At 41.0% G+C, this 72,089-nt stretch overlaps 1 protein-coding gene across 1 annotated transcript; it reads left to right on the forward strand.

The window, feature by feature from the left end:
* Nucleotides 1–6,956: 6,956 nt before the first annotated feature.
* On the forward strand, nt 6,957–43,156 carry LOC126100509 (uncharacterized). Its single transcript, XM_049911119.1, has 4 exons — nt 6,957–7,076; nt 30,602–30,895; nt 37,829–38,029; nt 42,238–43,156. The coding sequence occupies exons 1-4, from the start codon at nt 7,029–7,031 to the stop codon at nt 42,490–42,492; spliced, it is 798 nt and encodes a 265-aa protein (XP_049767076.1). The 5' UTR covers nt 6,957–7,028; the 3' UTR covers nt 42,493–43,156.
* The last annotated feature ends 28,933 nt before the right edge of the window (nt 43,157–72,089 follow it).

Here is a 72,089-nt window from a genome sequence, read left to right on the forward strand (position 1 = left end):
AGAATTCTTTTATACAATTTTTGTGCATTCATTTTTTTTAGTTTATGTTGTACTAAAATGTTTATTATCATAAATATCTCTTTTGTTACGTTTGTCACTACACAAGGATCTATGAATTTTTGCTCTTTAATCTCATTATGTTTAACAGCGTGTGTATGCACTGGCATTATTACTATTCATACGATGATGTACTACAGGTCATATTAATCTGTTTACTGTTATTATGCTTTTTTTCCCTTTATTGTATTTCAGTGCCCCATCTGGGGCGGGCTGGCAGCAGCATATGCACTTCAGCCGAAAGACATTACTTATACAGTAGAAGACATTTAAAATAACATAAAGGAGAAAACAGATAAAAAAGGGGGAAAATTATGGATGAGAACAGACAAAAAGGGGGCGATTGTAAAAGGGAAATACGAGGTGCATTCAAGTTCTAAGGCCTCCGATTTTTTTTTTTTTTTTAATTTACTACTCACCCGAAATCGATGAAACTGGCGTTACTTCTCGACGTAATCGCCCTGCAGACGTACACATTTTTCACAACGCTGACGCCATGATTCCATGGCAGCGGCGGAGGCTTCTTTAGGAGTCTGTATGGACCACTGGAAAATCGCTGAGGCAATAGCAGCACGGCTGGTGAATGTGCGGCCACGGAGAGTGTCTTTCATTGTTGGAAAAAGCCAAAAGTCACTAGGAGCCAGGTCAGGTGAGTAGGGAGCATGAGGAATCACTTCAAAGTTGTTATCACGAAGAAACCGTTTGCGTAACGTTAGCTCGATGTACGGGTGCGTTGTCTTGGTGAAACAGCACATGCACAGCCCTTCCCGGACGTTTTTGTTGCAGTGCAGGAAGGAATTTGTTCTTCAAAACATTTTCGTAGGATGCACGTGTTACCGTAGTGCCCTTTGGAACGCAATGGGTAATGATTACGCTCTCGCTGTCCCAGAACATGGACATCATCATTTTTTCAGCACTGGCGGTTACCCTAAATTTTTTTGCTGGCGGTGAATCTGTGTGCTTCCATTGAGCTGACTGGTGCTTTGTTTCTGGATTGAAAAATTGCATCCACGTCTCATCCATTGTCACAACCGACGGAAAGAAAGTCCCATTCATGCTGTCGTTGCGCGTCAACATTGCTTGGCAACATGCCACACGGGTAGCCATGTGGTTGTCCGTCAGCATTCGTGGCACCCACGTGGATGACACTTTTCGCATTTTCAGGTCGTCATGCAGGATTGTGTGCACAGAACCCACAGAAATGCCAACTCTGGAGGCGATCTGTTCAACAGTCATTCGGCGATCCCCCAAAACAAACCTCTCCACTTTCTCAATCATGTCGTCAGACCGGCTTGTGCGAGCCCGAGGTTGTTTCGGTTTGTTGTCACACGATGTTCTGCCTTCATTAAACTGTCGCACCCACGAACGCACTTTCGACACATCCATAACTCCATCACCACATGTCTCCTTCAACTGTCGATGAATTTCAATTGGTTTCACACCACGGAAATTCAGAAAATGAATGATTGCACGCTGTTCAAGTAAGGAAAACGTCGCCATTTTAAGTATTTAAAACAATTCTCATTCTCGCCGCTGGCAGTAAAATTCCATCTGTCGTACGGTGCTGCCATCTCTGGGACGTATTGAAAATGAACGCGGCCTCATTTTAAAACAATGCACATGTTTCTATCTCTTTCCAGTCCGGAGAAAAAAAATCGGAGGCCTTAGAACTTGAATGCACCTCGTAAAAATCGTAAAGAAGAAGCGCACACAAAAAAACCACACACTGGGACAATTAAAAGAACACAAGGCAAAGTATGGCCAGAGCATAAAAGTATCGATGGACGGCGAAGCACATAACTATCACTGACAGTAACACTACGTACAAGTCCAGCACACAATTAAAATCACAGCTCTTGACGACACAGGAGAACAGCACCAAACACAACACTGACATAGCACACTGATGACAGTGAGCAAACTGAGAGGATCTGCCAGGGGTATGGAGACAAGGGAGAAGGGAAGGAGGGTAGGAGAGGGGAGGAGATGGGGTAGATGGGCGGGGGGCGCGCCAAAGAGGGCCAGGGGGGAAGGACGTGGGAGGGAAACAATCGAGGAGGGGTGCAGGGGAGGGGAGCACATCGAACGTCCGTACGCTTTCGCCACAGGCGGCGCAGCATCTGTGACCCGCATGCGCAGTACCGCCGCGATGGAGCATATAAGGCCGCGCTTGGCACCTTGTCATCAGTCTTGTGACTCGCTCTGAAGATGGCCGGACGATACGCGGCCGAAATATCAGTAGAAGAAATTTTATTTGCGCGGCTGCATGCCCGAAATTTAATGGATTGGTCAAGTTGGTTTTGGAGGGTGTATTGGGACCGTTGAAGGGTAGGACAGGGAGCCAGGCAGACGGTACTTTGGGAGAAGGCAGTATAGACTAAAATAAGAAAAAATTGTCTGGTAAACACGAGCTCCAAGTTGCATACCTTAAGGGCTATGACCACTTATTCAAAGGAACAGATGTGTTTCACAGTGCCAAAGATGAACAAGTGCTAAAAGCTCTTAAAGTATGCCGTTTGGAGCCCATGTTCAATCGACTTTTTTCTTGTTTTGGTCCATTCTGTCCCCTCTGAAAACATGGAAACCAAAGAGCTAGCTGCAACAGAAGTGCACTGTCAGAGATATTAGAATGATTTTCGCTTATAACTTTCGACATGGTCATTTGCGGACAGGCTCCGTCGTCACATTCTACATTTACCCTTCTCAAAGGCCCGAAGTTGCTTCTAAATCTCACTATATTGCTGCTCTAAGTAAGACGTGGTGAACTCACTCTACTAAGAAGTCCTGGACCGAGTTACATTCGCATTATGTTTACTTAGTAACAGTGTGGAAATGTGTGAATATCTTCTGGAAGTTAAGGGGCACGATGTACACGTTGGTGCCACTATCTACTGCCCTCTGCATTTCACAGACGAATAGAGACAGTTCTGTTTTGCAAAATTTCTCTTTCTAGACTCCATGTTGATTTCTATGTACGAGGTCTGTCTGAAAAGTATCCGACCTTTGGCCGGAAAAAAACTGACTTTACCTGGAACGTTGGACTCCTAATCACCCTCAAAGTAGTTCCCTTGGAACTCCACATACTTCTCCCAGCGGTGGCACCATTGGTGGAATCATACCGAAAAGGCCTCTTGTAACGTTGTTGCTCTAATTTGCTATAGCCAATAAAAGCGGTTTAAAAGCTGTGAGCTGTCTGGGGAAGTTAATCTTGCATTACTGAGCAATTGTTTCACCAGGTATCCAGTCTAGCTTACCAAATTCTCAACCAGACTAACATTAATTATAATCTTTTAATAGTCGTACGACAACTGGTTACTAACGTCTTACTATTAACCTGATGGGTCAAACTATTGTATAAGCACGTGGTACTGGTTTCACAAAGTATACCCCACGTGGGTTGAACATAAAGAAAAGTTGCTACAATGAAAATTATTGTCAAGACGAGACGTTATAATCTCACGCACATTCGCATTTAAGATTGATGAACTTAGTTAGAGTTACTGATCAACACGTGGTTCCACTTTACTCACAAAGTAGTGACAAAGCAACAACCGGAATATATTCTGAACTTCACACGAGAATTACACTGCGCTGCAATTTAAGATAACATTAGATATTTTAGAGCTAAACCTGAAATAAAGGTGATTAAATTTTCAGTTAGGCTGAACTTAAGAAATCCATTGTCCTACGGACTTAGTAGACACGCGCTTAGCCGGAGATCTTACCACTTCAGACGCACGCCACGGACAGACTGACCTGGTCCCTTTCTGAGGGTGGCTCACAAATACAAACGGAAGTGGCCAGAGGGGCAGCTTCCTATACCAACATGACAAGAGACAGACAGGACCATACTAAGGATAGAAACTTCTTTGGTGGTGGTGGTGGTGGTGGTTAGTGTTTAACGTCCCGTCGACAACGAGGTCATTAGAGACGGAGCGCAAGCTCGGGTTAGGGAAGGATCGGGAAGGAAATCGGCCGTGCCCTTTCAAAGGAACCATCCCGGCATTTGCCTGAAACGATTTAGGGAAATCACGGAAAACCTAAATCAGGATGGTTGGAGACGGGATTGAACCGTCGTCCTCCCGAATGCGAGTCCAGTGTGCTAACCACTGCGCCACCTCGCTCGGTAAACTTCTTTGCTTCTAGAAAACGTAGCTACCTGTTCCGACGTTGGTCCTACTGTTCTCTAGCAGACAGGCTTGTCTGCTACCCTCAAGCAAGCAACTAGAAATACATTTGCTCATTCATCCTCTCACACAGAAGGGAAGGGGGATGACAGTATCTTATCATACACAGTATATAAAAGAAAGCGGATGTAGGTTCCGTATGAGACTGTGTGACATGAATTACATATAAACTGTGTATTAAAGTGTAGTAGTGTGACAGATCGTTCTTGTTTATGTGTAAAAGTAACACGTTCCACTACTCTGTCTCCTCCCAGATAGTCAGAAACGCCACAGTAAATTTAGAAGAGGAATTTACGCCGTAAATGACAACAGATTTAAGAAATCAAACATGAAAGGAATCCAACAGAGACCTTTCACTCTTTCGGAATGAAATTTAGATCGGCTGTTGGTGCTGCCATAATGTCCTCTCTTGTCTGAAATCACGTTCCTTTCAATGGCCTCTTGAGTTTGGAGAACAGCCAGAAATCGCAGGGAGCCATATCAGGACATTAAGGAGCCTGTTGAAGCACAGGAATCTGGTTTTTTGCCAAAAAGTCTGTATCAAGTGTGAGGAATGTGCTGGGCATTGTCGTGATGGAGGCGCCAGTCTCCTGTTGACCGCACGTCCGGTCTCTTGCGCCACACGGCATCACGTAGGCGACGGAGGACATCCCTTTAGTTCTCCTTGGTGAGTGTTTGACCCTGTGGTGTGTGCACGTGGTGTACCACACCGTGGGAGTCAGCATCACTTTGACGTTGCTGCGCACTTGGCGGGCCTTCTTTGATCTTGGTGACGGTGAGTGCTTCCACTGTGACGACTGGGATTTTGTTTCCGGGTCGTACCCGTACACCAAGGACTCGTCACCAGTGATTATGGTATTCACGATGTCTGGGACACTGTCTGCAGAGTCCAGCATGTCCTGTGAGCTTCCAACAGGAAGTTGCTTTTGGTCCGCCCTCAGCAGCTACGACACGAATTTCGCTGACTGTCTCTTCACGGCCAAATTTCCGGTCACAGTAGAATGTGCCAAAAACATGCCGATACCCACCTCTTCCTCAATTTCTCTGAAAGTCACGCAACGGACCCGCATCACCACAGCGTTCATTTTGGCAATGACCTGGACATTTGGGAATGTTTGATGGCTGACCGGATCCGTGGCTCGCTCTCCACCAATGTACAGCCGTCTTTAAACCGGTTCTACCACTCCTTAATCTGTGTCACGCCCATCGCATCGTCACCGAAAGCCGCCTGAATCTTCTGAATGGTTTCCGTCTGACTGTCGCCTAGTTTCTGTCAAATTTTGATGCACTAGTACTGCTCCAGTCATTCCGTCATTTCTCTTGCAGTGAAAAACCGACGCGAGCACTACACACTACTTCACTCAACTGCTGGCTGTCAGCAACTGACGCTGTCGACAGGCGGGAGAAATTCATGCGTGCACAAACAAGGTTAAAGATCGGCTCACGCAAGCGCACTAGATTCAGATCCATCAGGTTTCGGCAATGATTTTCTAACGGACCTCGTAGTATTCATTTCCCAAAAAGGTTATAATACTAGACCACAAAACGGGTTCCATAATTCTAACTGTGGTGTCACCGCCAGACACCACATTTGCTAGGTGGTAGTCTTCAAATCGGCCGCGGTCCGTTGGTATACGTCGGACCTGCGTGTCGCCACTATCAGTGACTGCAGACCGAGCACCGCCACACGGCAGGTCTAGTCTAGAGAGACTCCCTAGCACTCTCCCCAGTTGTACAGCGACCTATCATCCCAGCAGATAAGTGTAATTCCTCATGTCTGTAGATAGGATGTTCGTTCAGCATGGTTAACCCCCCACACATACAATCCTTCAGGTAATATACCGTCTAACATTGAAAGACCGATGGATCAGACACATCGGTTATGTACATTCCCATCATGGTTATCGGAGGTGTGCCGATCAATGAAGAACTAAACCTACCGATCCACACTAAACTGTAATTACAGTCTTACCCTCGTAAAGGCAGACCAAGATGCCCTTAGAAGAGCTACATTTGATGTCGCCGAGAGGGCTGCATAGTATGTTCAAGCGGAGTTTGATTTTTAAAATGTTAACGTAAATTTTTGTGATTACTTCGCTTTTCTCTTCATCAGAAAGAGCGACCAGTTACTTGTCAGTCTTCATTATTTTTGTGAGGTATATCTTATGCTTAACATTCAGTTCGTTGCTATTTTACTTCCACAGCATATCCGATCCGGATTTTCTATGAGTTTTGTAACTCGAAATATTCCATTTCACGGCGCTTGAAATATTTACTCGTACTGTTTCTCTTGAAGCATCTACAATGTTGGACGAACTGCTTTTATAATTACTGTCGTCGAGAAACAATATTTACACAGATACCATCATCATTATTGAGAAATAATGGCAACACTTTCAGCCGTGTTTAAAGGTTTCACCATTAATTTTTATATTCTGACTAAAGTTGTCCAACTTTGCAACCGAAATAGAATATGGATATACGAAACTGTTTACAAAAATGAATGCCGTAAACGAGAATGAATCCGTCTCTTGCGCCTTATCAAATGGCGCTCAGTATATAGATAAGACAGTCAAGATTGAGACGTTTAAACGTACACAGAAGGAGACACATTATCTGAGAAAGATATGGTTCCATTATCAGTATTGCGGTAGCAGATGATATTGGCTGCCGATCCACGGCGTTTCGTACACAGACACACCGCAGGTAGCGTGTTGATACAACTGGCGCATTGAGCGTCAACATATGTCGCCTGCTTAAGTGACTCGCCAGTCCACAACGGAGATGCCGAGCGTACTCGCTGTTCTACTGTGTGCACTGGCCCTCTTTCAGGTTAGTGGCTTTTGTAGAGGAATTTTCAGTCTGGAAAGTGCATGTCTTAATTCTTCTGTATTTGATTTCGTGACTAGGAGGTAACTATTTGCATTCGTGTGATGTTCGTCAGATGGCGTTTGTATTGGCTCTCCATCTGTCTTACTTACTACCAAGTCCAGTTGAAGTTGATACTTCCTGTCGGTTTAAAACTGACAGGCTAGACCGCAACTCGAGTATATGTTACCGTCTCAATGCCGCAGCCGTTCCTCATCTTCGTGACACCACTGTTCCTGAAAATTTACGCCTTTTTGGATGCTAAAATTCTGTCATGAAATTCAAAATCTTTATACAGACTGAAGGAAAGGGGTATCCAAGTAATATTCTGAAAACCTAAAATATTTCGTAAGATAAATATTCTGGGTAAGGGCGAAAATAGAAGCTGAAACCTACCTTGGCCTCCTTCCCGCCTATTGTCCAATGGAAAGTTGGCAGAATTCGCGATATGAAACCTCTTGGTAGGTAAAGTTCCTCATTCCGAAAATGTTACACCACGGTTTCATAAACTGAATCTGCTCTATATTTAACGATATATATGCAATGTTCTCATATACTGTCAAGATCCAGCTACATTAACGTTTCTGGCAAGCTCACCAACTTGACTGTTTTTTTCTTTTTGTTTTCTTTCTCGCCGGCACCAGTCCACCGTTTTCGTTCGACAAACTATCTTCCAGGATCCAGTCTGCATCCGCCGTTTACAGCAAAAAGTGGTATAAGGATGTAACTTTGTTCGCCTTATGCATTTCGTTCAGCTCCTTACAACTTAAGACCGAATTGTAGTACTGAAGTGAGGAAATTTTAAAAACTGTTCCCACACCTGTAAGAAATTATTCAATGCTGCTGATTAATTTAGTCGAGCCATTCCACTAAAACTGCAGGTCCTGAGTTTAGACTACGTGATACAAAATCTCTCAGTATCCACGAATGGGTACTTTTTTTTGTAGTAAAAAAATGCCTCCGATCTGGTGTTAAGATGTCTCCTGTTGAACCCTAACGCCACGATATTCTAGTAATTAAGCCAATTTCTTACACGTCACCCGTCCGGTTCCAAACCTAAAACTGATCCTGACAGGTAAAGGCATCAGCCGTTGAAGGTATCACTTATCATTCATCACGAACTGGGGAGTCCGTCAAACGTATTTAAAAATTATTTCCCTTTGTTCTCATTGATTTCGTTACTGTATTGCACCAATGGCTACGAACTTCTGCATAAAGCAATGGGAATATGTATGTTTCACCATACTTATTTACATCATCTGCTTTCTCCTTGATCCTTGCCTTATTATTTCCGTCTAGCAATATCTTTTTATGTGTTTCCAAGCTTTAACATCTATAGTAGAGTGTATTTAAACTGGAAATTGAGTCGCATGTCAGAAACAACTAACTTGAAATATTCTCACACAAACTTCAGGTGTTATACCATACATTGACAGTGATTACAGTTGTAACTGATATATATGCAGAAAAACTGGGTCTACGCAAATAACAAATGAGACTGTACATATTTTTAAGCTATGTTTCTTTTTCCACTCAATCATTGATCACCAGTATAAGAAACTGGCTGCTGATTTCTGGCTATACCAAAACCTTGTAATGGTGCCTACGAACTAAACTAAATATCCGAAATTGTGAACAGTATAGTTACTTTATCCGTTACTGGCTAACACGCCAAAAGGAACTTAAGATATTTCTGCAACTTAACAAAGAGGTTCGAAGGTGGCTATGCTCCGCCAAAACATGACGTGGCAATAAATAATGGTATTGTGATATAAACTGGCGAATATGAATTTGCATTTGAACAGGTTATAGAAAAATTTCGATTCCTTCTGAACTTTCTGTATCAACTAAATACTTTATTAGTAGCTCTGATGAGCTAAGACTACTAGGTAAATCAGGATGTGTCAGAGGTAAGCAATGGTGCGACCTAGTATGAAAATATTGGCTTCCTTAATTCTTTTCATATCATCTGACGATTACCATCACAGAACTCGTAATCTTCATGTGACCGTGTGTGCTGACTGGGGAAAATATTATACACTCTCGTAAAAAACGACACTGGTCGCTTTGAAGCCCACTTACTGGTGTAGAACAGGTACCATGACCTTCACTTGTAGGACACGGCAGTGAAATGCTGTGTGCGTGTGTGTGTGTGGAGGGGGGGGGGGGAGGGGGGGTTGAGTGAGAGAGAGTGTATGTGAGTATGTGCGAGTGTGTGTCAAAGTGTGTGTGCCAGTCAGTTGTATGGAATCAACCCAGTAATATGGATTGATGGCTCGCATGACACAACGGCATAAAGAGGGACTGTGATTGGAAGTGTCCATGATCCCACTACGAATAAAGTTGACTGATTTGTTGGTGAATAATTGTCTACTAGGAAATGGTGTACCACTCGCAGCCATGTAAAACGACTAAGAACAGTGGTGTTAAAAAAATTCCTAACTTACATGGTCTGGTAACTAATGTAATGCCTCCTCTATGACAAACAGTTTCATACCAAATAGGAATTGATACTGCTAGTAAATAGAGGTCCATCTCAACCAATTTCCAGGGCATACATTGTGAAGAGAACTGCATGCAGAATACGACTGCAGTTGGTTACCTTACAAAAGGCCATTGTTCACACCAGCACATTAAAGCTAAATATCTCCATTGGGCCAAACAACACAGAGACATGACAGATTCTGACTGCTGGTATTTAAGGTGGTTAAACCAATATCGATTTGGCCTCTCCAAATGATGCAAGCAATCGAGTAATTGACAGGTCAATGAGGCGATTAATCTACAGTATGTAGAGTAGTCCAGTAACCTATTTAACACAGGGTATAATATAGGCGTTGTCTAATATTTCAATGTAGTCAGAGTAATCAAATATTTAGAAGGAAGCAGTCTTCAGCAGCCCTATCTGAAAACACAGTATTTTAAAATGCAACAAATGTTAATTACGAGGGCAGTTCAATAAGTAATGCAACACATTTTTTTCTGATACAGGGGTTGTTTTATGCAGCATTGAAATACACCAGGTTATTCCCCAATCTTTTAGCTACACAACACTATTTTTCAACGTAATCTCCATTCAATGCTACGGCCTTACGCCACCTTGAAATGAGGGCCTGTATGCCTGCACGGTACCATTCCACTGGTCGATGTCGGAGTGGGTGTGGCGCCACTCCATTGATTGCCGTTTTGTTTCAGGTTCGAAGTGATGAACCCATGTTTCATCGCCTGTAACAATCTTTGACAAGAAATTGTCACCCTCAGCCACATGACGAGCAAGCAATTCCGCACAGATGGTTCTCCTTTGCTCTTTATGGTGTTCGGTTAGACAACGAGGGACCCAGCGGGAACAAACCTTTGAATATCCCAACTGGTGAACAATTGTGACAGCACTACCAACAGATATGTCAAGTTGAGCACTGAGTTGTTTGATGGTGATCCGTCGATCATCTCGAACGAGTGTGTTCGCACGCTCCGCCATTGCAGGAGTCACAGCTGTGCACGGCCGGCCCGCACGCGGGAGATCAGACAGTCTTGCTTGACCTTGCGGCGATGATGACACACGCTTTGCCAACGGCTCACCATGCTTTTGTCCACTGCCAGATCACCGTAGACATTCTGCAAGCGCCTATGAATATCTGAGATGCCCTGGTTTTCCGCCAAAAGAAACTCGATCACTGCCTGTTGTTTGCAACGCACATCCGTTACAGACGCCATTTTAACAGCTCCGTACAGCGCTGCCACCTGTCGGAAGTCAATGAAACTATACGCGACGAAGCGGGAATGTTTGAAAATATTCCACAAGAAATTTCCGGTTTTTTCATCCAAAATTGGCCGAGAAAAAAAACGTGTTGCATTACTTATTGAACTGCCCTCGTATTATCGCACATTATAATCAATCACTAAATGTCACTGGCCTCTGAAACTCTTCTCAGTCCTTCTCTTCCTCCACGACGTGAAATTGAAGTTCACCATTTGCTGATACAGGAATGCATAGCAATCTACTGGAAGCATGTGATTCCGATATTACAGTGACGTAATAAAGTGTAAAGGCTCTCAGACTGCGTCGGCGTTTTGCTGGGATTGCGGTTTATCGTTCCGAGGTGTTGCTGCTAGCGTTTGTCGAGATTCCACAAATGTCATGCAGAAATGGAATCGATAGGTTCAGGAGGTTCATACTCAACACCACGTTGAATCTTAACGACGTTGCGCATCTAGAGCCTGAGAGGACTGACATGTTGTTTGCTCGACCGTGCAGGGTTGTGCACGCAAAACACACTCCTCAGGTCAAGAATAGCGGTTGTTTACCGCAATACAAGTATCTGCACGGACTCTGCGACGACGTCTGGAGCGATACAGACTGCCAGTACGGCGATTATTCTTGCAGCTTCCTTGGGGCGGCAGCAGAAAGAGGGGCCCTGACACCGCTGTGCAAACACAGCTGCATTCAAACGGCACGATGTCGTCTCTCAGATGAGTCTCACTTCTGGTTACAGCATCATGATGGGGTGTACGCATGTATAGATGCTCCAAGATAAGAGAACGTTGGCAGACTGCATTCGTCATTTCCATGCAGGCCTGGCATCTGATGGTATGGTGTGCCACTGGGTACACAACGCCATAATATGTGAATGACATCAATTGTAATCTGCATGGCAGGTGGCTGTTCCCTATATTCAAGGTCTCCTTGACATCTTTCAACAAGGTAACACATGACAACATTTCGCCCATGCTGGCCTAACCTATCTCGTTGCCTTTATTTATTTATTTAGCTATATTCTTTTAGTCTGTTATCCAGATGCAAGAACAAACCAGATGTTGCACGTGAACACGTGAATTGGCTTTAATACAGAACATAATATTTTAACTTAATTTCAAATGTGTTAGTATAAGCATTAGGGTGTTCAAAGGAGGGGGGGGAGGGGAATTTGCATCACAACCAAGCTAGATTTCTCATTTGTCTGGATAGTTAGACCCTGAAGTGCTCAGACACAGCCAACGATTTTAGGGGGCTATGCTGCTGTGCCTTCCAAGGTGTAAAGATTGGAAGGTGGCTGACAGAGTCACTGGAAATCCGTCTTGGTTCTCCCTGTGGCTTATCTCCTCACTTCTCCAGAAAGGTGTGGATATTCTGTCGTAGAATGTCTCACTATCATGACGCATCGTCTCTTCTTGCTTGTCTGTCAGCCATGTAGGCTAGCAGTTCATAAGCTGGTATTTTAGCTGTTAGTGAGTTCAGCTTCTCTAACAATTCTTCATTCCATACTTTGTTATAGACCACTGTATTATCAAAGATGTTCCTGTCCTAGACTGTAGCATCTTGTCTGATTGAGTACTCCCAGTTAATGTGGTCCGGGCTGCTGTCGGCTCCACATTCACAAGTATCTGTGGAGCTTGTCGTATTTTCAGTAAGTATATGTCTCGACAGGTAGTGTATAGTTCCCTCGGTTGGATGAAAGTAAGATATTCTTGACGTTTCTTTTAAGTTATGAAGGAACTGCTAAATCGTCCTCCCTGTTTCTGCCCTGTCACAGATTTGCTGCCAATCTTTATCAGTACATGCCTTTATTCTTTATTCGACGTGGCTCTTGTGCTCAATATCTCTAAAACCATATATTCGCCCTTTTTGAGCAAATATTGGGGACGTCTCTTTCTTACCGCTGGGTCCAGAGGCAGTATCAACAGAAAAACTTGAGTTGGTGGTGTTGTATGGGCATCTGTTAGGCAAGAAGTACGCAACTCTGTGCTCGCTGTAAAGCGAGTGCTGTCCTCACCTTTCTGTTTCTGTGTGCCCAGATACTCGACCCGTAGCCCACGATAGCGAAGATTGCGTTGTCGTACATAGTTATTGCAATTAGTGGCAGCTGAAAACTTCTTTGGTCAAATTTTACTATTTTGTTTCGAATTTTAAAGCGTCTCTGGCAGTCTATTCCTACATGTGTATGAGACTTTTGCTTTCTGCAATGTTAATTCCAAGGTACCTACGACTATATACTTCTTTTCTTTTCATAGGTTGGTCATTTATTCTGATTGTGGGGTTTCTCATTCTTGATAAAGTTTCTTTTCAGTAACATATAAACTGTTTTGTGTATTGATATCGTTAGTTTGTTTTTTAAGCAGCAGTTACCTACTCTTTCAAGAATTTCCCTTCAATTTTCCTTTAATTTAGCTGTTGCGTTGGCATATATTAAATTAGCAGATCGCGTGCTCAAGTGTTGCAGCCTCTATTGTTGTTACACTCAAAAGATCGTTCAGTAATGGCTCTCTGCCATCATCTCAGAACCACAAGCAGAGTCCCGTGGGCAGCCTTTGGTGATGTCTTTCGCAATTGAATGGGAATTCTGAGAAAGCTCGCATGTCCATTTTTTTACAAAATTGGGTTACATATGATTTTGTACCTTTAACATATAGTCCGCTCACGGTTTAGAGAAACCCATTTGTTCTGGCATTTTTGTATTGTTATGCAGCCATTGTATCAGCTTAACTGAAGAAAACCCCACGAGTACAAAAGTAAAAATTTTTAATTTGTCAGTACTGTTTTAAAAGGAGAGAATAGTCGATATTGCCTCTTACTGTTTGGTTTAATCGATTTATGTTTTCCTTGATGGTAAAATGTCAGACAGTGGTAATGCTAATGACAAATGTCAGGAAATAATGAAAAAAAAGAAAGAATGAAATGAAGTTTCCGAAACTACCTAAACTAACCTAAACCAAGTATTGCTTCAAAATTAAGGTTTAATTACACTGTGAACATAATAATGTAGAACAATAAATTCCAGTGAATACGAAATACTTTCAGTTGTCGGATGAAATGTGCGACAAATAAGATAACAGAGGGCAGCAAGATAGAATTATATGCTAAATTTATTGATTTCCGAACAAAAAATTAAGAAGATGGCTTCCTTCAAAGCCTCATAGAAGTAAAACAAACTGCAGGAAAGAAGCCTAGATGGAAAAATAATTTTGGGAGGAAGAAATCAAAAGGAGGGCCATGTGTTTATTGGCTATCAGTGCCTGAAGGTAAGATTTAGGTTTTGTAAAACTGCCTTCCAAAGTGTTTTTGGTGTCAGCACTGACCGAATAAGGTGAATGTTCGACCTGTGGAAAGAAGGAAAATCTGGACCAGATAAGAGGGGAAAAATGTCGCCCCGGAAAAGCAAAACCAGTAGCATTAACAGTGGAAATAAAAAAGCACATCAACTCATTCCCTGTCAGGAAAGCACATTACACCAATGAAGAATGGAACTTTCTTGACCCTAAACTAAAAGTGAAGATTATATGACAGATGTTCAAAAGCATTACACTGGATACTCAAATTGCCTATCAATTTTATTTGAAAATTTTCCGTGGACATTTCGGTTTAAAATTTGGGCAACCACAAATGGATACGTATTGCACATCTGAAGAATAGAATTCGTAAAAATCAAAAGTCCATCTCTGAATGGCGCAGTCAAAAGGGCACCAATAGCTGAGTTAATAGTGCACAAGAAGTGTGCTGGTAAGTTCTTCAAGAAATTACATGCACTTAAAGCGAAAACTGAAACTGATTCTATCATTAAAGGTATCTCGTTTGATTTTATGCAGAACCTGCAGTTACATTTTACTTGCGTCAGCTTTCATTAAATGTCTTTAATGTGCATAACTTACGGTGTGGAAGAGCTATGTTTTACCTCTATCATGAAGGTATAGCACGAAGAAGCCTCGATTAAGTATGGTCATTTCTTTTTGATTATATAAATGAAAACGTTGGAGAACATGATAAATACTTGTTCACCAGCTCTTGTGGAGGCAAAAATAAAAACCACAGAATGGCGAGATTTTGTTTAATTCTGGTAGCACAGGGAAGATTTCAAATTCATCAACCATTACTTACATTCTAAGTGGTAGAGACTTCAGCATGGGGAAAAGGAAAATTAAAAAGGTGGGTAGCATATATTTGCTGAACGAATAATAGAATTAATAATCGAATCCAGCACAATGATGAATTTTGAAGTGATAAAGACCGAAAACAGGAGGGGTGCTAAATTTTAAGGAATGGTTGCTTAAGTTATCGAAATAATGCTATGTCCGATGAAACTCAAGGAAGGGCTACACATAAAAATAACAACAGAAGTTTCGTGTAAGATAATTCCTGCGGTTCTGCTACTCACATGAAACTCTCGGTATTGTTAAAGTTAGGCCATTCGTTGATGGGAAAGAAGAGCACGAGCTCTAACTGGCTGATCGAACAGAAATTCCACTAAGCCCTATGTCAGGCTTATCAAGGTCATGTGCCCATAAGTGAGAAGAAAATGCATGACCTAAGGCGATTTCTACCATTCCTACCAAAAGATGAAACCATCAAAAACTTTATTCTGACATATACAGTTGGCCATATATTTCAGAAAATGAAGGATGTGTGGAGTATACTGCCAAAGAAAATGGAAAATAGTCATAATTTGTTTGATGTTGTCCATGTTTGCAATAAAGAATGAGTGAAGGATTGATTTATGTTTATTTATTACAAAATATTGAGAAAGCCCACATGTTAACTACATAAATTTTAACATAACCTCAAGAAATAGTATAAAGATCGCGTACAGAGTACTGGCGTTCATCCCTCTACATTTATTTTAAATGAGAAGAAAATGGAATTCCGCCATAATTTTAAGACATGGAATCTACATCTGCATAGATACTCCTCAAACCACCGTACGGTGCGTGGCGGAGGGTACCCTGTATCACTACTTGCCACTTCCTTTCCTGTTTCACTCGCAAATAGAGCGAGGGATAAACCACTGTCCATGTACCTCCTTATGAGAACTAATTTCTCGTATCTTATCTTCGTGGCCCTTACGCGCAATGTATGTTGGCGGTAGTAGAATCGTTCGAAGATCAGCTTTAAATGCCGGTTCTCTAAAATTTCTCAATAATGTTTCTCGGAAAGACCGTCGCTTTCCCTCCAGGCATTCCCATTTGAGTTCTCGAAGCATCTCCGTAACACTTACGTGTTGTTCGAACCTACCAGTAACAAGTCCAGCAGCCCGCCTCTGAACAGTTTCTATGTATTCCATCAATCCAACCTGGTACGGATCCCAAACATTCGAGCAGTACTCAAAAATAGGTCGCACCATGTCCTATGTGCGGTATCCTTTACAGGTGATCCACTCTTTCCTAAAATTCTCTCAATAAACCGAAGTCGACCATTCGCGTTTTCTACCACAGTTCTCACATGCTCGTTCCATTTCATATCGTTTTCCAAATTTTTCTTTTTGTTATCAGTCTTCTGACTGGTTTAATGTGGCCCGCCACGAATTCCTCTCCTGCACTAACCTCTCCATCTCAGAGTAGCACTGGCAACCTACTTCCTCAATTATATGCTGGAAGTATTCCAGTTTCCGCCTTCCTTCGTCACTTCTCCTTATCAGCGTTTTCCACATTTTCCTTTCCTTTCCTCTCCGATTCTGCGCAGAACCTCCTCATTCCTTACCTTATCAGTCCATATAATTTTCAACATTCGTCTGTAGCACCACATCTCAGATGCCTAGTTTCTCTTCTGTTCCGGTTTTCCCACAGTCCATGTTTCACTACCACACAATGCTGTGCTCCAGACGTACATTCTCAGACATTTATTCCTCAAATAAAGGCCGATATTTGATATTAGTAGTCTTCTCTTGGCCGGGAATACTTTTTTTGCCGTTGCTAGTCTGCTTTTGATGTCCTCCTTGTTCCGTCCGTCATTGGTTATTTTACTGCCTAGTTAACAGAATTCCTTAACTTCATCTACTTCGTGACCATCAATCCTGATGATAAGTTTATCGCTGTTCTCGTTTCTACTACTTCTCATTACATTCGTTTCTCTTCGATTTACTCTCAATCCATACTCTGTTCATTCCGTGCAGCAAATCATTTAATTCTTCTTGACTTTCACTCAGGATAGCAATGTCGCCAGCAAAACTTATCACTGATATCCTTTCACCTTGAATTTTAATTCCTCTCCCGAACCTTTCTTTTATTTTCATCATTGCTTCCTCGATGTACAAAATGAACGGTAGGGGCAAAAGGCTACATCCTTGTCTTACACTCTTTTTAATACGAGCACTTCGTTCTTGATCGTCCACTTTCATTATTCCCTCTTGGTTGTTGTACATACTGTATATGACCCGTCTCTCCCTATAGTTTACCCCTAATGTTTTCAAATTTCGAACATCTTGCACCATTTTACATTGTCGAACGCTTTTTCCAGGTCGACCAATCGTATCAACGTGTCTCGATATTTCTGCAGTCCTGCTTCCATTATTAATCGCAACGTAAGAATTGCCTCTCTCGTGCCTTTACCTTTCCTAAAGCCAAACTGATCGTCATCTAGCGCATCCTCATTTTCTTTTCCATTCTTCTGTATATTATTCTTTTCAGCAGCTTGGCTGCATGAGCCGTTCAGCTGATTGTGCGATAATTCTCGCACGTGTCAGCTCTTGCCGTCTTCGGAATTATGTGGATGATGCTTTTCCGCAAGTCAGATGGTATGTCGCCAGAGTCATACAATCTACACACTACCGTGAATAGTCGTTTTCTTGCCACTTCCCCCAATGATTTTAAAAATTCTGATGGAATGTTACCTAACCCTTCTGCTTTATTTGATCTTAAATCCTCCAAAGCTCTTTTAATTTCTGATTCTAATACTGGATCACCTATCTCTTCTAAATCGATTCCTTTTTCTTCTTCTATCGAATCAGACAAACCTTTCCCCTCATAGAGGCTTTCAATGTATTCTTTCCACCTATCCGCTCTCTCCTCTGCATTTAACAGTGGAATTCCCGTTGCACTCTTAATTTCTTCATCCTTGCTTTTAATGTCTCCGAAGGTTGTTTTGATTTTACTGTATGTATGCTGACTCTGTTCTTCCGTCAAACATTTCTTTTTCGATGTCTTCACATTTTTCCTGCAGCCATTTCGTCTTAGCTTCCATGCACTTTCTATTTATTTCATTCCTCAGCGCCTCGTATTTCTCTATTCCTGAGTTTCCCCGAACATTTTTGCACTTCCTGTTTTCTTCTGTTACCCATGGTTTCCTCGCAGTTACCTTCTCTGTACCTACGTTTTCCTTCCCAAATTCTGTGATGGCCCTTTTTAGAGATGTCCATTCCTCTTCAACTGTACTGCCTACTGCGCTATTCCTTATTGCTGTATGTATAGCGTTAGAGAACTTCAAACGTATCTCGTCATTCCTTAGTACTTCCGTATCCCACTTCTTTGCGTATTGATTCTTCCTGACTAATGTCTTGAACTTCAGCCTACTCTTCATCACTACTATATTGTGATCTGAGTCTATATCTGCTCCTGTGTGCGCCTTACAATCCAGTATCTGATTTCGGAATCTCTGTCTGACCATGATGTAATCTAATTGAAATCCTCCCGTATCTCCCGGCCTTTTCCAAGTATACCTCCTCCTCTTGTGATTCTTGAACAGGGTATTCGCTATTACTAGCTGAAACTTGTTACAGAACTCAATTAGTCTTTCTCCTCTCTCATTCCTTGCCCCAAGCCCATATTCTCCCGTAACCTTCTCTCCTACTCCTTCCACTACAACTGCATTCCAGTCTACCATGGCTACTAGATTATCATCCCCCGTTACATACTGTATTACCCTTTCAATACCCTCATACACTTTCTCTATCTCTTCAGCATGCGACGTCGGCATGTATACCTGAACTATCGTTGTCGGTGTTGGTTTGCTGTAGATTCTGATAAGAATAACCCTATCACTGAACTGTTCACAGTAACACATCCTCTGCCCTACCTTCCTATTCATAACGAATCCTGCTCCCATTATACCATTTTCTGCTGCTGTTGACATTACCCTGTAGTCATCTTACCGGAAATTCTTGTCTTCTTTCCACTTCACTTCAGTGACTCCTACTATATCCAGATTGAGCCTTTGCTTTTCCCTTTTCAGATTTTCTGGTTTCCCTACGTCGTTCAATCTTCTGAAATTCCTCGCCCCGACTCGTAGAACGTTTATCTTTCGTTGATTATTCAATCTTTTTTTTTTTTTTTGGTAAACTCCACCTTGGCAGTCCCCTCCCAGGGATGCGGAATCTTACGGCAATGGAGAGACCATCATGACACTTCTTCAATTACAGGCCACATGTCCTATGGATACACGGACGTGTCTTTAATGCAGTGGTTTCCATTGCCTTCTGCATCCTCATGCCGTTGATCATTGCTGATTCATCGACCTTTAGGGACAGTTTCCTAACCCTAGGACAAGAGAGTGCCTTCAACCTATGTCCGCTCCTCCGCCCTCTTTGACAAGTCCGTTGGCAGGATGAGGGTGACTTCATATGCCGTAAGTCTTCGGCCACCAATGCTGTTTATTAATCAAAATTTAGGCAGTGGCACCGGCCAGTGTGGCCGTGCGGTTCCAGGCGCTTCAGTCTGGAACCGCGTGACCGCTACGGTCGCAGGTTCGAATCCTGCCTCGGGCATGGATGTGTGTGATGTCCTTAGGTTGGTTAGGTTTAAGTAGTTCTAAGTTCTAGGGCACTGATGACCTCAGATGTTGTCCCATAGTGCTCAGAGCCATTTTTTAGGCAGTGGCGGAATTCGAACCCGGGACAGAAAACGTTTTTGATAATGAATAAAAGACGCTACATCTACACCAACGTTACACCAGGATATTTAAACGACTTGACTGTGTCGGATAGGACACTAGTAATCTGTATCCGAGCATTACACGTTTGATCTTCCTACTCATTTGCATTAACTTACATTTTTCCACATTTAGGGCTATCTGCCTTTCATCACACCAACTGGAAATGCTGTGTACGTCGTCGTGTATCTTCCTGCAGTCACTCAATTTCGACACCTTACCGTACACCATGCCGTCGTCAGCAAACAACCTCAGATTGCTGCCCATCCTGTCCGCCAAATCCTTTGTGTGTACAGAGAACAACAGCGGTCCTACCACACTTCCCTGGGACACTCCCGACGATACTCTTTACTCTGATGAGCACTCGCTGTCGAAAACAACATACTGATTTCCATTATTTAAGAAGTCTTCGAGCAACTCACATATATTGAAAGGTCTCTGTTGGATTCCTTTCATGTTTAATTTCTTAAATCTGTTGCCATTTATGGAATAAATTCCTCTTCTAAATGTACTGTGGCGTTTCTGACTATCTGGGAGGAGACTGAGCAGTGGAACGTGTTACTTTTACACATAAACAAGAACGATCTGTCACACTAGTACACTTTAAAGCACAGTTTATATGTAATTCTTATATGTAATTCATGTCACACAGTTTCATACGGAACCTACATCCGCTTTCTTTTATATACTGTATATGATAAGATACTGTCATCCCCCTTCCCTTTTGTGTGAGAGGATGAATGAGCATATGTAATTCTAGTTGCATGCTTGAGGGTAGCAGACAAGGCTGTCTGCTAGAGAACAGTAGGACCAACGTCGGAACAGGTAGCTACGCTTCCTAAAAGCAAAGAGGTTTCCATCCTTAGTATGGTCCTGTCCGTCCGTTGTCATGTTGGTATAGGAAGCTGCCCCTCTGGCCACTTCCGTTGGTCTTTGTGAGCCACCCTCAGGAAGCACGCTCGGCAGTAGGGCAGTTGCAGTGTGGCCGTGGCGAGCGTCTGAAGTGGTAAGATCTCCGGCTAAGCGCGTGTCTGTTTAGTCCGTAGGACAATGGATCTCTTAAGTTCAGCCTAACTGAACAATTTAATCACCTTTATTTCGGGTTTAGGTCTAAAATATCCGATGTTATCTTAAATCGCAGCGCAGTATAATTCTCGTGTAAAGTTCACATTATTTTCCGGTAGTTGCTTTGTTACTACTTTGTGAGTAAAGTGGAACTACGTGTTGATCAGTAACTCTAACTAAGATCAATCTTAAATGCGAATGCTTGTGTGATTATAACGTCTCGTCTTGACTATATTTTCAATATAGCAGCTTTTCTTTATGTTCAACCCACGTGGGGTGTACTTTGCGAGACCAGTACCACGTGCTTATATAACTGTTTGACCCATCAGGTTAATAGTAAGACGTTAGTAACCAGTTCAAGGTTTTTCTTTTGTCAATTGCTTTTCGATCTAATTTATTTTAATTATCAAAATTATTGTGGAGTTGTACGCTTTGTGTAAATCAAGTTGACCACGTGAAGCATGTGGTGTAATCATCAAAGTAGCCCTCAGCTATTCTTTTTGCGAAGACTTCACAAAGAGTTAATATGAATTTAGTATACCAGTGTGTGGTAATTACATGACGAACAGGATTGTGGTATGAACGTAATTTCTTTGGGTAAAAACTGAATCTGTTGTTTGTGGTTAATTTCTTCTTCCTTATGTTTCAATATTCTTCGTGTGTTATTTTATGAATGCAGTGTGGTATGCAGTCTCCCAATCTTGGCTCCATATTTTATGTGTTCCGTAAGATTACATCTCACATTTTTTCAATCGTAAATAAGGCACCAGCTCAGTTATAACTCACGTATAATGTGCTGAAATTTCAATGAACAATCTTAAAATAAATTTCCAAATATAAACTGATTTCTTTCTTTTTATTTAAATTCTCCTTTTTATATATATATTACCGGTTTTGTATGACTATTAAAAGATTATCATTAATGTTAGTCTGCTTGGTAAACCTAGACTAAATATCTGATGATATCCACGGTTAACGTCCCCAGACAGATCACGCCTTTTAACCCACTTTCATTGTCAATTAGCACCGATTTCAGTATACCAAATTAAACTAACAATATTACAATATGTGAACTTATTCCATATGCCCACACATTAGTTAACAGCCTGCAATTGGACATCGTGTCAAATGCTTTCCGGAAATATAGGAATATAGAATCTGCCTGTTGCCACTCATCCATAGTTCTCAATATATCATGTGAGAAAAGGGCAAACTGAGTTTCGCACGAGTAATGCTTTCTAAAATCGTGCTGATTCGTGAGCATAAGCTTCTCGGAAATGGTTCAAATGGCTCTAAGCACTATGGGACTATCTGAGGTCATCAGTCCCCTAGACTTAGAACAACTTAAACCTATCTAAACCAAGGACATCACACACATCCATGCCCGAGGCAGGATTCGAACCTGCGACCGTAGCAGCAGCGCGGTTCCGGACTGAAGCACCTAGAAACGCTCGGCCACAGCGGCCGGCATAAGCTTCTCAGACTCAAGAAAGTCTATTACATTCGAACTGAGAATATGTTCAAGGATTGTGTAGCAAACTGAAGTTAAGAGATATTGGTCTATAATTTTGGGGATCCGTTCTTTTACGCATTTTATATACTGAGTCATTCCCACTTTTTCCAATTGCTTGGGACTTTGTGCTGAGCGAGAGTAACGACACATGCAAGCCAGGTAAGGAGCTTAAGCCGTAAGGTACTCTTTGTAAAATCGATCTGGGATCCCATCTGCACCTTGTGATTTATTTTCTTTCAACTCTTTCTCTTGTTTCTCTACGCCAGGGATTCTTATTACTATGTCGCCCATATGGGAGTCTGTCCGATGGTCAAATGACGGTATGTTTGTACTATTGTCCTGTGTGAACGATTTCTTGAATGTGAAATTTAAAACTTCGGTTTTCGTTTCACTGCCAAACTGCCAGACTGGTCAACAAGGGATTAAATGGAAGCCTTAGACTCGCTTATCGATTTTACATAAGAGCAGAAGTTTCTCGGGCTCTGCCAGATCTTTTGCTAAGGTGTGACGGTTGTAGATGCATGCTTCGCGCACGAATCCCTACTATCCTTTTCTGTATCGCTTGACAAGTTTATTTCTTGGACATATGGGTTTCTCAATATTCCCATTAAATTTTCTTCCTGGGGTATTCTAATTGCAGCTGCCTGTTCATGCAATAGTCTAGTACACTGTTGTAGAAACACCTGGGACAGTTCATGTATTTCATTGTTTTGAACAGGACAGTCCACCGTGAATTAGCAAATGCTCCAGCTATATAGTTATTACTCCTAATTCCCTCAGCATAACCTATATTATTTCGACTACGTTATTTTATCGTTATTTTGCTTTTATTGAAATCCACCTAATATCCTCCTTTCAACTGCTGTCGCAAGTCTTTTGCTGTCCCTGGCAGAATTGCAATGCCATAGAGAAACCTCAAAGATTTTATTTCGTCTCCCTGAATAATCCATCCTCCAAGATTTCTTAGGTTTCCTATACTGGTAACCATTTCACAAACGAGATTGCAACTATCTGCTGGAACATCAGAGAAAATGCGCCTGACGACCACAACTGTTTTACAGAGGAAGATCGCACTGTAGTTGCTCCTTCAAATAGTCTCGCGAACGACAAAAAGGCAGATATTGAAATAAGCGACAAAGGGACAGAAAAGCAGCTGAAATCGCTCAAGAGATGCAAATGCGCTGACCTGACCGGAGAACCAATTCGATTCTACAAAGCAGCAGTGGAGTGTACCCGTAGATCTCTAGAGCAATAAAGGCGTCCCTCGTTCCTAATGACTGAAAAAATTACAGCCCATTCCCTTTTTCAAGAGGGGTAGTCCGACAAAGGCACAAAACTACAGGCCAATATCTCTACGTCGTTCAGTTGTATTTTTGTAACATGTTCTATGCTCGCGTTATTATGACGTCCTTGCAGGCCGAAAATCTGCACTGTCGGAACCAACGTGTGTTCCGAAAGGAACGGTCGTTGGAAATCCAGTTCACAAGGCAAAGAAAGCAGTGGAAAGTGAGCTTGCTCTTTTCTCACACGATATACTGCGAACTATGGGTGAAGGACAACATGCGGATTCCATCCTTCTAGATTTCCGGGAAGCATTTGTCGCGGCGCCCCAGTGCGGGCTGTTAACGAAGGTTACGAGTATATGGAGCAAGTTCACAGATACGTGAGTGGCTCAAAGACTTCTTAAGTAACAGAACCCAGTACGCTGTCCTCAACGGCGAGAGTTCGTCACAGACAAGGGTATCGTCAGGAGTGCCCCAGGGAAGTGTGATAGGGATACGTACCGGCAGTTCAGAGGCAGGCTGCTAGATTTGTGGTTTTAACAACACACAAGTGTTACGGAGATACTTCGGGAACTCAAATGGGAATCTTTGGAGAGAAGGAGACGTTCTTTTAGAAAAACAATGTTGAAAAAATTTAGAGAACCGGCATTTGATTGCCGAACGATTCTACTGCCACCAACATATAATGCGCCTAAGGACAACGAAGATAGCCGCGCGGTCTGAGGATTCTTGTTACGGTCCGTCCATTCTCGCAGGCATACTTTCAATCAGGTACTGGAAGGATTCTTGGGGAATGGCAGCCCATTCTTCAAGGAGTGCTGCAGTGAGGAGAGGTACCGATGACGGTCGGTGAGGCCTGGCAGGACGACGGCGTTGCAAAACATCCCAAACGTGTTGTATACTATTCAAGCCAGGAATCTGTGCAGGCCAGTCCTTTGCACGGATGTTATTGCCGTGTAACCACTCCACCACAGGCCGTGCACGATGGTGCTCGATCGTATTGAAGGATGCAGTCGCCATCCCCGAATTGTTCTTCAACAGTGGGAAGCAAGAAGGTGCTTAAAACATCAACGTAGGCCTGTTCTGTGATAGTGCAACTCAAAACAACAAGGGGTGCAAGCCCCCTCCACGAAAAAACACGACCACACCATAACATCACCGCCTCCGAATTTTATTGTTAGCCCTACACACGCTGGCAGATGACGTTCACCTGTCATTTGCCATACCCACAGCTTTCCATTGATAGCCATGTTGTGTACCGTGATTCGTCACTCCATACAACATTTTCCCACTGTTAAATCGTCCATTGTTTACGTTCCTTACACCAAGTGAGGAGTCGTTTGGCATTTACCGGCATGATATGTGGCTAATGAGCAGCCGCTCGACCATGAAATCCAAGTTTTCTCAGCTCCCTCCTAACTCTCATAGTACTTACAGTGGATCCTAGTGAAGTTTGGAATTCCTGTGCGATGGTGTGGATAGATGTCTGTGTATTACACATTACGACCCTCTTCAATTGCCGGCGGTCTCTGTCAGTCAGACGAGGTCGGCCTGTACGATTTTGTGCTGTACATGTCCCTTCACGTTTGCACTTCACTTCACATCGGAAACAGTGGAACTACGAATGTTTAGGAATGTGGAAATCTCGCATACTGACGTATGACACGAGTGACACCCAATCACCTGACCACGGTCGAGGTCTGTGAGTTCCGCGGAGCGCCCCATTTTGCTTTATCATGACGTCTAGTGTTTACTGAGGTCCCTGACGTGGATTACCTGGCAGTAGGTGGCAGCACAATCCACCTAATATGAAAAACGTATGTTTAAGGGGGTGTCCGGATACTTTTGATCACATAGTGTGTAAGGTGTCAGGCAAATCCAACACCTTCCATGAAAACCATGACATGATAAGCAAATCCAGTAGTATGTCACATAGCTCCGAATAAATCATGACATGAGATTAACCAAAGTAATACGAGTAACGAATGAGCAAATGGAATACCACAGACTAACACAAGAATGCCTAAATGCATGTCATATCTTCCCACCGTGAGACGGACGCAGTTCCGAGGGGAGAAACGAGAACAGAAGCCGAGAGCAGAACCGTGTTAAGCGAGAAGGCCCTACGATAAGGGACGGACACCAACATGCCAGCTAACCGCTAGGACCACCCCAGACGCAAGTTTTAGCGTGAGACTTTTTCGCGTCTCTGTTACATTGCAAACTTTAAAAACATTGCCCCACCACGAAAAGTATAACGTTTCTCATGGGATAGACAGAATTTTTGTAGGTGGAGCTTAAGGTTAACATTGAGACCCTGATTGGTCAGATGAAAACACAGTCAGATAGTTTTTTTTAAAAACCAACTTCGGTAAATTGTAGTAAGGAGAAGTTAGGACACAGTTGCTTCCGAGACGGCGAGGTGAGCGGAGCTGTGCTGTCCGCCGCCCCCTGACGAACACCGACAAGGTAATGAACGCAGGCGATGCCGCATGTTGTTGTTGTTGTGGTCTTCAGTCCTGAGACTGGTTTGATGCAGCTCTCCATGCTACTCTATCCTGTGCAAGCTTCTTCATCTCCCAGTATCTACTGCAACCTACATCCTTCTGAATCTGCTTAGTGTATTCATTTCTTGGTCTCCCTCTACGATTTTTACCCTCCACACTGCCCTCCAATGCTAAATTTGTGATCCCTTGATGCCTCAAAACATGTCCTACCAACCGATCCCTTCTTCTAGTCAAGTTGTGCCACAAACTTCTCTTCTCCCCAATCCTATTCAATACCTCCTCATTAGTTACGTGATCTACCCACCTTATCTTCAGCATTCTTCTGTAGCACCACATTTCGAAAGCTTCTATTCTCTTCTTGTCCAAACTAGTTATCGTCCATGTTTCACTTCCATACATGGCTACACTCCATACAAATACTTTCAGAAAAGACTTCCTGACACTTAAATCTATACTCGATGTTAACAAATTCCTCTTCTTGAGAAACGCTTTCCTTGCCGTTGCCAGTCTACATTTTATATCCTCTGTACTTCGACCATCATCAGTTATTTTACTCCCTAAATAGCAAAACTCCTTTACTACTTTAAGTGTCTCATTCCCTAATCTAATTCCCTCAGCATCACCCGACTTAATTTGACTACATTCAATTATCCTTGTTTTGCTTTTGTTAATGTTCATCTTATATCCTCCTTTCAAGACACTGTCCATTCCGTTCAACTGCTCTTCCAAGTCCTCTGCTGTCTCTGACAGAATTACAATGTCATCGGCGAACCTCAAAGTTTTTACTTCTTCTACAATGGATCGAAGGATGACCTATGCCATATCGCATCTATAATCTAGGTTTAAATTAATTTTCACAAAAGAGAAAACTATCAAAATGGTCTACAGTGACCCTCAATTATCTTTAATTACTTATCTAACTTGTCGTAACAGCGCATAAAGCTTCACTCAGAACTGTAGAAGTCTCATCTGTTACACCCCCTTTTTGCGTAATACTAGTGCCGATCGTCAATTAAAGCTCATGGTGAAACTTCCTGGTAGATTAAAACTGTGTGCCCGACCGAGACTCGAACTCGGGACCTTTGCGTTTCGCAGGAGAGCTTCTGTAAAGTTTGGAAGGTAGGAAACGAGGTACTGGCAGAAGTAAAGCTGTGAGTACCGGGCGTGAGTCGTGCTTCGGTAGCTCAGTTGGTAGAGCACTTGCCCGCGAAAGGCAAAGGTCCCGAGTTCGAGTCTCGGTCGGGCACACAGTTTTAATCTGCCGGGAAGTTTCATATCAGTGCACACTCCGCTGCAGAGTGAAAATCTCATTCTGAAAGCTCATGGTATTCACATTTGCTATGTAAGTTAAAATCTGAAATGCGACGGTTTTTCTGTTATATAATTACTGAGAAGCCACATCAGCCACTGTAATTTACGACAAGTTAGATAAGTAATTAAAGATAATTGAGGGTCACTGTAGACCATTTTGATAGATTCTCTTTTGTGAAAATTAATTTAAACCTAGATTATAGATGTAATATTGCATAGGTCATCCTTCGATCCATTGTAGAACTTGGAAACCCATTCAGGGAATATTCGTTCACATTTTTGTTGAACGCAGTTGGTTTCTACCAACCTGTATTAAAACATTTCCTTTTATCAATAGTGCAATTTATAAACGATGTTTTGTGAGTAGAATAAAAATTCCAATGGTAAACTTAACTGCTTTTTCGACGTTATTTTACCAGCTAACTAAAAATAGGAAAGCCTTGAACCCCTTCTACTAAATTTAGTTAGTATTAAGATTCTTTTACTGGGAGTGCAGTGGAGCTGACGCTGAAATCATTAAGTATTTGGTTATATCATCGCTAGTCTCACTGAACTCTTCTGAATTCTACATGTCATGTGTGGTCTGGCGTCTCCTTACCAGCAACAGGTCCCAGGTTCAAGCTAGTCAATTCCCTAAAAAACACGCTCAGAGCGTCGTTGCGCGAAAGTGGTAGGGAGACACGATATAGAACAAACAGACTCCACGCAGAATGTTAGAAGTGTTTATTGTGATCTTGTCATTTGGAGACAGTGTGTGGAGCTGTGGATGCTAGAAAATGGAGTGCCAAGTGGAGAAATCGAAGCATTTCCGACATTTTCTTCTGTTTGAGTTCAACAAAGGGGTGACAGCAGCGGAGGCAGCCAGAAACATCTGCGACGTGTATAAGACAGAGCACGGCAAGAAAATGGTTTTCTCGTTTTAAGGAGGCTCGATTTTAATGTGAAGGAGAATATGTAAGGGGCGTTCAAAAAGAAACGAGCCGGAGGCATAATTACAGAAACCAGTAACTGTATGTTAGAAGTATTGACCCTGGCTGTTGAGACACTTGTTCCACTGTGACACAAGGCGGTGAAAGGTTGTCTCATAAAATTCCCGGTACTGTGATGTTAACCAGTTCCGCTCGCAGAGTTGGATGTCGTCGTCCGAGGTGAATCGTTTGCTTCTCAGAGCCTTTTTTAAGCGGACCAAAAACAGCGTAACGACAGGGAGAGAGGTCCTGGCTGTTTGGAGGGTGGCCGAGAACCTCCCATTTGAATTTCTGCAGGAGTGCCGCGACTTTGTTGGCCGTATGGGGCTTTGAATTGTCGTCGAACAGAATGATCCCACGGGTGAGATTGCCTGGTCATTTTGATTTGATCGCTTGGCGAAGGGTGGTCAAGGTTTGCGAGTAACGTTGTGCATTCCCTGTTGTCCCATGCTGCAGGAAGTGAATCAGAAGGGGGCCATCTTGGTCAAAGAAGAACGTCGGCATAACCTTTACTGCACTCGTGTGGATGGCCTTGGCTTTTTTTGGTGGTGCTGACCCTGGATGCTTCCACTGGAGACTTTGTCGTTTTGCTTCTGGTTCGAAGTGATGACGCCATCACTCATCTCCAGCCACCACTCGTGCCTGGAACGCATTCACTTTCCGAGCATAGCGCTGCAGACGAGCAAGACAGTGGGCCATTCGACGTGCTTCCTTGTGTGGTTGAAGACTGTGGGGCACCCACTGGGCACACACTTTGCCCATGTGCATGGCTGCTTCCACTAGTTGGCGAGAGATCTGGAGAATGTGCTGCCCAGGGCAGCATTCGAACATTTTCTGTATCCATAAAGGCCCGTTCAGGACCTGCAACATGCGGTCGTGCATTATCTTGCTGAAATGTAGGGTTTCGCAGGGATCGAATGATGGGTAGAGCCACTGGTTATAACACATCTGAAATGTAACGTCCACTGTTCAAAGTGGCGTCAATGCTAACAAGAGGTGACCGAGACGTGTAATCAATGGCACACCACAATATCACGCCGGGTGATACGCCAGTATGGCGATGACGAATACACGCTTCTAACGTGCGTTCATCGAGATATCGCCAAACACGGATGCGGCCATCATGACGCTGTAAACAAAACCTGGATTCATCCGAATAAATGACGTTTTGCCATTCGTGCACTAAGGTTCGTCGTTGAGTACACCATCGCAAGCGCTCCTGTCTGTGATGCAGCGTCAAGGGTAACCGCAGCCATGGGCTCCGGGCTGATAGTCCATGCTGCTGCAAACGTCGTTGAAATGTTCGTGCAAATGGTTGTTGTCTTGCAAACGTCCCCATCTGTTGACTCAGGGATCGAGACGTGGCTACACGATCCGTTACAGCCATGCGGATAAGATGCCTGTGATCTCGACAGCTAGTATACGAGGCCGTTGGGATCCAGCACTGCGTTCCGTATTACCCTCCTGAAACCACCGATTCCATATTGTGCAAACAGTCATTGGATCTCGACCAAAGCGAGCAGCAATATAGCGATACCATAAACTGCAATCGCGATAGGCTACAATCCGACCTTTATCAAAGTCGGAAACGTGATGCTACGCGTTTCTCCTCCTTACACGAGGCATCATAACCACGTTTCACTAGGCAACGCCGGTCAACTGCTTTTTGTATATGAGAAATCGGTTGGAAACTTTCTTCATGTCAGCACATTGTAGGTGTCGTCACTGGCCCCAACCTTGTGTGATTGCTCTGAAAACCTAATCATTTCCATATCACAGCATCTTTTTTCTGTCGGTTAATTTTCGCGTCTGTAGCATGCCATTTTAGTGGTCAGTAGTGTATATAGTCACGTGATGTGCACGCGTGCCCTTTAGCGACGGGCTGTGAACTTCCACACTCTGGTCGGAACCACACCTCGTTACACACACCACGTCTCCTGTCACCAGTTTGCACATGCCACACTCCGCCCCTAACATTATTGATGACTGAAGTCTCTGTTATGTGTATATTTTGTGTTTATTAATCTTACGGTATGACGCTAGAAACTTATGTACCAAGCTAATATTTTTACGTCTGAAAATTACATCTGACATTGATATGTTGTATTCTGCTTGCTAGAAATTCCTCAGTCCAGTTTGTGCCAAAGGAGCCTCTGCCCCCTCCTATGGTGACCACGCCCTCCTCTGCAGAGCTGAGACAGAGCGTTGTTGCAGGCGCCTGAGGCCGCCGCCGGCCAAGACGTGCCCATCGAGGGCATGGACCCGGAGAAGATGGAGATCCTGCGGCAGGTGGTGGCGGCGGCGCCGGACCGCGGCGACGCCATCCAGATGGCGATGCGCGCCGTCTTCGACGAGATGCGTCGCGCCGCCAGGGCGCAGGGCGGCGAGCGCAAGGCCACACCCACTGCCGCCCTGCAGGCGGCTCTGGACCGTGGCGGGGGGCTGGTCCAGCAGGCCGACGACGCTCTCCAGAAGCTCGCGAAGGAGCTCACGCTCATGGCCAAGCAGGTAGCCAATTTTCAACCTCACCACTCTGTTGTTATTGTTGTGGTCTTCAGTCCTGAGACTGGTTTGATGCAGCTCTCCATGCTACTCTATCCTGAGCAAGCTTCTTCATCTCCTAGTATCTACTGCAATCTACATCCTTCTGAATCTGCTTAGTGTATTCATCTCTTGGTCTCCCTCTACGACTTTTACCCTCCACGCTGCCCTGCAGTACTAAATTGGTGATCCCTTGATGCCTCAGAACATGTCCTACCAACCTGTCCCTTCTTCTAGTCACGTTGTGCCACGAACTACTCTTCTCCCCAATTCTGTTCATTAACTGCTCATTAGTTATGTGATCTACCCATCTAATCTTCAGCATTCTTCTGTGGCACCACATTTCGAAAGCTTCTATTCTCTTCTTGTCCAAACTGTTTATCGTCCATGTTTCACTTCCATACATGGCTACGCTCCATACAAATATTTTCAGAAACGACTTCCTGACACTTAAATCTATACTCGATGTTAATCATTTTCTCTTCTTCAGAAACGCTTTCCTTCCCATTGCCACTCTACATTTCATATCCTCTCTAGTTCGACCATCATTAGTTATTTTGCTCCCCAAATAGTAAAACTCGTTTACTACTTTAAGTGTCTCATTTCCTAATCGAATTCCCTCAGCATCACCCGGCTTAAGGGGGGTAGGAAGTCAAACGAGCTGACTTGGAGCAGGAGGATTCAGGATTCACACTAGTAGCAGCTGAAGTTCAAAAATATAAAAAATAATTCTTTTTACAAGTGAAATTTTATCATTTTTTCACATACTATTGGCTGCATTTGTTGCTATAGGTACACGTTTCTTCATAAGTAAGAGAGACTGTTCGATGAATTTTGCACAGCATACAAACCATACTTCTAGGTGTCTGAAACTGTAGAATCTATTTAATTTATGAAAAAATGAATGATCTGTTACGTTTAAAACTTTATGTTTAGAAAAAAATCAAATTTTGTAGTTAATTATGTCAATTTTTACCACAGTTTTTAATATATTTGAAAAATTCTAGAGTTTCACACACCTGTAAGTATGGTTTGTATGCTGTGCAAAATTCATCAAAGAATCTCTCTTACTTGTGAAGAAACATGTACCTATAGCAACAAATGCAGCCAACAGTAAGTGAAAAAATGATGAAATTTCATATCTAAAAAATATTTATTTTGTTATGTTTTTGCACTTCCACTGCTATGAGTGTGAATCCTGAATCCTTCCTGGTCATGCTGACAAACTTTCATGAATTTATTTGTAAAAGTATATACAGTAGAAAATAAAAAGTCCTGTGGTGCCTCTCCTGCTCCAAGCCCGCCCGTTTGACGTCCTACCGACTACATTCAATTGTCCTCGTTTTGCTTTTCTCTATGTTCATCTTATACTCTCCTTTCACGACACTGTCCATTCCGTTCAACTGCTCTTCCAGGTTCTTTGCTGTCTCTGACAGAATTCAAATGTCATCGGCGAACCTTAAAGTTTTTATTTCTTCTCCATGGATTTTAATACCTGCTCCGAATTTTTCTTTCGTTTCCTTTACTGCTTGCTCAATACACAGATTGAATAACATCGGGGAGAGGCTACAACCCTGTGTCACTCCCTTCCCAACCACTGCTTCCCTTTCATGTCCCCCAACTCTTATAACTGCCATCTGGTTTCTGTACAAATTGTAAATAGCCTTTCGCTCCCTGTATTTTACCCCTGCCACCTTCAGAATTTGAAAGAGAGTATTCCAATCAACATTGTCAAAAGCTTTCTCTAAGTCTACAAATGCTAGAAACGTAGGCTTGCCTTTCCTTAATCTATTTTCTAAGATAAGTCGTAGGGTCAGTATTGCCTCACGTGTTCCAGTATTTCTACGGAATCAAAACTGATCTTCCCCGAGGTCGGCTTCAACCAGTTTTTCCGTTTGTCTGTAAAGAATTCGCGTTAATATTTTGCAGCTGTGACTTATTAAACTGATAGTTCGGTAATTTTCACATCTGTCAACACCTCACCACTCTATAGCATCATATTGCAACGATAGTTGTAATTTGATCAATTTAGTAACAGGACTAGTTAATAAACATAGGCAAATAAAAATTATATTCTATTAGCAAGGATTGAAAAAAAACAGGGAACAGAGAGTTATTTACAACTTGTACAGAACTCAGACTACTGCTACAAGAGTCGAAAGACATGAAAAAGTTGCGTACGATATTGCAGTGCAATATCGCTGCAAAAGGCCTTCAGTTAAAATATCTCCCCCATACGGGAATATACATTATGGAGGTACGAGTGCAGGTGGTATACGTTTGACTGGCGACATTTGAACGTTTGGATACGGCTGTGAGGCATACTCGGATAGCCTAATAGCAATCAGCGGGAAATCGGGTTCGAGTCCCGGTGTAGCACAAATTTTCATTGTCGTTATTCCATTATAAAGCTAATGGCTGTCCTTATTCGCAACTGCGAACATATTTCATTTATGTGAAAGGAAAGCAGTGATTGAGAAGGAAGAGGGATAGGATTGAAGCCAGTGTACAATGAGAAGGGAAGCAAGGAAAAATTGGTGCGGAAATTAAAGTTCAAGAAGAAAAAAGAAAAGCTTTTGATCTGCGCTGACGACGTAATTTTATCAGAGACAACTAAAGACTTGGCAGAATAGTTTAACTCAACAGACAGAGATTATTAGATTATCAGCAGAAGTAAAACAAAGTTAATGAAATGTAGTCGAATTAAATTGGGTGAAGTTGAGGGAATTAGATTAGCGAATGAGACAGTAAAAGCAGTTGAGAGCTTAGCTATTTGAGCAGCAAAATAACTGATCATAGCTGCATTACAGGCTATCGAATGCAAACTAAAGGTAGCGAGGAAAGAGCTTCTGTAAAACAGAAATTTCTTAGCGTCCAATTTGTAAATTTAAATTTAAGAAAGTATTTTCTGAAGGTATTTATATGATGGGCAGCCTTGTACAGAAGTGAAACGTGCACGGTAAACAACGCAGACAAGATGAAAATAGAAACTTTAATTAGTTGGTGATACAGAAGTGTACTGAAGAATGGACTGAGTAACTAAAGACAAGGTACTGAATCAAATTACGAGGAAACTGGCTTTATGGGGCAACTAAAGTAACCGAAGCGATAAGTCAAGAGCACGCATCCTAAGGTATCAGGCAATACCCACTTAATCTTGTAATGGAGGGAAATGTGGGAGGAAAGGGTGGTGGGGTAAAACTGCTTGTATACAATAAGTAGGTTCAAAGGGATGTAGGTTGCAGTAATTATGAAGAGATAAATATATTTGCACAGAATAGGCTAAGTTTGTGGGCTGCATCAAACCAGTCGTCTCACTGAATTTCAAATCGTCATCATCAACAACAACATGCCAACTTTCAGTGGATTTGATTGAAACTCCTCATCGATGGCTGTTGCATCTGATGGTCGTACGATGATTGTTCAACATGTTTCAAACATTGACTATGAAGTTTTGCGATTATGAGTCATATGGGCAGCTAACCAGACTTTGCTTGAATTAACTTTCAGATAACAGATATTCTGATTACTCGACTCTGCTTAAAAGTATAGTGATATTTAGACTGGATGCGACTGTGAACTTATAGATATAATATTGTAAAAATTAACTCATGACTTAAATTCTACTATAAAACTTTTCTCATTTCAGGTTTCTCTCTCAACTTTAAAAACATGAAGTACAACCACACTCGTATTTAAGGCACATGAGCGTCGTTACCAAAGAACGAAGTCATTCCAAAACAGCAAAAATCCACCTTTCGCCAATATATGAGTTACTGGCATCAGTGTATTCATCCCACACTAGTCAAATTATTGACAAAACAGCAAAAAATTCTCAAGTAATTAAAACAAAAGTGGAGGCAGTGATACTCATAACAGCACAGGTCCGTGAACTAGGCCACTTATCTGCCTTGTGACTGTAATTCTGCCTATATATAGCTGAAAAAAGAAAGCGGAATACTGTCTACACACCAAATAAAAGGGTGAAATTATCAAGGAAACTGCTAGTAATATAAGCGTTGTTGATTTTGAGCAATCTATGTTCAAAGCTTGCAAAGCATTTTCCTCCTGTTTAAAAGAAGCCGTTAATCTGGAAAATAATGCGGAGGGTGATTTAGCTGCCCCAAGCAATGAGTTTTATACAGACCGCAAACTTCCAAAAATCACGCACGAGATTTTCGTATTCTGTCACTCGCTACGCACTAACTATTAGTGCTACAGAGAAAATAGACAGGAAGTTTTTGAAGAAAAATTTATGTAGTTAAATTTTGTACTGGGATGCGTTTTCGTTGGAGGCCATGGTTTTCGAGTTATTGGAGAAACACGGGTTTGGAGGTAAGATTTGTATTCTTTTCTCGAATAATTAGAAAACTGAGCCTCTAGCGATAACGTATCCCAACATAACATTTTACTACATTTCCTTCAAAATGTTCCCGTTCATTTTTTTCTGTAAGATTAATACACTACTGGCCATTAAAATTGCTACACCAAGAAGAAATGCAGATGATAAATGCGTATTCATTGGACAAATATATTATACTAGAACTGACACGTGATTACATTTGCACGCAATTTGGGTGCATAGATCCTCAGAAATCAGTACCCAGAACTACCACCTCTTGCCGTAATAACGGCCTTCATACGCCTGGGCATTGAGTCAAACAGAGCTTGGATGGCGTGTACAAGTACAGCTACCCATGCAGATTCAACACGATACCACAGTTCATCAAGAGTAGTGACTGGAGTATTGTGACGAGCCACTTGCTCGGCCACCACTGACCAGACGTTTTCAATTGGTGAGAGAATGTGCTTGCCAGGGCAGCAGTCGGACATCTTGTGTATCAAGAAAGGCCCGTACAGGACCTGCAACATGCAGTCGTGCATTATCCTGCTGAAATGTGGCCGGACGGAGTGGCCGTGCGGTTCTAGGCGCTACAGTCTGGAGCCGAGCGACCGCTACGGTCGCAGGTTCGAATCTTGCCTCGGGTATGGATGTGTGTGATGTCCTTAGGTTAGTTAGGTTTAATTAGTTCTAAGTTCTAGGCGACTGAAGACCTCAGAAGTTAAGTCGCATAGTGCTCAGAGCCATTTGAACCATTTTTTTGCTGAAATGTAGGATTTCGTAGGGATCGTATGAAGGGTAGAGCCACGGGTCGTAACACATCTGACATGTAACGTCCACTGTTCAAGGTACCGTCAACACGAACAAGAGGTGACCGAGACGTGTACCATACCATCACGCCGGGTGATACGTCAGTATGGCGATGACGAATAGACGCTTCCAATGTGCGTTCACCGCGATGTCGCCAAACACGGATGCGACCATTATGATGCTGCAAAACAGCACCTGGATTCATCCGAAAAAATGACGTTTTGCCATTCGTTGAGTACACCATTGGAGGCGCTCCTGTCTGTTATGCAGCGCCAAGGGTAACCGCAGCCATAGTCTCCGAGCTGATAGTCCATGCTGCTGCAAACGTCGTCGAACTGTTCGTGCAGATGGTTGTTGTCTTGCAAACGTCCCCATCTTTTGACTCAGGGATCAAGACGTGGCTGTACGATCCGTTACACCCATGCGGATAAGATACCTGTCATCTCGACTGTTAGTGATACGAGGCCATTGGGGTCCAGCACGGCGTTCCGTATTACCCTTCTGAAACCACCAATTCCATATTCTGCTAACAGTCATTGGATCTCGACCAACGCGAGCAGCAATGTCGCGATACGATAAACCGCAATCGCGATAGGCTACAATCCGACCTTTATCGAAGTCGGAAACGTAATGGCACGCATGTCTCCTCCTCACACGAGGCATCTCAGCAACGTTTCACCAGGCAAGCCGGTCAACTGCTGTCTGTGTATGAGAAATCGGCTGGAAACTTTCCTCATGTGAGCACGTTGTAGGTATCGCCACCGGCGCCAACCTTGTGTGAATGCTCTGAAAAGCTAATCATTTGCATATCACACCATCTTCTTCCTGTCGGTTAAATTTCGCGTCTGTAGCACGTCATCTTCGTGGTGTAGCAATTTTAATGGCCAGTAGTGTAGTTTGCGCTTAGCGAGAGGAAATATGAAAATCTCGCACGTGGTTCTTTGAAGGCGTTGCAAGTTGCATAAAACACATGGATAGCTGGATCACCCCTTATAAAATATTGGTCACCGTCAAGGACAGTGCAAAGCGACGACGTGTGAAATCATTGAGTACCGTGAGAACTGTGTGATGGTAAGCAATACTGCTAGTGGCCTGGTCACCGACACATTTCACTTCCGACAGAAACGGATTCATAATCATCGGATGCTTACATGCTGTGCTTATGAGGATGGCATAGCAATAAAAGTTCCTGAGGTAGACACTGGGAATTCTGAAGAACTGATGCAGAAATGTGAAACGCAAAAGGAGAAACATGCTGATTCAGGAAATGAAGTCTGAAGTCTGGGACTCAGATTAGAAGGGAGAATGTATTATTCACGCTATTGTACACACATTTAATTCACAATAAATTTTATTTTTTCCTAAATAACTTAATTTGGGCTGTGACTTCCAAAATCAGCACAAAAACTAATTTTTTTTGTGTTTTCGCACTTAAATATTTTATCAGACTTCACTTATATTGAACAAGGTTGTTTACACATACGTTACCTAGCCACACACAAAATATCGTTATAATAAACCAAATACTTTCAGAGATATACAAAAATTATTGATTTTCTCAGAAGTAAAGCTGGTGAATGTTCTGGAAATAATTGGTTCAAGTTCAGTCTGCAGATGAGAGCTGCTACTCATCAATCAGTCCGACACCTAAACGTAAACAAACCATACGGGAAAAATGCGTAAGGGGCTTACAAGCTGTTGATTAATTTCCTTCTACTTCTCAAACCTTGGTACGCAACTGTTTGCAGACAGCTACGAACTTCACGTCGTGCCTGGTGGAGGAACGTGAGCACCTGGCAGAGCTGGAAGCTGTGCTGGGCAGCGAAACCCTGAGCTGCCTGATGGGTGGCGTAAGGCTGCTGGCTGCCATCAAGGAACTCAACGGCACCGCCCGGGGACTCATCGCGGATGCCAAGAGCTGCTCAAAACTAGACGACACGCTCGTCAAGGTAAGCACCCTGCCTAGCGGGTCACAGGAGTTGCTGTTATAATACTCATCCAATGGCACTACAAAGCACCCGAAATGGTTATCCTGCATCCAGAAGCACTCTTCCACTCTGCAGCAGACTGTGCATGTTCTGAAACTTCCTGGCAAATTATAGCTACATGCTGGACTGAAACTCGAACTAGGAACCTTGCCTTTCATGTCCCAAACTCACATCGGCTGAGCTATCCAGGCACAGCTCATGGACCATCGTCACAACTTGACTTCCTCCAGAACGTCTCTTCTTTCTTTCAGTAATGGTAATCCAGCAAGGTATGCAGGAGAGCTTCCTTGGGGTTTGGAAGGCAGGAGAGTGAAGTTTTGAGAGCTGGTCGTGAATCGTCCCTAAATAGCTCAGTTGGCAAGAGAAGTTCCTATGAAGGGTAACATTCCGGTTTCAAGTCCTTGAATAAGCCAAATTGTTCGATGGTTGCTGGTGGCGACTTGTGTTTGAGGCAGGTTTATGTATTTATTTGCTTATTTATTACGCTGTAGCCTATTACCGACAATTTAAACACAAACTCTGTTCATTCGTACTCAAAATGTCACCATCATGAGTCAATTTTTCCTATATCTTGGCATTTAATGATAATGATACAAAATGTACTAATATAGTTAACAGATTACTATTTCCCTTCAACATAATTTTCTATTGTTAATTAAGACAGCACCAAATACCATACTTCACAATTCACTACCACTGCCGGCCGGGGTGGACGAGCGGTTCTAGGCGCTACAGTCTGGAACCGCGCGACCGCTACGGTCGCAGGTTCGAATCCTGCCTCGGGCATGGATGTGTGTGATGTCCTTAGGTTCGTTAGGTTTAAGTAATTCTAAGTTCTAGGGGACTGATGACCTCAGCAGTTGAGTCCCATAGTGCTCAGAGCCATTTGAACCATTTCACTACCACTGTTATCCTACAATTTGTTTCCACCTTATCTACCGCGAGTACACACTGAAACTAACTGAATTACACAGCTTGACAAACAAAGTAAAGCACCCAAAAGGGTTGGAATAACGGAAATCAAACTCTACCGGCTGAGAGGGTATGTGACGTTATTTCTGTGATTACAAAATCGAACCAAATTTACAAAGAAGTTGGCGGACTGATTATCAATATGACGTTGACCTCTTCTTGCCCCGAAGCATGTACTTGTCTGGTTGGGAAGAGTGTCGCAAGGCCGTTACATTCTCTCCTTAGACAAGCTGGCCCACAACTGTTGTAAGTGATCCTTTATATTCTGGATACTGGCAATGGGATGGAGTTGACGTCCGAGATGGTTTCACACATGTTTTATCGGGAACAGATCTGACGATCTTGTTGGCTACAGAATTACATCAACATCACGCAGACAGTTCAGAGAGACACCTGCCGTTTGTGGACGAGCATTATCCTGCTGAAAAATGGCACCAAATTTCTGCTACATAACGCATAAGGATGTAGGATATCTGTGAAGTATCATAGTGCCGTCAGAGTTACGTCAATCACTGCCATCAGAGACATGACGTCACACCCAATGGGTCCCTGCACCATGGCACCAGGAGTAACAAATGGTTCAAATGGCTCTGAGCACTATGGGACTTAACATCTGAGGTCATCAGTCCCCTAGAACTTAGAACTACTTAAACCTAACGAACCTAAGGACATCACACACATCCGTGCCCGAGGCAGGATTCGAACCTGCGACTGTAGCAGCAGCGCGGTTCCGGACTGAAGCGCCTAGAACCGCTCGGCCACAAAGCCCGGCCCAGGAGTAACACCAATGTGCCTCACCTAAAGGCAGTTTTTGTTTTAGGTCTGAAAAATACGTGAAGTGCCTCAAGGAAAAATATGATGAAATTTACTGTCAACAATACTGACTCGAACTTTAAAGGAAGCTCATACAAGTTCACTACAAATTTTATAGAATTAATTCTTTAAGTCGAGTTTTCTCATGTATCGCATTTTTTAATTATTTCACTGTTCTTGCCGAGGTGCCATCTATTATGACTACCGTGGCACTCTTTTCTGTTTTACTTACGATGTTCTTCTGTGATTCTAGTTTCTTATTCAGACCCTTGAGTAGTTTCAGCTCCCATCTGCTGTTGTGAGTAGAGCGTAATTCACATGTGACTCATTTTCTTATTTTAACTGCCGTGTTTGTTTGTTTTTTCATATATACTCATTTTTGCTATAACACTTGTAAGTTTCATACCGACGACAGATTACTATTATTATTATTATTATTATTATCATTATTGTGTTCGAGTAGTGGTGGATTTCAGGTTACACTGCTGTCATTGCTTCAAAGAATTCTGCTCCTCCCTTGAAAGATCTATCTAAGTTCACAATCCTATCACTAAATTTACGCACTTTTTTCTATGTCACTCCATTTTCAACATTAAAATTTACGCCTAAGTTAACATGTTCAGCTTCAGTAGACTATACCTACCCCATGAAATGAGATAGAAACTTACGCATCGAAACTAAAAGGTTACTTTGGCACCAGTTGTAAGCTTTGGATCAAGTGCTTGCCGGTGGTGGTCCCTCTGGGATTGTTCGCGCTCTCGCTCGTTCACTATCTAATGCGCGTGCAGACAAAGTGGCAAAGATACAGTGACAAAAGGCGTTTTGCATTCTCCGTTACAGCAGCCACAATTAAGTTACAACTTGTTGGGATCATTTTTGACAAGAGTGCGGCACTACACCTACTACAGCATAATGGGCATAGGGATCTCGCATTACATCATTTTACCTCCTAAGCTCCCTAATCTCACGGTATGATTTTTTTCTTTTTTGGTTTGTACACACATCAAAAAAAGTTATGCATCACCCCAGTTCCCAGAACTCCTCAAGATATAGGTTGACTGTGGATATTGTATTGCAGAGACAGTCCCTTTGACTGTACAGAAATGTCACTAACCTCTCCCAACGATGTAAACAACCATGCATAAGCAGCGCCTATTAGACAGAGTGGGTCCGACAGCCGATCACTACACGGCTCGTGTTGCCTGTAGTTAAATTATGCCTGGCCGGTCAATACCGTGCTTCATTGCGCATTGTTATTGTGCGCCGGTAAGGGCTCTCAACAAGGGAAACGACCAGGCATCTCGGAGTAAACCAAAGCGATGTTGTTCGGACATGGAGGAGATACAGGGAGACAGGAACTGTCGATGCTAAATGGACCGCTCAGGATTGGCACCACGTCCTCTTCAGCGATGAGTGTCGCATATGCCTTCAACCGTAAACGTCATCCTCCGACCGATAGAGCAACCATATCGGCAGCATACTGGCCAGGCATTCTTCTTCATGGACGACAATTCGCACCCCCATCGTGCACATCTTCCTTCAGGATAACGACATCGCTCGACTAGAGTGGCCAGCATGTTTCCAGACATGAACCCTATCGGACATGTCTCGGATAGGTTGAAGAGGGCTATTTATGGACGACGTGACCCACCAACCACTCTGAGGGATCTACGCGGAGTCGCCGTTGAGGAGTGGAGCAATCTGGGCCAACAGTGCCTTGATGAACTTGTGGATAGTATGCCACGACGAATACAGGCATGCATCAATGCAAGAGGATTTGTTACTGGTTATTAGAGGTACCGGTGTGTACAGCAATCGGGACCACCACCTCTGAAGGTGTGGTTTTCACGAGCAATAACAAGGGCGGAAATGATGTTTATGTTGATCTCCGTTCCAGTGTTCTGTACAGGTTCCGGAACTCTCAGAACTGAGGTGATGCAAACCTTTTTTTGATGTGTTAAGATACTCTGTCTGTGATTCCCCATCCAACAACTTTACGTGAACTTCGACGCCACATGACAACGACAGTTAATACAGCCACTTCAGACATGCTTGCTAAAGTAAACAACGAATCTGACTATCGTCTAGACTTTTGCCGTGTTCCAGTGGAGGCCACAGTGAATAATGGTGAAACTTAATTTAAAAGTTTGATCCTAAATGCAGCTGTAAAAATTACCCCAGGATTGTGTGGCCCTACATTTAAAAAAATGTGCCCTTATAAAATTGTATGTTGCTTTTGAAAATGGTAGTCCTATTTTATAATTTACCCCAAGTTTCTGTCTTCATTCATGTAGAATATATAATATTACGAATTCAGATGACTTTTTAATAGATGTGAGAAAACGGCAGTAGCTACACGTCGTTGTGTGCGTCTGGTGCTGCAGATTCAGTGCCGGTCACAGCTGCTAGTAGAGCTTGGTCCAGAGCTGCTGTCGCGCACTGCAGAGCTGAAGGAGGCAGCCGCGGAAGATGCCGAGGCCGTGGCGGACCAAGTGGAAGCGCTGGTGCAGAAGTGCCTGCCGGTCGGGTCTCCGCTGGACCTCGAGGTACAGGACCTGCTGACGGACATGGGGCGCTGCACGGCCAGCGCCGTGGCCGCCGCAGAGGGACGCCGGGAGACGCCGCGCGAGGACCTCTAGCCGCTCGTGTGCACGCCTCTCGTCACTGTGCAGTATCTGTGCCACTCGGACAAAATTTGTGCAGTTATTAGACACGCGAAGTATATGAGTAAATATATGGGTATACGCAATGAAGATTATGGAAAAAGACAGTGTCTGCAAATCTGCAAATGTGTGCTCAACACGGAGTCCTCTTCCTCTGATTATGAAGAGAATAGTGTTCTCTGGTTTGTCAAAGTTTACACACATACACACACACACACACACATACACACACACACACACACACACACACACATACATACATACACATACAGCACGCGCGCGGACTGGAGACTACAATGCACAGTAGGAACACCAACGTTTTGCTTCACATAATCAAAGGAGACAGTCTGGCTTTCAATACACTTTTACAGGAATGCTCAGCATCTCCAACTTGCAAAACACTATTTCCTGCCGTGATTTCTCATTGTTACTGTACTTAGATCCATAAGTATTATATCGACAAATGTAAGAAATGGCCAGAAATTAGCACTAGCAAACTAAAATTATAGAAACTGACTTAAACAACACATTTTGTCCTCCGGTCTCCCATTGCCATTAACTCTATACTTCCCCTGTCTAATTAATAGCACGTGTAGTTCTTTTTTGATGCTATTAAAATGATCCGTAATGCTCCGAGTTACTTAATGTTGACATTGTCTCAATTACTCCTGAGTGTTTGTTATTGCAAGATTTTTGAGTTAATTAATGTAGTAGTCCACTGATGGACGAGGTCATTGTAAAGAAATTTGACGTGGTTCAATCAACGATGGCTCTGAGCACTATGGGACTTAACATCTGAGGCCATCAGTCTCCTAGAATTTAGAACTACTTAAACCTAACCTAAGGACATCACACAGATCCATGCCCGAGGCAGGATTCGGACCTGCGACGTAGCGGCCGCGCGGTTCCAGACTGAAGCGCCTAGAACCGCTCGGCCACACAGGCCGGCTCAGTTGAGCAGATGTAATCTTTTTTACTTCTTCCTCTTATCTAAAGCATACTGCAATCGTCTTTGTTTTGTTTACAGGAGTGTAGAACTGTTCATATGCGAAATGTTCGACCCTAACACTATTGCCTTCATAGGTAACATGCACCCATGTAAAAAAAAAAAAAAAACAGAGCACCCTGAACGACTAGAGATACGACGTTCATGTTCTGCAGAAATGATGAGCTTTTGAACCATGTCTTCACGGGGGTTCATGGTCAATATCGATATCGCAACGCACCACCACCTACGGGTAAAATGTGCCTGCGGCTCTCGTTGACGCTATAAACCGAAGTTAATGGATCAGTTTGACTTGAGCAGACATGCAGTGAGTTTGATAGAGGGCTCATTATTGGCATGAGAGAATATCATGCATCTATTCAGGAAATTGCTGCTTGTGTAGAACGAAGTGTTTCGGCAGTGCAACGGGTGTGTGCAGAATGGTTCCGGAAGGCCGTAGAACACGATGAGGTGGGTCGGTGCCCTCCACGCCGACCAGCCCTGAGAAGATCGACCCCTCATCCGAATGGCAGTGCACGATAGAACTGCATCCTCCTCAACTCTGACGTAACAGTGAAACAGTGGAACACATCGTAAACTATCAGGGGTGACAGTCCGTCGCCGTTTATTATGGCAGGGGTTGCGTGCTCATCGTCGTTCACCTCTCCGCCTCCCTTTGATGAATGTGCAGAAACATGTTAGACGGCAATGGTGTATGGAACGACGTCACTGGGTACAGGAGTGGCATTGGATGAATCCAGGTTCTGTATGTTTGAAAGCGGTGGCTGCATTCGCGGGGGAGCGACATCACAGTGACTGAATTCGCACAAGATATACAGCGTCAACTAAGTCCTTATGGTGTGGTGTGCTATTGGGTACAGGCACAAATCACAGTTGGTGCGTGTCCAGGGCACTGTGACCAGTGTGCCATACGTGAATGACATCCTGCGACCTGTATCCATACCCTTTCTGCACAACACACCAGACGTAATTTTTCAGCAAGACAATGCATGACCACATGCTGCTGCACGATCACATGCCCTCTTTGTGTCACAGGATGTCAGCCTTTTGCCCTGGCCTGTTAGAACACCAGACGTGTCGCCAATCGAAAATGTGTGGAATATGGTGAAACAAAAGGTGCAGCCCTATGACCCATTGCCAACCAACACAGATGAACTTTGGAACCAGGCGAATGCAGCATGAGTGCCTGTACCATAGGACACCATTTGCTCCATGTACACGTCGGTGCCATCACGTATTTGTGAAAAATATACCCCTAGCCAGGATGAAATTTTCTCTCTGCTGCGAAGTCTGCACTGGTATGAAACTTCCTGGCAAATTTAAACTGTGTGCCGGTCTGCGACTCGAAATCGGTACATTTGCCTTTCGCGAGCAAGTGTTCTACCGACTGACCTACCCAAGCACGACTCGTGACTCGTCCTCACAGCTTTAATTCTACCAGTACCTCGTCGCCAACCTTCCAAACTTCACAGAAGCTCTTCTGAGAACCTTGCAGAACTAACACTCCTGGAAGAAAGAATATCGGGCCTAGCCACAGCCTGGCGGATGTTTCCAGAATGAAATATTCACTCTGCAACGGAATGTGCAATGATATGAAATTTCCTGGCAGATTAAAACTGTGTGCCAGTTCTTCCAGGAGTGTTAGTTCTTCAAGGTTCGCAGGAGAGCTACTGTGAAGTTTGAAACGTTGCAGACGAGGTACCGGCAGAATTAAGGCTGTGAGGACTGGTCGTGAGTAGTGCATGGGTAGCTCAGTCGGCAGAGTACTTGTTCGCGAAAGGTAAAGGTCCCGAGTTGGAGTCTCGGTCCGGCATACCGTTTTAATCTGCCAGAAGGTTTCTATATCCGTACTCATTTAAGCTCATTTTATCGTATATCAGTATTATTAAGTCCGAGCACAAATAAGACTTACTAGTGAGATTTAATAATTTCCTCAACGAAACTCCGTCTCTGTTTTCCGAAATGCCTTCACCAAAGAAGACAAAGTAAATATTCCAGAATTCTAATCAAGAGTAACTTCCAACATGTGTAACTTAGAAGTAGATATCCTTGATGAAGAAAGGCAGCTCAATTCACTTAATAAAGGCAAGGCCTCCACCCTGACTGTATAACAGTCAGATTCCTTTCGTAGTATGCTGATACAACAGCTTCACACTTAGCAATCGTATGTAACCGCTCGTCGGAAGATCCGTACCCAAAAAGTGGCAAGTTGCACACCAATACCCAAGAAAGGAAATATGAGTAACCCGCTGAATTCCAGACCCGTGTCGCTAACGTCGATTTGCAGTAGGATTTTGGAACATATACTGTGTCCGAAAATTATGGGCCACCTCGAAGAAAACCATTTAGTGACAAACAGCTAACTAGGATTCAGAAAATATTATTCTTGTGAAATACAACTAACTCTTTATTCACAGGAGGTAATGAGTGCTATAGATAGGGGACTACAAATTGATTCCATATTTTTAGATTTCTGGAAGGCTTTTGACACCGTTCCTCACAAGCGATTCCTAATCAAATTGCGTGCCAAAGTGCCATATCAGTTGTGTCACTGGGTTCGTGATTCCCTGCCAGAAAGATCACAGTTCGTAGTGTTTGACGGAAAGAAACCGAGTAAAACAGAAGTATTATCTGGCGTTCCCCAAGGAAGTGTTATAGGCCGCCTGATGTTCCTGGTCTATTTAAACGAGCTAGAAGACAATCTGAACAGCCGTCTTAGATACTTCGTAAATGATGCTGTCATTTACTGTCTTACAGAGTCACAAATGATCAAAACAAATTACAAAACGATTTAGACAAGATACCTGTATGGAACGAAAAGTGACAACTGAATATAAATAATGGTAAGCGTGAAGTTCAAATGGTTCAAATGGCTCTGAGCACTATGGGACTTAACATCTGTGGTCATCACTCCTCTAGAACTTAGAACTACTTAAACCTAACTAACCTAAGGACATCACACACATCCATGCCCGAGGCAGGATTCGAACCTGCGTCCGTAGCAGTCCCGCTGTTCCGGACTGAGCGCCTAGAACCGCTAGACCACCGCGGCCGGCGGTAAGCGTGAAGTCATCCACGTAAGTTCTAAAAGGAATCCGCTAAATCTGCATGAAACATGTAAACATAAAAGCTTTAAGTCAACTAAATATTTCATCTATATCTACACCATACTCAGCAAGCCACGTGATGGTGTGTGGCGGGAGGTACCTTTTGTACCACTAACTGAACCCTCCAACCCTGTTCCAATCGCGAATAGCGAGTGGGTGGAATAATTGTCAGTAAACCTCTGTACTACCTCAAATTTTTCTAATTTTCTCCTCATGGTGATTACGCGAGACGTATGTAGGGGGAAGTAATATGTTGGCCGACTCTTCCCGGAAAGTGTTCTCTCGAATTTTCGGTAACAAATCTCTCCATGATGCACAACGCCTCTCCTGTAATGTCTGCCAATAGAGTTTGTTGAGAATTTCTGTAACCTCGCGTGCCGACTAAACGATCCTTTGACGAAATGTGCCCCTCTTCGTTGGACTTTTCTCTCTTCTATCAGCCCTATCTGGTAGGGATCTCAGACAGCTGAACAATACTTAAGAATGAGTCGAACAAGCGCCTTATAAGCCACTTCATTCGTGAATGAGTTACATTTCCTTAAGGTTCCTGGCATCTACTTTTCCCACTATTTATTTTATATAGTCATTCCACTTAAGGTCGCTATGGATAATTACTCCTAGATATTTTACGGCAGATACTGCGTCCAGCGGTTTGCCATCAATAGTGAAGCTATACAGTAGTGGATTTCTTTTCCTATGTATGCCCAATATGTTACATTTATTTACATTCAGGGTTAACCGTCAGAGCCTGCGCCATTCATCAATTCTCTGGAGGTCATTCTGGAAATCATTACCATCTTCTCGCGTTTCTGCGAACAGCCTTAGAGGACATCCGACGCCTCTTACTAGATCATTTATATATATATATATTGTAAACAGCAACGGTACTATCTCACTTCCTTGGGGTACACCGGAAATTATCTTTACTCGATAAGCACTTTTTTTTGTTTTTTTTTTTTCACTTAACGACAGTGCGGGACAGTGTCCAATGCCTTCCTGAAGTCAACTAACACGGTTCAACCAGAACGCCATTGTCTACGACACTGTGGATTTCTTGGAGGAACAGAACTTAGGGACTACAATTAGGAAGAACTTGAACTGGAATGATCACGTAGATAACATTGTGAGGAAACCGAATGAAAGACTGCGATTAATTGGCAACAGGTCTACTAAAGGGACTGTCTACAGTACGCTTGTGTGCCCTCTTCTAGAATATTGCTGTGCTGTGTGGGATCCTCATCAGATAGAATTGACGGAGGACATCGAAAAAGTACCAAGAAGGGCAGCTCGTTTTGCAATTAATTGAAATATGGGAGAGGGTTTCACGGATATGATACGCGAATTGAGATGGTAATAATTAAAACAAAGACTTTTTCGTTTCGGCACGATCTTCTCATGTAATTTCGATCATCAACTTTCTCCTCAGAGTGGGAAAATATTTGTTGGCGCCCACCTACATAGGAAGGAATGATCATCATAATAAAATAACAGAAGTGACAGCTAGCATGGAAGTACTTCAGTGTTCGTTTTTCCCGCGCTGTGATAGAAAGTGGAACGGTAGAGAAACAGTTTGAAGGTGGTCAGAGGAACTGTCTGCCAGGTACTTAATTGTGAATTCAAGAGTAATCCTGTAGATGTAGCTGTAGATAAATGCGGTTCGCTAAGCCTCTGCCATTTCTTCAGTCGGCCGGCTGTCAAGCTACACGCTGCAGTTAATCACTTCATGAGACGTGCATTCATCCACATACTAATGCAGGGATGTTTACAGTATACTAATCATTGTTTATTTCTGTGATAAGCAGCTTCTAGGAGGCAACATAAATATGGAATTCTGGCAGACACGCGGATTGACCTTGTACATAATACGTTATTGAGGATCTTCACGCACTATTGGCAACATGTAATTCAAACTGAAAAATCGAAAATAATTAAATTTTTTATCATAACAGATATTATTAGCAATGTACTGAACAGATGATTGACAGAAGAAGGAATTACAAAAGTTTTGAGGGAAATTCAGAAATTCTAGTCGCTTAGGAAGTGCAGGGAAGCTAAAGTGAAATGGCTGCATCAAAAACGTGAAGAAATCAAAAAGAAACAAAAGTTGTAACGACTGACTCAGGATACAGAAAAGTCAAAATAGTCTTCAGGTAAATTAAAAGCAAGGGTGGTAACATTCAGAGTACAACAGGAACTCAGCTGTTAAAGAGGAAGCAGATAGGAGGAAAGAGTACAATGAAGGCCTCTGTGAGAAGGAGGACTTGTCTGATGATGTGACAGAAAAAGAAACAAGAGACTACAGGGAAGAGGTAGGGGATCATGTATGAGAATCAAAATTTGTATTTGTATTTAAAAGAGTTTCAGAAGACTTGCGATCAAATAAGGCAGAAGGGATATATATCATTCCAATGGAATCACTGTGAGATGTGGCAACAAAACGACTATTCGTGCTGGTGTGTAGATTAGATGAGAATGACGATATACCGTCAGACTTTTAGAGAAACATCATCTACGCAATTCAAAATAGCATGAGTCAAGAAGTATAAGCATTATCAGACAATCAGCTTAATAGCTCACGAAACGAAGTTGCTGACAAGAATCATATACAGAAGACTGGAAAAGAAAGTTTAGGACCTGATAGATAATTATCTGTTACACTTTAGGAAAGGTTATGACGCCTGTCTAGTTCTGATGTTATGGCTGATAATGGAAGTAAGACTGAAGAAGAATAAAGACATGGTCACATTATTTGTTGACTTAGAAAAAGTGTTTGACAGTGTAAAATGTTCAAAATTCTGAGAAAAATGGGGGTAAGCTATAAGGAAAGATGGGTAATACAAAACATGTAGACGAACCGAGAGGGAACAATAAGGCTGGAAGACCAAGGATGAAGTGCTTGGATCCAAAAGGACTGACGACGGAGATGTAGTGTTTCACCCCTATTGCTCAGTCTAATGATCGAAGAAACAATGATGGAAATAAAAGAAAGGTTCAAGAGTGGGATTTAAATTCAAGGTTAAGGATATCAACGATATGATTTGATGATGACATAGCTGTCCTCGATGAAAGTGAAGAAGAATTACAGGGTCTGTTGAATGTAACGAGTGAAGAATATGAATTTAGAGTAAACCAAAGAAAGAGGAAAGTAATAAGATGTAGCAGAAATGAGAACAGCTATAAACTAAACATCAGCATTTGTGATCACAAAGTATATAATAGAATAGAAGTTTGTCTCATGACACACAATTTGAAGCCATTGATTTAATGTACAGGACACTCATCAAAATACAAAAGCCAGTTCACAATTTTCCTTATAATATCAGTAATATAATATATGGTACTGAATAATTATTTATTTAAGCAATTAATAATTTTTCTTCCAAAGTAACAAACTTTTAAAAATTAACAGCCCTAAATGCTTGCTCACTCCGGCTAAAATTTTCAATTTGTCATTTATGAATTTTTATACTGAACAGCAACATTTGTGCACTAGTTTCTCATATTGGGTATTTTTCAATGTTTCTGAATTCATGCTGAGCAGTTCTGTTCCTTTCACTTTGTTATAAATTTTCATACCTATATGACTTAATGTGGAGTTTCAGCATAAAGTTGTAAATGGTGTGAAGGCAGCACAAAATTATTTTGATTTCTGGTGGTGTACTCATATTGAAAATGATTTGCTACAAATAAAACAGTGTTACTGCGTACAAAGATCAGGTCATATATGTGTGGTGAGGGCCTGAGGGGGCACTTAGCCTAATATACTTGGATGTTTTAGGAGTGAGCAACATGATTTCTTCGCCCTACATTGTGCATATTTCTAATGATGGTTTTCTGAAGTTGTATTATTCGACACATATGGTTTGAGTTACCTCAAAACACAATTCCATACCTCATTACTAACTCAAAGTAGCTACTCAAGATGGCGCCGATAGAACAGTGCTGCGACACTTCAGTCTCAGCTAAAAAGTTGCTTCATAACAACTCAACGTGTAAAGAATGCAAAAAAATGTGATTAAAGGCATCCTCTGCGTGAAGTGTAACTTCTGGTTACCGAAAACTGTGCAAATGTGAATCTCAAGTTCATAAATGACGATATTACGTGGTCATGTTGTAACTGTGTTAGTGACGAATGTGAAGATTTTCTCAACACGATAAACTCAAAAGACGAAGATATCAAATTGGTAAATAGTGACATTGAGCCTCTCAGAAAAGGAATTGTAATCTTGAAACAATAAAATGCGAAACTATTAAATGTAAAACGTTTATGGATGTGGGGAAACAGTGAATCAGTGAAGGAAAATGGCCAAAAAAGTAGCCAAACTCAAACTGTTAAAAATGACATGCGAGCCAAAAAAAGTGATAATGACGAAGATCACGTAGAAAGAAGTAAAAAATGTGTCGAACCTACAATTAAAGATAAGTGGGTTGCAGTAATGTACAAATGCAAAGGAAGGAAGCCACAAGAATATGGCAGACTAAGCACCAGAAATGACCTTTAATAATTGTTGATTCACTAATTAAAAATGTTGCAGAACTATACACACAAACGAAGTTGCCACTCGGCACTGGCTGATGGGAGCGACTGTAACGGCATTTCCCATTTACAGTCACTCCCATCAGCCAGCGCACCGAGTGTCAACTTTGTTTGCGCGAATAATACCGAATACGAAAATTGATGTCTCCCCAGGGATAGGTATACATCAATTAAATAATCACTTCAAGAACATGCAGACAACGAAACAAATGAATTACCACTGGTACATCACAATGAAAACTGTAAAGTTGTATTCATCCACTTGGGGACAAACTCATACAAAACAGCAGTGAAGAAGAGATCGTAAACAAAGCACGAAATCTAATTTGGACCGCAAAAAACGTATACTCAGCATCAAAGTTAATCATAATTAGTATCCTGCACAGAAGATTGATACCAGTAAGTGATAAATATATAGACAGAATAAAAAAATCACATCAGAGAGCAATGCCACAAACTTGGTGCAATTTTCGTAGATTCGAATAAATTTATCAGCGATAAATGTATAGTACAAGATGGGATGCATCTAAACACTCTAGGATCGGCAACATTCAGCAATACGCATAGTGATATTTGTAAGCTCATACTTAGTAAGGGAAAGTAGCATGCAAAGATGGGAGTGTAAAAATTGGCAACAAAGTTGAAACAAAAATGCATGAACAGTGTTTCAAAACAGATGCCGTTAGGAATATTCAAAAAAATAACAATGCATTCGTAATGCACTTGAACATAAACGGTTTAAGTTCAAACCACACAAATAACAGAGAAATAAAACTCAAACGACTTGCAAATCATTTTGTCAGAAATACCAAATATCAAGGTTATATGCTTCAATGAACACTGGCTTACAAAAGAGAGTATCAAAATCTTAAATAACCTTGATAATTTTTACATTTCCAGCAGCTTTTGTCAGAGTAATTTAACATAGGGAGGATCATGCATACTTGTGGAAAGATCAATGGAATACAGAGCCAGATTCGATTTCAATTCCCTTAATGAAGAATATATATTTGAAACCTGGTGTGTAGAGTTGCGGCAAAATATTGTAACTTTATCTATGTGTGGTATTCCAAAAGCAGAAATAACGAAACATTTTTTGTCGAAATTCCAGTGTGTATTGTAAAAATTAGCCAGTGAAGCCACCAACTCAACAAAATATGATTCACATTTCGGGTTCCCGTGCAAAATTCACTAATTTTACTCGAGTAAACGAAATGTCTGCAACATTTATAGATAATATTTTAAACCAGTTACATTTATAGTGAGGCAAATAAGTTTCGTTTAGATTTAGGACTTTCTGATCATTGTGCTCTGTTTATGGAGTGCCAAGAACAATAGAACCTTCCTCGAAAAAAACCTACATCAAAACCAGTTCATCAAAGAAAATAGGAACTTACTCCATCATAGATTAAATAAGGTAGAATAGACTGTAGATCACAGTATTTCATGCTCTGAAAATTTTGCTACCATACTGTCTTGGAAAACTTCAGGTTTATAATGATACTTTCCCCATTGTTTTACATCGTAAAAAAAGTAGGAATGAACGTAATGTGGATTACTGAAGGAATAAAAATCTCAAGTGCAAGAAAAAGACAGCTACATAGGGAACTAAAACATAACAAAATTCCTGATTTTGTTACCTATGTAAAAAATTACAGAAGTAGTTTTAAAAAAGTTTTAAAGACAGATAAAGAACTGGAAAATAAGAGATTAATATTGGATATGGGAAACAAATCAATGGCATTATGGTCAGTGATCAAAGCTGAAACATGTGCCACAGGTAGAGGCCATGATATTTCTGAATGCAAGATAGAGGATAAAACTACTGTAAATCCTGCTCAGATTTTTGAATTATTTAATGAATTCTTTATAAATGTAAACAAATGAAACAGCACTGTAGACTGTAACCCAGACAAGGTAATTTTCTTCAACAGAGAGCAATTTGAATGTTAATTTTTTCAGTACATTTACCAGAACTACTGTAATAGATATAGAAAATGTGATACTATCATTGAAAAGTAAAACACCAGAACAATGGGATGGGATACCAACAAAAGTGTAAAAACAGTCATTAAATAATTGCACAACCGCTAACTACAATAGTTAACCAGTCTCCTCAAGAATGTTATTTTCAAGACACACTGAAGTACACAGTAGTTGAGCCACTGTTCAAAAAATGCACAAAAGACCATATGGCAAACTATCACCCAGTCTCTCTTCTTCTATCACTATCAAAAATATTTGAAAAAGTAGCCACCATACAAATTCAAAATATCATAGAAAAATTTAAAATAATCTCAAAAAATCAAAAGGCAAAACCACAGTATCTGCTATATATCATTGAAAAAATTAGCCCATCTCTAGACAATTCACGGCATGCCACAGGAATTTGTGACCTATCAAAGGCCTTTGATAGTGTGAATCACGCCTTGTTACAGGAAAAGTATGGAATTGGGGGCATGATATTAAAATGATTTAAGTTCTGTCCAACCAACCAAAGACAAAGAGTGGTTATATCATCAGAGATAGGAACTTATACTTCAAAATGGAAAACCATTTCACATGGAGTACCCCAAGGTTCTGTCTTAGGTCCCATTCTGTTTCTGTTTTATATAAATGATCTGCCACATAATATTGAATGTCAATCAGCCTTTTTTGCAGATAACACCTCTGTAATCAATGAAAGTAACAGTACTGACCAAATTCCACAAACTGTACTAAACACTTTAGAAAAATTACATACCTGGTTTGATTTAAATGGGTTCAAATGAAACTTGGAAAATACTCAGTTAATGCAGTTTAAAACTAAACAAGCCAAATTAAATGATATTCAGGTGAGTCGCAGAAACCAGGATTTGCAGGAAGCTAGCTGTGTGAAACTCCTCAGAATGCAACTAGATAAAAATCTATCATGTGGATCACATATACAGTATCTTGCAAATGAAGTAAATAGCATAGCATTTGGAATGAGGATATTGTACAATACTACTATGTAACATCCACATGATAAATTTTTGGCTACAGTGTGACGAGAGGAAATTATGCCTCTAACAGTTATAAACATTATCTATTCAACGTATGGAAAGACAGTGAATACGATGATAAATATTAATTATTTATATAATATTCTATGATGTAATTGGACATATCGATGTGTATGATACGAGGACAATGATAATTGTAAATTCCTTTTATGATCTGCGTTTGTCTTCCTTTGTTTTTACCTTTTGTTGGTTGGCTTTTGTAGGTTGCTGACGCATCTCGAACTGAGGTCTGTTAAGAAATTGTAATTATTTGTTAATTATTACTCGAAAATAGAGTTCATTATTATTATAAATATGAGTGAATAATTATTTGTAACTTTAATTCCTCTATCAGTAAGCATTATCTGTGTTAATTATTTCTTTCCGCTGCAAGGAGCGCAGCCATTGATGAGAGCGATTTGTATCGGGTTTTTGTCTGTGTTTTCCTTAGAAACAAATCAAATGTTTGCTTGATGAAGTCTAAATAGTGCACAATACGAAAGTAGATTTTATAGAGATTAATAAGCATTTTAAATATTTACTTATTTGCTCTAACAATAGAAAGTCTCTATCATTTGTCTGCTGCCATCTTAACAATTATCTCAGTGGCAAATTCAAATTTAAATTACGCAACTCTGCAGAATAAATGCCGAAGGTAATACAAATGTGTAAAAATAAATGTGCACCGGTGGTCCCGAACTCATTTTAATGAAAATGATTCGAATCAGATTGGTTCTTTAAGAACAGTGCTCATAGCACGATCCTTATAACAAACTTTGCTAGCTGATGTATGGCGCCGAAATTAATTACGCACGAGTTGCGAAGAATATTGTTTCAGGTAACTTACGTCAGTGTTGTGCGCGGCTGATATTCGGTGGTTTTAATGATCATTTTGCCGTAGATAGCTGCTTCTATCTTAATCAATAGTTGTAAGGAATCTGTTGTATGAACTGTGATTTAGTGACACTTACAGACAACACTTTAACACGACGTTAACTTGGAGTTCTTTAGCAACTTGATCAAATCTTTAGCCGGGAGAAAAATTATTTAGTAATTACTCAGTGTAATAAAATAAGATTATCATTTCCATTTACAAATTAGTTAAATATCAAACCACTGAATAACACAGCAAACGCCACACTGGCGCCGAACGTGGGGCCACCAATGCACATTTATTGATTTTAATAATTGAAATCGTGATCTATTACAGGTACAGAGTGCCAAAGCAAACTATTAATCATTGTTTATTTACTTGTTTCATAAGCATTGACATCTTCCTACCGAACTGCTTATACGAATCTGTATCTGCGCTGGTGCGAGACACACGAGTCGCGTTCAGTGGTTATACATCAGCACACTGCCAACAACCGCAGTGTGCAATTCTACACTCAAATCAGTACCTGCAGCGATAAGTAGTATTAATTGAATATTCTGGCTGCGAGATTAATATTTTTAAGTGTTATTTGTGTATATGTGTTAGTTATATGATTATTCTGTGTCAATTGGTGCTTGTCAGTGATTTATATATTTGTTGTGCTATATTGGTGATAGAATGGTTAAACAAAAGAAAAATAAACCGAATTAGCATACTGATGCAGAGATGACATCAGAGTCTCAGGTAGAACAATCTACCCATATTTCTGTCGAATTATTAGAAAATTTAATTATGAATTATAATTTAGAAACTGATGTCCCGAGTGATAGTAAAACCGAGGAGTTGCCAATACAAACTTACACTCCTGCATTCAACCAGTTAGGAACTAATGACAATATTTCTTCTGGGCAAGGGGCAGAAGTTAGCAAAGCTCAAGCTATGTCCTTACAGGATATGCTAACAGCATTATTTGAAAAGTTTACTTTTAAAGAGCAGGAGCGTGAGAAACAACGCGAGCTTAAAGAGCAGGAGCGTGAAAGACAACGTCAGCAGGAAAAGGAAAAACGTAGACAGGGAAAGCTTGTAGAAAAGCAGCAACAGGAGCTCAGGGACCAAGAAAAGGAAAAGAAATTTATGGAAAATATAAACAACATTTTTCTGGAAAGAGATAAAGAAATTGTCCGTAGGATAAATCAAATGTTGGTCGATCGTGATAATGCTATTACTACCCATTTTAAGCAGGAGATCGATGCAGTAAAATCCACTATTGAACCGTTAACAAACATTCCAGTTCAGGTCAACAGTCTTCAAACTGAAGTAGATAGACTAGAGAACCAATTCAAAGCCTTTGCTACGGCTGTGGAAACAATGCAGGAGGACATTCCCTCGGAAATCCGAAAGCAAGTCCGAACAGAAGTAGCCAGGGTGCTGAGGTCTGAAAATCAAAACTTTGAAAATCTGACAGTATGCAGTAATGACAACACTGGTATGACAGGGAAAAGATCGCAGATAATCTAACGGCGAATTTTAATGCACCATAAGGAAGACCAAATTTTGGTAATCAACCGATATTACCAGAGCAATATGTGGCACCAAGGAACAATAATAGTGGAATAGAATGTACTTGTAATAAAGTAACCACACCACCTGCGAATGATAGCAATTCCTTGCACTTAACTATTTTGATGCATGAAGAAAGCCTAATTAAGCATAGACAGTTTCAAATATTTTACGAAGAAAGCAAGAAAAACATACATCCAGTAGTTTTCATTCGAAACTTCAAAAGTGTTCTTCAAAATCATGGTCGGAAGAACAGAAAATACAGTTTGTGGTTTCACATATTTCTGGTGATGAGTCGCTCTGGGCATTAAATGCAGCAGAAACTTGTAAGACTTTCCAAGACTTTGAGAAGGCGTTCCTTGATCAATTCTGGTCAGCGTCTACTCAAGAGCGACTCCGTAAAATTGTTTAGAATGCAGAAATGTACAATCCGAAGTCAGGTTCCATAAGAAAGTACTTTGAAAAATATATTAACATGACCCGGTACTGGGATGAGCCAGTAACCACCAGAGACATTGCAAGTGTTAAAAGCTAGATTACCCATACATATTAGAGAAAAATTATTTAATGTTACAGACACCGATCTGAAAGAATTTCTGTCTGTAATTGATTCTCTGGATCTAGTGCAAGAAGACGCCAGAAAAAATTCTGAAGTGATCAGCAATAATAATAGTCCTAATAGAAAAAATTCATGGAATGGAAATAATGGAAATGGGGGCGAAGGTAGTCCAAAGAAAAATAAAAGTAAAGCTTATAGTAACGGAAAATATAATAATAATAATAATAGTAGTAGGAATCCCTAAAACCAAAATTTTGGTTATCCTAATAATAATAACAGTAATTATCAAAAGGCCGAAGAACACCAACAACCGAATGGTGATCAGTGGCCGTACCACAATGAAAACCCAAACAATAACAATAGCAACCGAAAGAGACGAAACGACAACAGGTCAGACAGTCCATATAAAGACAAGCCTAAAAATATACGGGGTGACCGTGAATATTGGCGACGGCCAGGGCCAAGTCATTGGCAGCCGCAGCAAAATTCTATTAATTCAGGTTTGCCAATAAATTATGTACAGGCTACACCTATACCAAGCAATCAATATCCACCGTGGTGGGATCCAAGCAGGCCTCCTCCGACCGAAAACTCACAAAATGTTAGAATAGTGGAGGTACCTTCGGAAACAAAACAAAACACTCAGAAGCCAACAAACTAATTTCGGTCCCTGTAGGCCTTCGCCAGGTGACCGAGGCCAACAATGACGGCAATAGGTCGACGGAACAAAAAATACACATGATACGGTATCAGGATGGCAACAGGATCGAAGATCAGCTATATCAGGAACCTGCTGTCTCTGATAAGCCACAAAGGGAAAATATCCAAGCAAGTGTCACCGGAGCTGTAAATGTTGTGACAACTACTATTCTGCTTGACACAGGTGCGAATGTATCAGTTATGAACGTGCAGTTTTTCAAGAAGGTATCAGAGGTAAGGAGATTGCCGATTTTGCCGATTGCAAATTGTAAGGTTATAGGGGCATTGGGAAAAAAGCCACAGAGTATAAAATACCAGACACAGGTGGAAGTTTCCTTGGGAAATGTTCGCTTATTATGCACGTTCCTACTAATGGATAACTTGTCAGTACCGGTGCTTCTGGGTCTTGAGTTCCTTCGGGAAAGAGAAGCTGTAATTGATCTCGCCCGTGGAACATGTGCACTTCAGTACCAACAGCGACCCATAACATTAATGCTGAATCGGGAGTTCGGTGCGAACCTTCCGCTGATGAGTAAAATGAATCTTTCTGTCAGCAAACAGGAGTTGTTAGTGTTGGATCATAAGCACCCACAGATGTGTCACAAAAAGCGAAATAACGATGCACCCTGCAACATGAGTGACATCGTCACAACAATAGAAGAGAAAGTACAGAAGGCAACTTGCATTAATGCTTCAGAGGCTAGACAATTAACAGAATTAATATCCGGATACCTCGAAGTACTCATTGAACGCCCTGGAATCATAAAAGATTACCAGTATAATATGAAAGTACATCCGCACAAGACCTATTGCAGAGCATCTTACTCGGTCCACTGGACTAAGAAAAACGAAGTGAATATACAAAGGACCAATCAGAAGTGCAAGTGCACTACCCCATAATTGTATATATAATCATCCATAAACATTTCCGGGCTAAGTTGCCGTGGTCGATCTGTAGAACTTCTTCTCCCTGACGTTTCATTCTCAACTACGGAGAACATCTTCCGAGGTGAGTCAACGACTGGCTGCTAGGAGCTGGGGCCGCCGCTTATATGGATATCGTAGAGGGCGCCACCGCACGTCACGTGGCGTCGATGTGCAGCATCTCTGGCTATCGTCTGTTCTCTCGATTGCAGGCAATCGATTGTCACGTGATTGATGCAACGTCGACCGCCATATCTTATCCAATTTTAATCCTTCTTCTTTACGATTAAAATTGTATTGATGTTTGTGGATTTCAATTCCTCTCTATACATACGTGTATAATAATGCGACGTCCTCGCTAGCACGCTTGTTTCACCAAATTTTATTTCGTGATCTCCATCCTTAAAAACATGTTCTGCTACTGCCGATTTGTTGATATGTCCCAAGCAACAGTCTCTTTTGTGCTCCGACAACTGTGTATTGATGCTTCTTTTGTAGTTCCTATGTAAACCCTGCCACAACTGCACGGAATTTTATATCCCCCTGGGGTGACTAGGGGGTGACGAGCATCTTTTGTTGATCTTGGGCATTCACTAATTTTCTTAGTAGGTCTGAAAATGGTCTCTACCTGAAACTTGGCAAGTACTTTCCCAATTTGATCTGTGATATTATGGATGAACGGAAGAAATACTTTTCCAGCTGATGGTTGTTGCTGTCTCCTATTTTTAGGCATTTTTCTATTTGGGTGACGTGCTTGGTTAATCTCGTTTTTCGTATAACCATTTTTCGCAAAGGCCATTCGTAAATGATTTAGTTCTTCTTGTAAGTAGCCTGGTTCACAAATATTATTGGCCCTATCCACTAGTGTTTTTATGACCCCCTCTTTTGCCTAGGGTGGTGATTTGAGCCCCTCGAAGTGGTATCGGTATGTGGATGATACCTTTGTAATATGGAATCATGAGGAAGAAGACTTGAATGATTTCCTGGTTGAGAATTAAACGTCAGGGAGAAGAAGTTCTACAGATCAACCACGGCAACTTAGCCCGGAAGTGTTTATTGATGAAGACGCCGGCCGTGAAATCCTACATGGAATGTATATATAATGTTTATGGTAAAATAATTAGCAGTAATAATTTGATAATATTATGTATGTATTAGGTTATAAGCTTTTATGTCAAGTATCACACTGTAATGTTGTTGAATTATTTGAACAAGGAGTAGAGAATCCCCATAATAAATGTATTTTTACTCTAAAAGAGATAAATAACTTGATAAACACTTGAGTGTTGTTGCATTGAAGGTGAGGAATTTTACCTCCCTATACATAGGATAGAAATGATTAAAATGCTTAAGTAATATATTTGTTTGTAATATATTTTCATAAGATCTTGTCATGTAGTCACACACACGTAGTGAGTGTTGGTGGTGTGTGAGCAGTGTGACTGAAAAAAAAATAGTTAAGCGAAATCCGAATGTGTACTGATTTATGTACACGGTTTCATTACGAAGTCATTTAAAATGCTCTTATGAGCAACATTCCGGTTAGATAAACTGAACATGGACATCTGTCCCAAAAACATGATAAATAACAATCCAAAAAAAATTAGAAATATATAAATATATGTATCTGTAATAAAAATGGACAGTTCAGTAATGATCTCATGGTCAAGATAATGTAGCAGATTCTGAAAGTTTTATATTGTCTCATGTTTATATGACAGTGTAAAATTTTAAATTTTGTTATTCAGTCATGGTAATATGAACTTATGTGCAAGTGTACCAGACCTCATTACTTGAAAAGTGTCATTTGCATATAGATTGTCTGTTAAGTACTGTGGAAAACTACTGACAGCAATCAGAACAGTGAAATGTGTTTCGCAGGAGCTAGTGGACGCGTGAAGAACTGTGATATACATTGTGAATAATGATGAACAGTGATAAAAACTGTGATCACGTAACCTTATGAACGCTCTTGGAGTGTCAAAGTTAGCAGCAACGCTATGAACGTTGAGTACTGTTGACTTTATTAATAATTAATAGTGTGAATCACTCCTTGTTACAGGAAAAGTATGGAATTGGAGGCATGATATTAAAATGATTTAAGTTCTGTCCAACCAACCAAAGACAAAGAGTGGTTATATCATCAGAGATAGGAGCTTATACTTCAAAATGGAAAACCATTTCACATGGAGTACCCCAAGGTTCTGTCTTAGGTCCCATTCTGTTTCTGTTTTATATAAATGATCTACCACATAATATTGAATGTCACTCAGCCTTTTTTACAGATAACACCTCTGTAATCAATGAAAGTAACAGTACTGACCAAATTCCACAAACTGTACTAAACACTTTAGAAAAATTACGTACCTGGTTTGATTTAAATGGGTTCAAATTAAACTTGGAAAACACTCAGTTAATGCAGTTTAAAACTAAACAAGCCAAATTAAATGATATTCAGGGAGTCGCAGAAACCTGGATTTGCAGGAAGCTAGCTGTGTGAAACTCCTCAGAATGCAACTAGATAAAAATCTATCATGTGGATCACATATACAGTATCTTGCAAATGAAGTAAATAGCATAGCATTTGGAATGAGGATATTGTACAATACTACCATGTAACATCCACATGATAAATTGTTGGCTACAGTGTGACGAGAGGAAATTATGCCTCTAACAGTTATAAACATTATCTATTCAACGTATGGAAAGACAGTGAATACGATGATAAATATTAATTATTTATATAATATTCTATGATGTAATTGGACATATCGATGTGTATCATACAAAGACAATGATAATTGTAAATTCCTTTTATGATCTGCGTTTGCCTTCCTTAGTTTTTACCTTTTGTTGGTTGGCTTTTGTAAGTTGCTGACGCATCTCGAACTGAGGTCTGTTAAGAAATTGTAATTATCTGTTAACTATTACTCGAAAATAGAGTTCATTAGTATTATAAATACGAGTGAATAATTATTTGTAACTTTAATTCCTCTCTCAGTAAGCGTTATCTGTGTTAATTATTTCTTTCCGCTGCAAGGAGCGCAGCCATTGATGAGAGCGATTTGTATCGTGTTTTTGTCTGTGTTTTCCTTAGAAACAAATCAAATGTTTGCTTGATGAAGTCTAAATAGTGCACAATACGAAAGTAGATTTTATAGAGATTAATAAGCATTTTAAATATTTACTTATTTGCTCTAACAATAGAAAGTCTCAATCATTTGTCTGCCGCCATCTCAACAATTATCTCAGCGGCAAATTCAAATTTAAATTACGCAACTCTGCAGAATAAATGCCGAAGGTAATACAAATGTGTAAAAATAAATGTGCACCGGTGGTCCCGAACTCATTTTAATGAAAATGATTCGAATCAGATTGGTTCTTTAAGAACAGTGCTCATAGCATGATCCTTATAACAAACTTTGCTAGCTGATGTATGGCGCCGAAATTAATTACGCACGAGTTGCGAAGAATATTTATTGTTTCAGGTAACTTACGTCGCTGTTGCGCGCCTGATATTCGGTGGTTTTAATGATTATTTTCCTGAAGATTACTGCTTCCATCTTAGTCAATAGTTGTAAGGAATCTGTTGTATGAACTGTGATTTAGTGACACTTACAGACAACACTTTAACACGACGTTAACTTGGAGTTCTTTAGCAACTTGATCAAATCTTTAGCCGGGAGAAAAATTATTTAGTAATTACTCAATGTAATAAAATAAGATTATCATTTCCATTTATAAATTAGTTAAATACCAAACCACTGAATAACACAGCGAACACTAGAACCAGTATGGACATCAGAAAAGTAGATGAAACTGAGGTATACTGCTACTTAGGAATGAAAATAACCCATTATCGGTGGAGCAAGGAGTACATGAAGAAACAGACTAGCACTGGCAACAAGGGCTTTCCCAGTCAAGAGAATTCTACTAGACTTAAACATAGGTCAATGTTTGATGAACAAATTTCTGAGACCGCATGTTTAGAGCACAGCATTGTATGATTGCGAAATGTGGACAGTGGAAAAGCCAGAACAGAATAGAATCAAAGTGTTTGAGATGTTGTGTTGCAACAGAATGCTGAAAAAAGAAAAGAAAAAAAACAAGAAGTAGATGTTGTCATCTCACCCCATTCTAGTGTGGCAGAGTCAAACCACACATTTATATCTAATTATTCTAGAATACTCAATACCAGACTACTTGGTACTCATGTCACATATTATTCAAACTTATTGTAAACACCAACTAACATTTTTGTGTCTCTAATAATTTTGTACCACACGGCCAGCTTGATTATGAAATTAATTGATTATAAAAACATTTAGGTAATTGTTATAGCACAAGTATTCCTAGAATAAAGACATCACAATTTTACTCTGTGAAAGTTATTAGTTATATGAAAAGCATTTAATACAACAACACTACAATACCAGACTTCTCGGTACTCATGTCACATATTGTATCGACTTATTGTAAACACCAACTAACTTTTTTGTGTCTCTTATAATTTTGTACGACACAGTCAGCTTGATTATGAAATTAAGGAATTCTGCTACTTATCTTAGCTCAGCATAATTTTTCAGTAATTTGTATACTAAACAAAAGCCATTGTCAATTAATTGAACTTTGTGTAATTTTGCATGTTTCAGTCACATAAGTAACATGAAAGGCAATTAAAGATATTGTTTATCTCTTTATACAATTTTCAACATGCATATCACAACATAAATGCCTATTTTTCAGTACTAAATTAGAGATGCTACTTTAAAATTGTTATATAAGCAATATCCAAAAGAGAATTCCTTGTAGCTTTGCCAGTTTTTGTTCCAGTAAATCCTGTCCTGTTTCCGAGGCTGGCATTGAGTATTTTTACATGAGTGGGTTGGTAGCCCTCAGCACAACCCCCAACCTGGAGGACCAGGAGTCTTGATTTTGGTATACTCTACCCCTAGGAGGGTTGCCTTCACCAAGGCTGAGCGATCATCTCCTGCCCATGCTAGTTTTGGTCCACCCCAGGTATTTTCTTTCCCCAGTATCCTTTATATCTAGACAGCATTCCCTCATCCACCACCTGAGGAGGCGCCTGATGGGGGACTACAAAACCCCACACGGGTTGGGGGCATTGGACAGGCAGAAGTGGAAGAGGCTCATAGAGCCCGTCATGTATGGTCGATAAGGCCCTTGTCACATGTAAAGTAAATAGTAAAATATGACCAATATGGTGGTAGCCATGTTGTTTCAGTCATAGTCTTGTTTCAGGTTTTGCAAGTCAGACTTGTACCAGTTTTTGTTTAATACATGATATACTGGACGATTTGTAATCAAATGTGTTGAGCTGTTTATTACGTTGTTAGCTTGCCTAGAAAGGGAAAGGTTTAAAAATGGTGGATTGAAGAATCACAAAAAACAATAAACAACTAACCACTTTCAGAATAACTGACATACACCCGCCATTACAGATCAGCTGCACCCTCGAAGTTAGGTAAGTATGGTAATGTCCTCTGCCCATGCTTCTTCCATCACCTTTGCATGTTTGACAACATAAAGCACACACAGCAGAGAGTCTCTAGATGCTAACTACCTAAACAATGTTTTTATTCGTACATATTTCATCTGTGAGGAGTGAGTGAAACATGTTTATTCTCCATCATGTACCTGCACACCTGCAAATGAGAGGCTACATTCCTTCACATTCTATTCATTTCAGTCTTGGAATTTCCAATATTTTAATACTTTTCTCCAATTTCTCTGTCTCTTTCATCCCAGCACCCAGTCTCACCCAACTTTTGTGTTAATTTGTTTGTCTATATGTTATTCACTAGTTCACTATTTCTTCTTGTTTCCACTTCTTTCCATTTATATGTTGTACATACACAATAAATGAAAATAAGAAGGAAAAGTGAACATGTGAATAAAATCTAGACAAAAAAATTAAGACAAAAGGTGGGTGAAAAACACATAACTAAAGACTTTTAATAGTTCATTCTTATAACCACTATAAGACTTACTTTTTAACACTTCATTTTGGTACCGAAGGTGAAAGACACAAATGAGAGGCACTGAAATGTGGCATCTCTTGTGATAATAAAAGATAATTTTCAAGAAATATTCGAAGAACCCATGACATTGCCCAGAGCAACCATAAATAAACAACAGAGAAAATGGAAGTGAACACATATTGTAGCTTCATCCAAAGTAGTCACTATATGAAGAAGGAGTAATTTTCAATTCAGTAAAAGCCAAGGAAGTGTGAACTGTCACAACAAACAGGGTAAAGGAGATTGGTTGACCATAGCAGCTTGGTCAACAGCAAGAGATCCTTATGTGTTGAAGAAGTCTTCATCAAGTTACTCATGAAATATTACGTCAATGAAATGGAAGACATTTGAATGCTGATTTTAAGTCTATGTGGGCAGCTGTGACTTTCAGGAGCAACTTTGCACCAGCCAACTGAAACAACAGCAGCACAGTTTTGATTTGCAGGGTGGCAGCTGGTCAGTGGACTATGGCAATGACTACATAGCGCCTCATCAAGACACTGCTGCACACACACACATGAGATATCAGCAGTGGGGCAGTTAGCAGTGTAACTCATTAGGTGAGCTGTACCAACCCCAAGAAAATTTTCATTTTTTTGCAGTGATTTGTTCATTAAGTGTTGCACATAAATGTCTGACTGACTCTATGTATTTGTTTCAAAACAAAATCACAGTCTAATAAGGTCCTAAGAACAGAGGTTGCTATTGTTACTAGATGCTGCTTACCAGAAGTGACATGGAAAACACTTTAGTCAAAATTTTAGAAAAACTGATATAGTTAGCACAGCTAGATGAGCTGTTGCACAATATTAAAAATTTTAAAAACACAAGGAGAGGAGTTAGGTGCAAAAATAGACTCTTCAAATAGCAAAATTTCCCATATAGACATGGCCTTAGGCAAATTACCTATGGAGCTATGAGCTGAACTAGAAAAAATTCAACTGTGTAAGTAAGGGGGTTTGAGAGTGATTTCAAGAGTTAAGTGATTAGAGGAAACATATAGGAGAACTGTCTGCCCAGGAAATTGAAAGTATTAGTAATCAAATTTCAGATATGCATGATATGCAGAGAAAGTCAAACAAAGTAAAGGATTTATTTAAGTAGACAGTGAGCCCAATGTTTTAACTACTTTGAATGCATGGAAACCCACATTAGTGGAACAGAAAGTACAGTCTACAGTTGAATCTGTAGTTGCTACACCAGGTTTGTTGTGCAGTGCCATGGAAAACTAAATAGCAGTTATGTATCATAGTGAAATACATAAGTATACAATTATCATAAACCTGCCTATGAAAAATATTTATACTGTAGCAACAATACAGATACAGAACTGATAAATCATTTCTCCACTTCCAACGAAATGGGCTTAGTAGTAAAAATATCTATAGGTACAATACACTTAAGCTTCATATTAATAAGTGTGGGAACGTGAATGAATCCTTAAAGAAATTTTTAAGCTAAAGTGAATTTTCACAGGAAGATTTCATGCTCATAAAAGTAGAATATGATAAAGATACTCAAATATATTCTAGTTTTAAGTTTTACTGCAGCAAGCATATGACTTGGAAAGATTTCTTTTTGCTTCAGTGTAGCACTCGCCACCTATGCCCTCAATTATTTGCTGGATGTATTCCAATATTTGTCTTCCTCTACAGTTTTTATCCTTTAATACCATGAAAACTACCCCCCCCCCCCGCCCTCCCCCATGTCTTAACAGACTTCCTATCATCCCATCTCTTCTTCTTGTCAGTGTTTTACATACAGACACCAAAAGTTTTGCATCACCCCGGTTCCCAGAATTCCTGAAGAGAGACGTTGACTGTGGATACTGTATCACAGACACAGTCCCCTTGACTGTTAAGAGATGTCACTAATCCCTCCCAAAGATGTAAACAACCATGCATCATCAGTGCCTATTAGACATAGGAGGTCCGACAGCCGATCAATTCCAGTCGTTCCACCAGAAAGGATGTACACGGCTCAAGTTCTCTGTAGTTCAACCATGCCTAGATTATCAATACCACAGTTCAGTTAGGTCTGCATTGTTACTTTGTGCCAGGAAGGGCTCTCAACAAGGGTAGTGTTCAGGTGTCTCAGAGTCAACCAAAGCGATGTTATTTGGACATGGAGGCGACACAGAGAGGCAGAAACTGTCGATGACATGCCTCCCTCAGGCTGCCAAAGGGCTACTACTGCAGTGGATGACTGCTACATATGGATTATGGCTTGGAGGAACCCTGACAGCAATCCACCATGTTGAGTAATGTCATAGGACATCATCTTACAAATCAAATTGTGTGCAATAGGCTGCATGATGCACAACTTCACTCCCAACATCCATGGCAAGGTCCATCTTTGAAACCATGACAACATGCAGTGCAGTACATGTGGGCCCAACAACATGTCGAATGGACTGCTCAGGATTGGCATCACGTACTCTTTACTGATGAGTGTCACATATGTCTTCAACTGGACAATCATTGGAGATGTATTTGGAGGTAACCTGGACAGGCTGAAAGCCTGAGGCACACTGTCCAGTGAGTGCAGTAAGGTGGAAGATCCCTGCTGTTTTGGTGTGGCATCATGTGGGGCCAACGTACACCGCTGGTGGTCATGGAAGGCACCATAACAGCTGTACGATACATGAATGCCATCCTCTGACCTATAGTGCAAGCATATTGGCTGTTTATGGATGACATGACCCACCAACCACTCTGAGGGATCTACGCCAAATTGCATTGAGGAGTGGGAAAATCTGGACCAACAGTTCCTTGATGAACTTGAGCATAGTATGCCATGACTAATACAGGCATGCATCAATGCAAGAGGACATGCTGTTGGGTATTACAGGTACCGGTGTTTGCAACAAGCTGGACCACCACCTGTGAAGGTCTCACTGTATGCTGGTACATCATGTAATGTGTGGTTTATGAGCAATAAAAAGAGTGGAAGTGATGTTTATGTTGATCTCTGTTCCAATTTTCTGCACAGGCTCTGAAACTCTTGGAACCAAGGTGATGGAAACCTTTTTGATGTGTATATATTCCTTTCCTCGTTGATTCTGGGGTGAACCTCCTCACTCTGCACCTCAGGAATCCACTTCATTTTCAACATTCTTCTGTACGAACACATCTTCAATGTTTTGCCTCTTTTCAGTTCCTGTTTTACCACTACCCCTGTTTCATTATCATAAAATGCTGCACTCCAAACATACATAATAGAAATTTCTTCTTCAGGTTAAGACCTATGTTTGATACCAGTAGACTTCTCTTGGCCAGAAATGCCCTTTTTACCAGTGCTAGTCTGCTTTTTATGTCCTCCTTGGCCTGTGCCTCATGGGTTATGTTGCTTCCTAGGCAGCAGAATTCTGTAACTTCATCTACTTCATGATCCCTAGTTCTGATGTTAAATTTCTAGCTTTTCTCATTTCTGCTGCTTCTCATTACTTTTGTTTTACTTTGTCTTACTCTCAATTCATATTCAGCACTCACTGGACTATTTATTTCTTTCAACATATCCTGTAATTCTTCTTCACTTTCACTGAGGATGGCAAAATCATCAATTAATCTTATCATTGATATCCTTTAGCTTCAATTTCAATGCCACTCTTGGACCTTTATTTTATTTACATCATTTCTTCTTCGAATATATGGACAGATTTTTTACCTATAAATGCATGTTATGTAAATTACCACATTATTTACAGTTTGTTGGGAGAGCAATGTATATGAATAGTGGATCCTATATAACAACTTGCATTATAGTTGCTTTAATTACTTACCAGAGGAGAAGTTATCCTCAAAAATTGTTTTTTTATATATTGTTTCACATATCAAAAGTAATATACCTTCATTTAATAATGGTAAATTAGTACTGGTTAATGATTACCATGAGAGTTCAAGTATAAAGAAAGAAATGAGTAAGTTTAATCCAAGACACTGTGGAACTTTTACAATACACTACCTCCAAAAGCAGTCTCTTTGGTAGACCCCGAAACAGGGAAAGAAAAGGGACTTTACATCTCTCTCTTACTGCCCTATCTCACAGCATGAAAAAGAGAGGGAAAACCTGTTATCAGAGTACAAAGAATAAACATTATGGCAATTACAGCATGTATTCAGAGGTAACGGTGATAGATGGCAAGGAGTAAAATGCAAGGGACAGATTGTCATATACATTTATTTTCTTTAATGCATGGATGAATGAGAAGGTCATAGGTATTACGTTGTGATACATTTATTAATAATGTCAGTTTAATATTGAGAGGTGGAAGTATGCCGACAATATGACAGAGAGCAAGGAGCAACGTATTAACAACAAGGTGAAAATGAAACAGCAGGTAGCACAAACTGTTTTGGTGAGGCCTCAGTATATGGCATTAGCATTATCACCACCAACAAAATGTGGATTACTTGTTTAACAGGTGAGGAAAAAAATTAACGTAAAAAATCTTGCATTCTCTCAGAAGTATTTGCCAGTGGCCAAATGGTTTGTGTAAGTATAAGAAAACCACAATACTTAGAAATGTATTATGTCTTTTAACATAAGACAGAAAAACTGAAGAACTATTACGTAAATGTTAGATGTTTCCTATGTTGCAATAAAAAAAGATTAAATATAAACTGACCGTCAATGAAGAAGTTTATGTCTTTTAATGTAAGACAGAAAAACTATTAAGTAAATGTTAAATGTTACCTAAGTTGCAATAAAAAAAGATTAAATAGAAACCGACAGCCAATGAGGAAGTGTTCTTACCAGGATCTAGGTATCTATACTTCAACATATCTAGCAAGTATTTGTTCATGTAATTGAAAGTAAATAAATAACTTGTCTGAGTATCTCATTTTTTCCTTTTTTAAGTAACTGTGGTGTAACCATGTGAATAATAAAGAACAAAGAACAATATCATAACCTAGTAAGAAGGAATGAGTTTTTGATTAACAGCCCTTAAAGACAATTGCATGTGAGAGAAGGCTTTTTATAAAATGATCCAATGACATACTGTTATATGTGAGATGGCATTGTGAAAAGCATGAAGAAAAGACGTAAGGAAAGGAGGCAGAAAAAATATGTTTTAATTAGACAGGTGAAAGTCACTTGGCTACAGAGAAGCTTGATGTTGGAAGTTGTAGAAGTAAGGGCTATAAGCTGTGTGTACAATTTCAAATTTGGAGATGGATGGACCCAATGGGAGGGAGGAAAGATAGATGGGAATGCTAGAGTGACAGTTTAGTCCTTGGTCAGGTGAACCCACAGAAGGAATAACCTGTATCATATTATGGATGTATTGGATAGTAAAACCAACAGCGTTAATACAAATGAAAACTGTACAAAAAGCGATCGACCAGTGCTCCAAAGAATAATACATAGTGAAAACAAGAGACAGAATGTATTAATTCTTTCTGACAGTCATGGCCATCACTGTGCAAAAATTATGATCAGTACTCAAAATCAAAATCACCACATCTCTTTTTTTATAAAACCTAATGCACAGTTAAAGGATGTGGTTTGTAACAGATGGGAAGATGAAAGAATATATGAAAAATGACAGTGTCATCATTCTAGGTGGGACAAACGACATCCTAAAGGAATTTCAGGATCTCAAATGTGCCTTAACAGATTCTCTTCATAAGAGAATCCACACAAAAGTTATCTTGTGCACAGTTATGTACAGATACAATGTACCAAAACTGAACAACAGAATCCATGCTGCAAACGAATTCTCAATGAGCACTGCAAAAAATTATGAGCATGTAATGGTAATGGATGTCAATATATTCCTCAGCAGGAGCGATTATACAAAGCATGGACTTCACTTGTGAATGGAAGGATTAGAGAAATTATGTAGACATTTACAGCTAGCAGTAGGTGGCAGTCTGCAATTACCAGCTCTAACATACATACAATGTGAAGACCTTCCAGTAAACATGACAGTAAAAACACAAGAAAATCAGCAGCAAAAATGAACTTATCCAACTCGATAGTTATGAAAGATAAATGAGGAGCTGCAAAAAAGAACTGTACTACACCTTCTTCACTCAAAGAAGACACACAACGAAACAAAACTACCATTGACTAAACCAGGCTGTGATACTGGCAAAAGCATCTAACCCAAAAAAAAGCAACTGAACCAAGTTCCACACCAGAAGATATTCAAGATACAACAAGAAGAAGAGGGCACTGGAAACCAGAAGCAGTATCCACAGGAGACCCACTAAGGACATCAGCAGATCCAGTTTCAAAAGTATCACCAAGGACACCTAATTTTACATGTATCAGTGAACACCAACAATCAACTACTACCACACCAGCAACAGGAGGAAGTTTAGCAATTCCAGTGAGAAGAAATGTAAGGCAACCATGTCACCTACAAGATTTTTTATTCCCAAAAAGCCTCCAGACCAAATTAGGATAACTAGTGCTCCTATCAACACAACCTCCAGTTGCAGTCCTTGCAGCAAAAACAGAAATACCCTCAACAATGACCACTCAAGAAAAATGACCAAAGAGATGGAGAACTGCCCCTTTTCACCATCAGGTGAACTTTAGGTTCGCAGGAGAGCTTCTGTAAAGTTTGGAAGGTAGGAACCGAGATACTGGTAGAAGTAAGGCTGTCAGGACAGGGCGTGAGTTGTGCTTGGGTAGCTCAGTTGATAGAGCACTTGCCCATGAAAGGCAAAGGTCCCAAGTTTAAGTCTCAGCCTGGTACACAGTTTTAATCTGCCAGGAAGTTTCACTTGATGTATGTATTTGACTGCAGAGTCTATAGCATCAGCTGTTGACAAATTTTTCCTAAAACCACAGCTATTTCTACATTTCCAAAGTAAACATGTAATTGTTGATAGATTACATATTCCAGTACTTTAGAAAAAGCTGGGACTATAGAAATTGGCCTGTAACTTGAAGGTGAGCCAGTATAAGATGAGTCAGTAACTACTTTTTTATGTATTGGAACTACCCTAGACACTTTTAGCTCATCAGGAAAATATCCCTCAACAATGTACTTGTTTATACAATATGTTAAGGGGTACATAATACAATCTATTCCTTTCTTTAGAACATTACACAAGTTTACATATATATCTACGCTGTCTGTTGGTGTTAGTTGTTTTACTATTCTTAGGACGGGACTAGTAGATACCTCTGAGAAGGTAGGGATGAGTGTATTAGCCAGTGGTTTAAAAACATTTTTTAAAAGACTCTCTGATGAACTAATACCAGGTTTCATAATAGAATTTCCTAC

This window comes from Schistocerca cancellata, chromosome 9 (assembly GCF_023864275.1).
Source record: "Schistocerca cancellata isolate TAMUIC-IGC-003103 chromosome 9, iqSchCanc2.1, whole genome shotgun sequence".
Lineage (NCBI taxonomy): Eukaryota > Metazoa > Arthropoda > Insecta > Orthoptera > Acrididae > Schistocerca > Schistocerca cancellata.

Coding starts and splice junctions, on each gene's coding strand:
- LOC126100509 (XM_049911119.1), top strand. CDS start 7,029: ATGCCGAGCGTACTCGCTGTTCTACTGTGTGCACTGGCCCTCTTTCAG. Junction 7,077..30,601: donor GTGCACTGGCCCTCTTTCAG/GTTAGTGGCTTT, acceptor GCGTTGTTGCAG/GCGCCTGAGGCCGCCGCCGG. Junction 30,896..37,828: donor TCACGCTCATGGCCAAGCAG/GTAGCCAATTTT, acceptor AACTGTTTGCAG/ACAGCTACGAACTTCACGTC.